Below are 71,547 nucleotides of genomic sequence, written 5' to 3'. Positions count from 1 at the left end.
CTGCCTTGTTAACTTACTGGATGAAAGGTCATGTGATTTTGCTAAAGGAAAAACTTGTTGGAATATATAATGGTAATAGATCTTGTAAGGAAGATACATGAAGGTAAGAGTGTCCCCAAAGGAAGTGTCGATAAAGGCGCATCGTGGAATGGTTCCAGATAAATTATTTGAAGCAATGTTCAAATATTTTAGCTGGCACAACTGCAACGGAATGCTTCCACTGAATTTATTATATTTCAATTTCAATGCAAGAATCATTAAGTTTTGTAAATTTTCACCAATCCATGTTGGTACACTACCCAACAGCCTGTTCTCTCCAAGATCCAAAAACACCAAGGCAGTGCAATTCTGCAATGATAAAGGCAGTTCTCCTGTAATATGATTCTTGTCCAATTGCAGTGTCTTAAGATGTATTAATTGGCCAACTGAGTTTGGGATTTGTCCAGAAAGATGGTTATTAGCTAAGTTTGAAATGAACAAATTATGTCTATATGGAATTTCAAATGGTCTAGAATTTCTCCTGATAAATTATTTCTGGATATATCCAAATAAATCAAAGAGTTAATTACAGACAAGATTTCACATGAGTGGGAAATTGTTCCAAAAAATGAATTGGCAGCCAGAGCCAATATCCTTAAGTTGGCAGAGAAGCCAGGTAGGGGACTGTTAAAGCTGTTGGAACTCAAATCTAGTAGTGAAAGTTGGAGTTGCAAAGACAAATTTGGCACATATCCGTGGGGGTTATTGGAAGACAAATTCATATACTTTTATCCTAGAGGACAGGTTCCAAGACCAGTCTGGCACGACATCTACAATTCCAGCATTATAGATATCAATGGAAGATAAATTCTTTTGTGAACAAAGCCACAATGGAAATTTTGGGCCTAGTTGGCAAGACCTCAATCCTATGGTTTCAAGTTGAAAGGATTGAATCCAGCTTGTAATTGAGCTTCTATGATGCTATCCTCCAAGTTATTCCCAGCCATACCCAAGACAATAAGTTGTGAGAGTTGTGCAAGACTTTTCTCCAAGGATCCATTCAATTGATTGTTGAAAGATACGGCTCTCTTAGTGATGAAGAACTGTTAAGCGCTTGCTTTCTTTTTGAAACAAGCCTAAAGTTAGTGGTATTGGGCCTTCAAGATTATTCATTGAGAGATCAAGGGAAGTGAGAGAAGTCAGGTTCCCGATTGCATCCGGGATCAGAGCTTGTAATTGACACCTTGAAAGATTAAGGTGAACAAGACTATGGCCAATGTCAAACAACCACTCTGGTATTGTAGAACTGAACTCATTATGTGAGAGATCAGGGATTTTAGGAGAAGTAAAATTCACATGAGGCAAATTTAGAGGAAGTTTGTGAAGTTTACAAAAGAATAAACGTAACTCTACCAGATTAAGTAGTAAATTTACTGTATCAAGCCAATTCTCTGCATTGGTAAGATCAACACCACCCAAATCAAGAACTTTCAAAGAAGAAAGACCACAAATCCAATTGAGATTTTCGGCTTTTAAAGAAAAGCTATTTCCACTCAAATTCAAACCTCCAAGTGTGAGAGGTTTCCTAGATTACTGGGAATGGTTCCCCGAAAATTAACATTAGATAGGTTGAGATATTCTATATATTGAAGAGAACCAATTATTGAGGCTCAAGTCTAGGAATTTCAAATATGGTAAGTCAAGCAAAGAAGGACTTATCTCACCCTGCAATAAGTTGAATAGGTCTTGACTGCGGAGATAAAGTATGGTCACATGACCATTTGTGTTGTCACATCCAACTCCTTTCCATTTGCAACAATCTTTTTCGGCTCTCCATGAAGAGAAGGGGTCTGAACTCTTAATAAAGCCTTCTTTGATCTTCAGAAGAGCTTCTTGCCCACTATCCATACATGGTACAGCATGAGTCAAAGCCGTTTCCATGCAGGGAAGCCCGATAAAATAAAATAGTTACTTCCTTTAATCATCATGCACATGATTGTATTTGCACTTGCCTCTTGCTGAATGAATTAATTGACTCTTCATTAAACGACTGCTGCTTCCATATTTTTATTTTTCTTTCTTTCTTCTTCTTGTACATCTCTATCTATTATCTAATTATTTAATCGTGTGGTGGTATTTTATATCAATATAAAACGACTTGTAAAATTGAATCAATATATATCGAAATAATTATTGTATTGGCTATGATAATTGAATAATTGAATCAAACTAGGACATTGCTTCATATATCACCAAGTTTCTAATTACAACCTCCGAGTTATCATCTAACATTTGTTGGGGAGATAAATATCTTGGAGAAATTTATTGAGTAGTTAATATAACATATAAAGACACACTTAACCCAAAAGACTTATTGTATTGGCTATGATACCTACCACAAGGGGAAAAAAAGAGCACGAAATAAATATTATACACATGAGTAATAGAGTATAATATGCATTACTTTTTTCATAATCTTATTATTATTTATTTAGATAATAAATTGTGATTGTGATAAATTATTTTCAAACCAAACCTAGGCCTAGGTAACTTAGGCCATGGGCTGGCCCCTATTAGAGAGAGGCCACCAAATGTGGGGGCCAATAAAATTATTTGGACTGCCCATGTGTTGACTGGAGGGTAACAAAAGGATTTGTAGGTTGTACCCGCCTAATGATTTTGGCGAACTTAATCATGTGGGCTTTGGTAGGGTAGGTTTTACCTTTTTACAATTTTAAGCAAGCCCATAGCAGAGATGAAAACCTTCACCTTGACACAACTAATTGTCTAAGACAATCGTGCATTCACACTTGAAGTTGAAGGTATTGTCTTTCTTCCATTTGTGCAAATTTTACCGTTCCCAAATTTTTGACGTGATAAGAGTCCAAGACAAGGACTCTTATCTTTCCTACTTCGGCTTTGTTTAACTGATGAATTATGAACATGTGTTTCTATTTTCAATGTATGCTCTCAAGCTTTCCTTTCTTGGTTTTTGTCATCTGATCTGGAAGTGTGCCCCTTTTATATTTAATAGGATTTGTTTTAAAAGTATTGTGAAAATATTGTGAATATAATATTTCTCATTATTTTTATGTTTCACCACATTTACTCCATTATTCACAACTTGCCACGTGGACAAGACGTGGCTTTAATTGTGGTTCTAGCATTTTTGTTTCATATGCATATACATCTAAAATTGAGAGTTTTTATTAAGAGATTTGAGATTCAATCTCCGCCTACATCAAAAATTTATTGGTGTCTTGATCTGATGATAAAAAAACTATTATTAGAAGCAAACGGCATAGATTGAAACCCTCTCCAAAAAAAGAAAAAAGAAAAAGTTTTATTTTTATTTTTGGTAAAGTGGCCTTGCTGCGTTTTAGACATGGGTAGCCTTAAAGAGTTATGGATGAATATTTAAGACCCATGTCATCCATGGGTTGGGTTAGACTCATGGTCCACAGCATATACCATAAAAAAAAAAAAGTCCTCAACAGTTGTGAATGTTACACAGGTGAATTGGCGTGGTCCATGTGGACGTATTTAGTGTCCATTGCGGAAGGAAAAGAACATAGAAATAGATTAATTTATGATACCATTGGAATCACCATTCACCCCCTATTTCCATCAATAGCCTCCCTAAAAGCTGTTGATCACTAGTCTAGTAAGCAAAAGCAAAATATTTTTGTCAAATCTTCTTTGATTTATTATTTGGGTTTTCTTTTATTTTCGTTTAACATTTTTTTCTTTTTTCAGTTTATCTTTCCCACCCTTCTTCATTAACTTCCAAGTTCCAACTATATATGTACATTCTCTTTTAATTCTAGCATTTCTTCAAGAATTTAAATACAAAGTAATCATATCCTATATATGTATGCACTACGCACAAATAATTTTCTCAAACATGCACCCACTTTTCACACAAAGGCTTTGGGAGTCCGGTCCCAACTATATAAAGAAATGATTTTGAATTTTTGAACACCTATTACTTAAACGAAAGCATGTTTATCCCTATGCTAACCATAATACTGCACATTTTCAGGCTAAATTCTTAAATTTATCCAGTATTTGATGATTAAAAAGAAGAATGCAATTGAAAACTTTCACTTCATGAATGGATTGGAAGAGAATGTAATATAGTGGCAATCATTCGAGAGGGTAATGTAGTGTCTAAACTTTAGCAACTTCTTGTTAGTGAGAACTGTGCGTGTGTGATTGTGGTTTTCGACTAGTTTTGACTTTGTCAATTTAATTTTGTATCCTTCATTTGTTATTCTTGGGGGAAAAAAAATTAACCAAATGGTAGGATTATAGTGTACTAAAAGATGTACACCAAAGTTTTTACTCCAATTAGTAGAATAGACAATAAAATAGAGATAAAGCCTAAAGCACAAATGTCTTGTTACTCGTTTTAATACAAAATTTAATGCAGTTCGTTAGAGAGAGAGAGAGAGAGATATATATATATATATGAGACGAATTTCTTCAAGTTCGAGCCCTCAGCTACTTTGTGTGTAAGACAAGTCTCTTACTTGTACAGTTGTACTGGAATTCTAGAGTTTAGCCTTCTAAGTAAACCAATATTATGTTTGTTGTAACATAAGATTTGGCTCATATATTAAGGATGTAGCCCTTAAGGGTTTTATGTTCTTGTATTCCTATTTTATGATTCATTTTCAGCATCGATTCTAACACATTCAACATGATATATCAATACTAATATTTAACCTAGTTCAAAGTTCTGATAATTGCACTGGAGAAATTTTGTCCATTACCCCACATTTGCGATAAATATCACTAATTTTAACCAACATATATTCAAGAAGGAATTGAAGGATGAGAAGAAGATTAACGTGATGAAAGGGCGATGAAATTGAAGAAGAGGATGAAGCAATTCCAAATTGTTAGATACTTAAGTCACGTATTGGTGCTATTAGGTGGGTGTTTGGGCATAGGGTAGAAAGGTAATGGTCTATGATTGAGTGATGGACCAAGGACAGAGCCAAAACTTAGAGTTAGGGGGTGACTTTGTTGCAAATTGTGTGCAATGACTTCAACCTTCAATTTTGTTGATGTTGAGTTGCTTAACTGTTGGTTGTTTAATTTTTTTTTTTAAAGGGTTATATTGTTTGTTTTGAGTAAAATTGGTTTACTAGGCTTAATTTTTTTTTAGTTTTGCTATTGGTAATTTTGTTGGTGGACTAATTATTTTGGGCTTGTATATTTTGTTTTAGATTTGGTCTTTAAAATGAGGAAAATGCTAGAGTTACAAACTTTTTTACAAATTGCTGATGTGATGAGTAGTTATTGGTGAGTAAAAAAAGAAAAAAATGTAAGTGCTAGGCCTAAATGCAAACCAATAAGAATTTGTTACCTTAACAATTTGTAAAAATGTTGTAGAAAAATTTATGATTATAACAATACTCTTAAACGAATTAATGATATTGTTAAGGAGGAAAAAGTGTAATTTTATAAAACAAAATTATTAAAATTAATACCCATATATATAATAATATATTTTAAAAAATTTTGGGGGAAGAGGAAGGGGGGGGAGGGGGGGTGGGGGGCGCATTGCCCTACCCAAGTCCAACCATAGCTCCGTCCATGTGATGGACTATGGTGTTTGATTTTGGGCATATCAAAGATATAACTTGTTTTGCTTAAATAATAAATTGAGTATATAGATTAATAGTGAAACTAAACTGTATTTTGGAGATCAAGTGATAATCTTGCGGTAGATTGGTAGTGACACTCTTTGTAGTGTCTGATATTTGTAGTTTGAACATGACCTTGCTCTTGTCAATTATCTACATATCCCAAAAAAAAAAAGGATAAAAAGAAAGAACTAAGTTGTATTTTAAGCTTATTCAAACACATAATAAAGGAGGGAATTTGCATACTAGCATGGTGAGGAGAAAGTAAATCATAAGTTAACATGTGGTTGGAAGAAAATTGCAAACTAGCATCTCAAGTTTCATAAACTCGATTTCAATCTAAAACTCGAGGGTTAAAGACTCGATTCCCACTTTGTGAGTTGGAAATATGATGCTAGATAGATCTCGAGTTTCATAGACTCGAGTTCTAAAAAGCAAAATCGAGTCTCTAAGACTTGATTTTGGTACTTGAAGAAAAACAAACCTGAAGAAAAATAGGAAGAATGATATGACGAAGAATAACAACAGTGACAAAGAACGATGAACAGAGGAAGAACGAAGAACGCTGGAGCTCTGATTGGACGATTGAACACAGACCTGAAGGAGAACAGGAAGAACGATTTGATGAAAAACAAAGATGAAGAACAGATCTAAAGAGGAACGATGAACAGAGGAAGAATGAAGAACACTGGAGCTTCGATTGGACGATTGGACCTTCAGATCTGCACGAAGAAGAACGTTGGGTTTGAAGAACGTTGGGTTTGAAGAACGCGAGGAAGAAGAAGGAATGCAAAATGCTGGGCGTGAAGAACGCGAGGAAGAAGAAGGAAAATAAAATGGTGAAAATTGAGTTCGACATGGATTTTTTTCCACATCAGACGTTGCCACTTACAAAATCGAGAATTAGAAACTCGAGATGCTAGTTTCTCACATTGTTTTGAAACGTAACAACTAACTAAATTCTTTGATATTTAAGGTTATTTGGAAAAAAAATCCATAATAAAGCAGTGAAAATAGGGTGGTTCATTCATGCTAAAGAACTCAATCTAACCCATCCAAACTTGTCACGTCAGTTTGATTTTTTTGAGGGTTGATGGGTTGAGTTATGCTATATATATATATATATAGCTTGGGTTGGATTGTGTTGAGGTTGGTGATTTTTTTAACGCAAGTAACACAACACATTTATGTTTAAAAACTACATTGAATAATAAGTTTAAATTTCAATCATTTATAGAATAATGAAGTTTGAATATTAGGTTTAATTGGGTAAATTACAATAATTTGTTATAAACATGATTATTTTTCTGGAGATGTACACCAAAGTTTTTACTCCAATTAGTAGAATAGATAATACAATAGAGATAAAGCAAGCACAGATGCCTTGTTACTCATTTTAATACAAAATGTAATGCAGTTTGTTAGATATATATATTAGACAAATTAGCTCAGGCCCAAACCCTCAACTATTTTGTGTGTAAGACAAGTTCTCTTACTTGTATTAGAATTCTAGGGTTTAGCCATCTATATATACCAATGTTATATTTGTTGTAACACAAAATTTGTACTACACTCTCATATATTAAAGATGTAACCCTTAAGAGTTTCATTTGCTCTCATGTTTTTGTATTCCTATTTTATACTTCATTTTCTGCAGCTATTCTAATACATTCAATGTGGTATATTAATCCTAATATTTAACATAGTTCAAAGTTATAATAATTGCACCGCAGAAATTTTGTTCATTACCCCACATTTGCGATAAATATCACTAATTGTAACCAACATATATTCAAGAAGGAATTGAAGGATGAGAAGAAGATTAATGTGATGAAAAGACGATGAAATTGAAGAAGAGGATGAAGTAATTCCAAATTGTTAGATACTTAAGTCATGTGTTGGTGCTATTACGTAGGTGTTTGCACCTAGGGTAGAAAGGTGGTGGTCTATGATTGAGTGATGGACTATGGTGTTTGATTTTGGGCATATCAAAGATATAACTTATTTTGCTTAAATAATAATTTGAGTATATAGATTAATAGTGAAACTAAATTGTATTTTGGAGAACTAGTGATAATTTAGTGGTAGACTGGTAGTGACACTCTTTGTAGTATTTGATATTTGTAGTTTTAACCTCACCTCGCTCTTGCCCATTATCTACTTATCCAAAAAACAAAAGGATAAAAGAAAAGAATAAAAAAAAACTAAGTTGTACTTTAGGCTTATTCAAACACATAATAAAGCAGTGAAAAATAGGGATGTTGATAAGTTGGCTTGGTCGAGGTCTCCTAAAGGCACCTTTGATTTGAAGAGTGCTTATAGGATTGCCATGGGGGCTAAATGTACAGAACGTTTCTCAGCGCATTGGATTTGGAAAGTGAATACTCTTCTAAGGATTGAAACTTTTCTTTGGAAATGCGTCCACAATAGCATTGGAGTTAAGGTTTGCCTTGAGAGGAGGGGTGTTACTCATGATATTACATGCCCTTTATGCCAAGGAGTTGAAAGCATTTTACATGCCCTGAGGGACTGCTCGCTATTAAGATGCCTGTAGAACCAACTGGGGGTTTTACCCTCTAATCAAGCTTTTTGGAGGAGCAACCTCTAAGATTGGCTGATGTTAAATAGTAAATTTAAGCACAATTTATGTGCTACTCAACCGCCTTGGAAAGTTGTATTTCCCTTTGCTGTGTGGAATGTTTGGAAGAGTAGAAACAATTTGGTTTTCAATGGCAAAAGTAGGAACCCGAAGCTAGCTTTGGAGATTGTAAATCAAGTCGTAGAATTTTTTCATTGCCTATCCTCTCCAAGGTTGTTGACCCGGAATGTCATGATGAGGATTAGATGGGAGAAGCCGATCCAAGGCTGGTTGAAACTTAACATAGATGGCTCCTATTGTGGTAACACAGGCTTGGCAGGTTATGGAGGGGTGGTTAGGGATGATGCAGGTAGGTGGGTTATTGGGTTTAGTAGGAGTATTGGCATGACAAATAGCTTTGTCGCTGAGTTGTGGGGATTAAGGGAGTGCCTTCTTCTATGCAGCAACCTCAACATTACTACTCTTGAAGTTGAACTTGATGCCAAGTCTATTGTGGATGCCTTAGGGAATCCTTCATATGTTAATAACATCATATCACCTTTATTGGATGACTGCAAGCTCTTGATCTACCGCAGGTTTGTATTAAGCATTGCTTCCGTCAGGCGAACAGGTGTGTGGATAGTCTTGCTAGGATGAGCTATTGTCTAGATGCTGATTTTTCCGCCTTTGATAGTCTGCCTATGGACTTAATTAATGTTGTTGAGGATGACCTTAATGGGATGTTTGTTAATAGGGTCTGTACTAAGAATGTTGTTGTTTCTTAGTTTGTAATGAATCATATTTTCACCCAAAAAAAAAAAAAAAAAAAAAAAAATAGGGATGTTCATTCATCCTAAAGAACTCAATCTAACCCATCCAAACTTGTTATGTTAGTTTGATTTTTTTAGGGTTGATGGGTTGAGTTATGTTATATATATATGTACGGCTCCCGCACCGTGTCCTATATTAGGCTTTGGACCCTGGCCTGGGTATATGGCCCATGAGGCCAATCCCCTTCTACCCGGCGGCCCACCCCCGGGCCACGCATACTGCAGGCCCAAGCCTTGCCTCTTCATCATTTCTCGGCAACACCTTCCCAAGCGGTGATAGATATTTGACTCACGGGACACCCCCGCTGTACCTACCCGGCTGTACCTCGGAGAGGCACCGCTGCCGAGAACTATCGTAGAGGTGGGAACCAAGTTCCAACGCCACCCTCACCGTTTCCCACTCCTACCTAACCACCCACTTACGATCGATAATACTGGACCGCCGGTTGCACTCATTGGCAAGTAATTATGACCTCTCCACTAAACTATGGACTATAAATACAAGAAGTTTTGAGAAGACAAGGGTTGGAAAAAGAGAGGGGAGAGAAGAGTGGTAATAGAGAAGTGAAACAGAAAATATCTGAGGGGAGGAAGAGGAAGTAGTGTGTTACCGAGAAAGAGAAAAGTGATCTCATTGAGTTCTTAGTTGGAGAACTACCCATAGTAGGAAATTCAGCCCAACAAACAAATAAGTTGTGAGCCCAAGTGGGGCTGAGCCCATAGGCCTCATTTGCGACTCGCACAATTGGCGCCGTCTGTGAGAAATCCTACTAAGCAGTGGTTCCGCCGAGACTCGTTCACAGGAAGATGTCTGGAAGTAACGCCGAGAGCGGCTCGGCAGGGTCTTCCCGGGGCTCCACCTGGTAGGAACAGAGGCAGAAGAGACGCGAGGATCCGGTTTACGAGCAATTGGAAGAGCGATCCGGTCTTGGAGAAGGGTCATATCAAACGGAGAGAACGGCATCCCATGCTTCCCGGCACAGGCAGCCCGACGCCAGGGATGAAGAGCTTGAGCGGCTGCGGAGGTTAGTACGAGACCTGGAGTTGGAAGCACGAAACGAGCGCCGCCGAGCCGGTCAAGACGACCGAGAGAGAAGGCCTGACGCCGAGGAGGAGAGACGCGAGGTGGGGTCGAATCAATCAGGATCCCGCCTCCACAGGGAGCGCTCGCACTTGAGGGAGTCCCGTCGTCGTTGAAATCGCTCCATGTCAGCGAAATCTCACCAACGGCGAAATCGCTCTCGATCGCGGGAATACGAGAATCGGGGCTCAGGTTCTCCAGAGGGACGGCCGAGGAATGCGGCCATGGATGCAATGAGCCGTACGTTACGCAGGGCGGCTCGGTCCCCATTCTCAGCGGACATTGAGCGAGCACCGATGCCGGACAGATTTACGAGACCGCCGTTCAATTCTTATGGTGGGAAGACGGACCTCGTGGAGCATGTCAGCCACTATATCCAGATGATGTCTCTGCATACCCGCAATGACGCTCTGATGTGCAAGGTTTTTCCCTCCAGCCTTGGTCCCACGGCCTTGAGGTGGTTCAACGGGTTGCACAAAGGCTCCATTCACAGTTTCGCCGAGCTAATACAGGAGTTCGGTTCCCGTTTCGTGACGTGCAGCCGGGAACAGCAACCGGTGGACGCACTACTGTTTATGAAGATGAGGGCAGGGGAAACCCTCCGTGATTATGCTAGCCGATACTGAGAGCTCTACAACGAGATTGGCGGAGGGAACGAGAAGATTGCAGCGAGCACTTTCAGAATGGGATTGCCTGACGAGTCGGGGTTGAGGGAATCATTAACTAAGAAGCCTCCCGAGGATATGAGGCAGCTGATGAGGCGCATTGAGGAGTACAAGCGGTTGGAAGATGATAGAATACAAAACAAGGGCAAGGCGCAGGTGACGGATCGTCCTTGGCAGAGCGGTGTTCAGCAGAGGGCACGGGGAAATCTGAGGATTCAAGAGCCAGTGGCGCAAGTAGGGGAGGTGAACGTGACGTTCAAGGAGCCCGTGCATAAAATTGTGGACAAGATCAAGCACGAGCCGTACTTCAGGTGGAAACCTTACCCTTTTTATTCTAAGGACAGAAACCTGGCCCTCGGTTCGACCCCTACCACCGAGCAGGTGGAAACCTTAGCCTTTTTGTTCTAAGGGTAGAAACCTGGCCCTCGGTTCGATCCCTATTACTGAGCAGGTGGAAACCTTAGCCATTTTGTTCTGACAGAAACCTGGCCCTCGGTTCGATCCCTATTACCGAGCAGGTGGAAACTTTAGCCTTTTGGTTCTAATGACCGAAACCCGACCCTCGGTTCGATCCTTATCACCGAGCGGGTGGAAACCTTAGGGGTTCGAGGACAGAAGTCTGACCCTCGGTTCGATACTACCACCGAGCATGTGGAAACCTTGCCATGGTCGGACACATCACAATAAAGAGGCAGCCAACAAGAGTTCATTACTCAGTAAATACGAAAGAGCAACACGATAAAGCATTCATAAAGCATAAAACTTAAAATTAGCATTTTGTTGCCAAAACCCGGCAACTGCAAATAAAGGAAAGACAACAAACAAATTATCCCGTCACCACAACCCGGTGACATAGGCAATTCCACTCACCGAAATTCTTAAGAAAAGGAAAAATAAAAAAAAGGGGGCTGGTTTTCAACTTTAGATGTCTGCCACGTGTGCGGAGGATCCGTCCTCTTGAGAGCGTTGGTCGGCGTGAGGAGTTGGCGGCTGGATGTCCTCCCCGGTTTGGTCCCCAACATGGGGGTGGCTGGTTCCCTCCATGTTGGTCGGCATTGCATGAGAGTCGATGGCATTCACCAGTTCCCTCATGCTGGAGGTCTCTTCTTCATCAATAACAAGGGGTGCGGGATTCTCGGTTTGGGGGATGCTCGGGAAAGGGATCTTGTTGCGATCCCTTAACGTAGAATCCTCGGGAATCCCCAAGGCTTGTAGAGCGGCGAACCAACCCTCCTCATATCCGAGCCTGTGGGCCTGGCGAATGACCGGCTCCGCTGAATTCTCGGCATCCGCGAACCCCTCGTTATACCACTTGTTTTCACAAGCCTCCAGCGCCGCCTTTGAGTCGGCCAGTTGCCCTTCCAGCATGGTATTCAAGCTCTGGGCCTCCGCCAATTTGAGCTCGGTGCTGCCCAGTTGCAGTTCCAGCTCCTCGGACTTCCTTTTGGCAAGAGCCTGGGCCTTTACGGCTGTGGCAATTTTATTCTCTGCCTCCTCGGCTATTTTCGACTTCTCCTTCGCCGTGGCCTCAGCAACATCCTTCAGAGCCTTCTCCAGCTCAACCTCCTCGGCCAGCTCCTTCAACCTCCCGTCCACAACGTACGACATTTGCGCAGCCTGACCACACAATATTCACTTTGTGAGGAAAAATGGAAAGTACACGTGCATGGGCAAATAGGAAGCCGAGAATCGTAAAGAGAAGTAAAACAGTTACCGCTATGGTGTGCCACTGCAAACGCCTCCCCAAAGACTCGTCCGTCGATTCCGTGAAAGCGTGCAAGTCCTCGGGCAAGAGGATGCCGCACGCCAGACTCTGCGCCACACGGCCACCATAACCTTTGTCCCATACTCGGGCACTAGCAGTCGATGGAAGAGGTTCGCCGCCGAGTTGGAAGGAGGGTCGCCATGCCGCCGGAGCACGGGAAGTAGACGCCAGGTCTATCCCGGTTTGCGCCACCGGTTCCCGGATGATAATACCGGCCGAAGGTCGCAGGGGCACGTTGCCCGAGCCCGTCTGAGTTTGATCGATTGTGCGCGGCCTTTTTTGAACTCGAGTTGATGGGACAGCGGGGGGCGAAGTATCTTGGCCGGGGTTTGGTTGTCGCTGCACGGCAGGCCGGGCACTCGGGACGAAGCGGTCGATCGTCATCTTCCTCCTAGCCACCATGGTGTAGCCTTGGCCGGATCCTGTTTCAGAAGAGTCAGTTGGTTCTGCGGCTGCACCCTTCACTTCCCGAACAGGAGCCTCGGGCTCTACGGTTCTCTCGGGCTGAGCAGGAGCTTGTTGGATTTGCTCGTGGGCGCGTCTCTTGCGCTCGACAGATACGCGCTCGGCTGATTCGTCACGGATGGGCTGTCGCTCGTCTGAACAAATGTATCGGGGGCCGAGATCACTTGCCTCGCCTACGGTTAGCCCTGGGGGAAAGAAGTTCGCGTGCCGGACGTCGATGTATGAGAGGAGAGGGCTGTCAACTAGCAAAGCTTGGCTGAACGCCTGCCAAGTTGAGTAGACGGGATTGACACCGAGGATGAGGTGGGACGCTCGGAGTTGTCCGTCTGTGTGTACGAAGATTTCCGACCTGAGCACAAAGTTCAGGTCCCGAACATGTACCACTCTGATGTCCGGCCTGAATCTTTTGCTCTCTGCACAAAGGAAATAAGGGTTAACAATTACATAGCCGCACCAAAATCAACAAGACCAAAGTAAATAAAGGCTAGTCACCGACCAACGTCGCGCTGCGAAAACGCATAGGGGACCTCCTCGGCAAACCAATTGCCGCTCACCCGAACAAAATCTTTTGCCGAGTTACGATTCGAATCTGGTAGGCATGAAATAAGCCGTACCCTCACATCCCTAGTCTTTATATAGTAGTCAGACTCAATATTGCCGCACAGACTATACATCTGATTAATGTCAAAATGATTTAGTTGCAACCCGTACAACCGGTTCAGCCTACTCATGCAACTCACTACCCGGTAAAAGTTGGGAGGGAGTTGGTCGGGACAAAGGCCGTAGAATCTAAGGGTGCTAAGAATTAGAGGGTCAACCGGGAACCTGAGCCCACCCTCTAGAATGGCCATCAAGGGAAAGAACACCGTGTTTTCACCACAGCGCCTCTGGATGTCGATATCGCCCATCTTGCAGTAGGCAATATCTACGTCACTAGGGACATTATATGCTTCCCTAAATCTAGCCAAAGCATGTTTGGAAGAAAGGAGGTGCGAGTAACTCATTTTTCAAAGCGAGTGTTTTCTAAAGAAAATCGAGAAAAGAAATGCTATGATTATCAAAGAATCGACTGAACTGGCTAAACAGAAAAAGTAAGAAGAGGGAAAGGAACTTACTGTGGGCTCTAAGGAGGAAGTGTGTTCTGGGCCAGGGGGAGAACCACGAAGGAGGGATGCTCGGCAGAGTAAAATATTGTAAAATGAGGAATGCGAAAGTGAGAACCAGTGACTAGAGGGACTATTTATAAGCATGGGGAGTAAAATGAGAAGCATTAAATAATCCACTGGCGGGAAAACACACGGATCGTCGCTTCAACTGCCACACGCGTAACGCCTCGGTTCACGAACCGTCAGACAATAATGACGGACAGGTCGTCAGTCAACTCCAATCGCGTCTTTTGAGACACGCATTAATGCGCCCAACGACCGAGCACCGACCCTTCGACTCCCAGACGGGTATCTACCCCCTGCGATCCTTGATTCACCCCCGGGAATGGGGAGCGAATCAAGGGGGGGCTATTGTACGACCCTCGCACCGTGTCCTATATTGGGCTTTGGACCCTGGCCTGGGTATATGGCCCATGAGGCCAATCCCCTTCTACCCGGCGGCCCACCCCCGGGCCACGCATACTGCAGGCCCAAGCCTTGCCTCTTCATCGTTTCTCGGCAACACCTTCCCAAGCGGTGATAGATATTTGACTCACGGGACGCTCCGCGCTGTACCTACCCGGCTGTACCTCGGAGAGGCACCGTTGCCGAGAACTATCGTAGAGGTGGGAACCAAGTTCCAACGCCACCCTCACCGTTTCCCACTCCCACCTGACCACCCACTTACGATCGATAATACTGGACCGTCGGTTGCACTCATTGGAAAGTAATTATGACCTCTCCACTAAACTATGGACTATAAATACAAGAAGTTTTGAGAAGACAAGGGTTGGAAAAAGAGAGGGGGAGAAGAGTGGCAATAGAGAAGTGAAACAGAAAATATCTGAGGGGAGGAAGAGGAAGTAGTGTGTTGCCGAGAAAGAGAAAAGTGATCTCATTGAGTTCTTAGTTGGAGAACTACCCATAGTAGGAAATTCAGCCCAACAAACAAATAAGTTGTGAGCCCAAGTGGGGCTGAGCCCATAGGCCTCATTTGCGACTCGCACAAATTTGTATTCTTGGGAAAAAGAAAAAAGGAAAAAAAAAAAAAAAAAAAAAGCCAAATGGTAGGATTATTTTTCTGGAGATGTACACCAAAGTTTTTACTCCAATTAGTAGAATAGATAATACAATAGAGATAAAGCAAGCACAGATGCCTTGTTACTCATTTTAATACAAAATGTAATGCAGTTTGTTAGATATATATATATTAGACAAATTAGCTCAGGCCCAAACCCTCAACTATTTTGTGTGTAAGACAAGTTCTCTTACTTGTATTAAAATTCTAGGGTTTAGCCATCTATATATACCAATGTTATATCTGTTGTAACACAAAATTTGTACTACACTCTCATATATTAAAGATGTAACCCTTAAGAGTTTCATTTGCACTCATGTTTTTGTATTCCTATTTTATACTTCATTTTCTGCAGCTATTCTAATACATCCAATGTGGTATATTAATCCTAATATTTAACATAGTTCAAAGTTATAATAATTGCACCGCAGAAATTTTGTTCATTACCCCACATTTGCGATAAATATCACTAATTGTAACCAACATATATTCAAGAAGGAATTGAAGGATGAGAAGAAGATTAATGTGATGAAAAGACGATGAAATTGAAGAAGAGGATGAAGTAATTCCAAATTGTTAGATACTTAAGTCACGTGTTGGTGCTATTAGGTGGGTGTTTGCGCATGGGGTAGAAAGGTGGTGGTCTATGATTGAGTGATGGACTATGGTGTTTGATTTTGGGCATATCAAAGATATAACTTATTTTGCTTAAATAATAATTTGAGTATATAGATTAATAGTGAAACTAAATTGTATTTTGGAGAACTAGTGATAATTTAGTGGTAGACTGGTAGTGACACTCTTTGTAGTATTTGATATTTGTAGTTTTAACCTCACCTCGCTCTTGCCCATTATCTACTTATCCAAAAAACAAAAGGATAAAAAGAAAAGAATAAAAAAAACTAAGTTGTACTTTAAGCTTATTCAAACACATAATAAAGCAGTGAAAAATAGGGATGTTGATAAGTTGGCTTGGTCGAGGTCTCCTAAAGGCACCTTTGATTTGAAGAGTGCTTATAGGATTGCCATGGGGGCTAAATGTATAGAACCTTTCTCAGCGCATTGGATTTGGAAAGTGAATACTCTTCTAAGGATTGGAACTTTTCTTTGGAAATGCGTCCACAATAGCATTGGAGTTAAGGTTTGCCTTGAGAGGAGGGGTGTTAGTCATGATACTACATGCCCTTTATGCCAAGGAGTTGAAAGCATTTTACATGCCCTGAGGGACTGCCCGCTATTAAGATGCCTGTGGAACCAACTGGGGGTTTTACCCTCTAATCAAGCTTTTTGGAGGAGCAACCTCTAAGATTGGCTGATGTTAAATAGTAAATTTAAGCACAATTTAGGTGCTACTCAACTGCCTTGGAAAGTTGTATTTCCCTTTGCTGTGTGGAATGTTTGGAAGAGTAGAAACAATTTGGTTTTCAATGGCAAAAGTAGGAACCCGAAGCTAGCTTTGGAGATTGTAAATCAAGTCGTAGAATTTTTTTCATTGCCTATCCTCTCCAAGGTTGTTGACTCGGAATGTCATGATGAGGATTAGATGGGAGAAGCCGATCCAAGGCTGGTTGAAACTTAACATAGATGGCTCCTATTGTGGTAACATAGGCTTGGCAGGTTGTGGAGGGGTGGTTAGGGATGATGCAGGTAGGTGGGTTATTGGGTTTAGTAGGAGTATTGGCATGACAAACAGCTTTGTCGCTGAGTTGTGGGGATTAAGGGAGTGCCTTCTTCTATGCAGCAACCTCAACATTACTACTCTTGAAGTTGAACTTGATGCCAAGTCTATTGTGGATGCCTTAGGGAATCCTTCATATGTTAATAACATCATATCACTTTTATTGGATGACTGCAAGCTCTTGATCTACCGTAGGTTTGTATTAAGCATTGCTTCCGTCAGGCAAATAGGTGTGTGGATAGTCTTGCTAGGATGAGCTATTGTCTAGATGCTGATTTTTCCACCTTTGATAGTCTGCCTATGGACTTAATTAATGTTGTTGAGGATGACCTTAATGGGATGTTTTTTAATAGGGTCTGCACTAAGAATGTTGTTGTTTCTTAGTTTGTAATGAATCATATTTTCACCAAAAAAAAAACAAAAAACAAAAAATAGGGATGTTCATTCATCCTAAAGAACTCAATCTAACCCATCCAAACTTGTTATGTTAGTTTTATTTTTTTAGGGTTGATGGGTTGAGTTATGTTATATATATATATATATATAGCTTGGGTTGGATTGTGTTGAGGTTGGTGAATTTTTTTTAACTCAAGTAACCTAATACATTTATGTTTAAAAAATAGGTTGAATAATAAGTTTAAATTTCAATAATTTATAGAATAATGAAGTTTGAATATTAGGTTTAATTGGGTAAACTACAATAATTTGTTAAATAATAAGTTTAAATTGAATGAAAGCGTTTTTTTTTTTTCATTAGGCCCAATAAAATGACCTTACCCAACAATCCAATCCGCCCCATTCAAGTTGGTTACGACTTTTTTTTTTTTTTTAATTTTATACTCTAATAAATTTTGGAGCTCGGTTGAGTTAGGGATTTCTCAACCCATAATATTGATAGATGATACACCAAATGCATAAGACTCATTGTCAATACCAACCCATTATACAAGCATAGCGGCAATATGTGGGCAATTTGATGGGACAATATATTTGATTTAGGATGGGGGTGTTGGGTATGTGTAAGTGAATTTCCTTATTGAAAAAGAGTAATAAGAGTAAGTGTTTAATATAATATTGTTGGAATCAACTTTATAGGCGTGCTGTTTTTTATTAAACTAAGTCAAGAGTTTTGTGCCAAAAGCCTTGTAACTGAATTGGCACCTCCCCATGCACAAAGTGCTTGGGGGTCTAGGAGAAAAAAGGTTCAAGTTACGGGGTTAGCAACATGTTGTAATTATTTCTAAAAAAAAAGTCAAGAGATTTGTAGTTCAATTGGTTGACATTTTCTAAATGCTATATTAGAGTTTAAATCTCCCTCCTTCAATTATCAATTAAAAAAAAAAAAACTGCGACAACAAGAAAAACTACAATGGCATACAGGTTGAAATAACGCATAGTATTTTAACTTAAGGAGTTTGTTCTAGGATAATGTAGGAATGCTGACTCCCTTCAAAAGAGTTGGGTATCCACTTTCCCATGTCTAAAAAAAATGTTTACATTTTTTTTTATATGTACATGTTATTTAGAAAATATTATACTATAGTGTTACTGAACTTGCCATGATTTATAGTTTAAATTTTGTTTCTCATTACTTATTTTGAGGAAGATAATAATAAATAAATAACTTGATGTGTTTACAAACCAAATGATGTTTTGAGAAAAAAAAAATATATATATATATATATACTCCTTCCGTCCCAATTTGTTTGTCCTGTTTGAAAATTCAAATTTTTTAAGGAAATATCATTTATTGTCTTGTTTGCCTTATAAAAATGTATAAGTTTACAAAACTACCCTTAAATAAATTTATCAGCTTTTTAAAAAAGAGTTATTATTAATAAGGCAACTAAAAAGGTGCCACAATTAAATTGATTTTTTAAAATATTAGTTAGTTTTCTTTTCAAATAGTTTTGAAAATAAAGTAGGTGTATAATAGGAACATTTGTAAACTAATAATTTTTATTTTTAGAAACATGACAATATTTTGGGACATCTCTAAATGAAATAGATGAAAAACAAACTAGGACAGAGGTAATATTATTTATAACAAGATTTCCCTCTTTAATCTGCACTTTTCTAAAAGTATAAAAAAAAAAAAAAAAATCTCATTCAATAACCAATAGCTTCTTCTACAAATGTTCTAGGATTTGCTCAATCCTATATATTTTGGTAATTAGAAAATGCAACAATACTGAATTAATATACTTAAAAAAGTTTTGTTATCTAAAAAAATTAGAAGAATCTTGAGCATTTACAACGTTTTAAGATGTAGAAGATTCTTTTTTTTTTTTTTTTTTTTTGACATAAAAGAATCTTTGAGCATATGCAAACCCTCTTTAATCTGCACTTTTCTAAAAGTAAAAAAAAAAAAAAAAAAAAAAAAAAATCTCATTCAATAACCAATAACTTCTTCTACAAATGTTCTAGGATTTGCTCAATCCTATATATTTTGGTAATTAGAAAATGCAACAATACTGAATTACTTAAAAAAGTTTTGTTATCTAAAAAAATTAGAAGAATCTTGAGCATTTACAACGTTTTAAGATGTAGAAGATTCTTTTTTTTTTGACATAAAAGAATCTTTGAGCATATGCAACTAATCAAATTAAATATAGAAATAGTGTCGGTTGGGTAATGTTATTTGAACAAGTTGTTTAAACAATATAACACATATTTTCACAACATTTTTTACCCACACATATTTTCACAACACTTAAAAAACGTTACTAGAATAACATACTAAATAAATATTTTTAGGCATCTGCATTGTTAGCATCACATTTCTTGGAAATTTAGATGCCAAGAATAATGTAAATTCTCTCCCTAAATAACGTTTTGTCTTTTAATTGTCACTTTCTACTATAAAGCAGCTTTGGAGAACAGCTTGGCTAGTTTATAACATTCTTCACACCGCCGGGCAATAAAATTTAAAACATGCTTATTCTAATTTTGAACGTTTCCATTTCCTGGGCCGCACGGTTTCTAGAAGCACACCCACCCACACCAACACCAACACGTAATCCTATTTCCCCTCCCTGCTTTTTAGTCATCCCACACCTCATTTCCTACCCTTCTTTTCGGGCTCTCCTTCCACTATTTTTCCCAACATCGCCAACCCCTCCCCCAGATCTTGCCATGTGTCAACTCTCTCTCAAATCTTGCTCGTTAAGCATCACTCACGCGTTATAAAACCCATTTCTCAACACAAAGGCTCCCAAATTCTTGTTCAATCTTAAAAATATTTTGTGAAAAAATAGTCAAATTTCGTGGCTATAAACTTATTGCTTTCGCTACCCACATGTTGCCACATGTTAACTCTTTCTCAACTCAAATCTTGCTCATTAAACATCACTCAAGTCTTATAAAACCCATTTCTCAACGCAGAGGCTCTCAGATTCTGGACTGTTCTCGAATATCAATTTCGACAGTTGGAAAATATTTTGTGAAAAATAGTAGTTAGCGTCCTCCTACCCCGCGTACGCACGTGTTAACTCTCTTTGAAATCTTCTTCGTCAAGAAACTCACATTACTCACGCCCTCTCTCAAACCTTTATATAAAACCCATTAGATCCAATATTGTTTTGTCTGAACGGTTCTTTCCAAGTTTCCGGTCATGAAACTCGACGAAGAAGAACTCCAACAAATCCCAGCCTTAGATCTTCACAACCTCGAAGTGATCTCGGCCGTCGGTCGAGGAGCCAAAGGGGTGGTGTTTCTTGCGAGAGACAAAGCCTCCGAGTTGTTAGCTCTAAAAGTGATTTCCAAGTCTTTGATCGAGAAAAAAGGCAAGAACGACGTCGTTAATGGAAACGAGTACAGGAGGATCTTTTTCGAACAGGAAGTACTACGTCATTTTAGCCACCCGCTTTTGCCGAGGTTGCGGGGAGCTTTGGCCACCCAAAACGTCGTCGCTTACGCCATTGATTTTTGTCCCGGTGGGAACCTTAATTCTTTGAGGAAGAGACAGACCGAGAAAATGTTCTCCGATGAAGTTATTAGGTACGCACAATTTATTACACCTTGCTTGGACAACCTCATTTTTATTAGTTCATTGAGAATATATATATTTTTGGGGGGTGAAACATTGAGGCTTATTTTTTTTTTTAATTGATATATTTAATCTCTATTTTGTTCAAAATAACCATAATAATCTTATTCTACTCTAAATTTTCGGGATCAAAATGTAATGGTCAAAAATTTTCTATGAGCTAAAAAAATACAATATTTGTTAGTTTCGTGTTTCGATGTAACAATTTTTTATTTTTTATTTTATTTTTGAAAATAATTATGTAATATTGTCGCATAATTCAACGGACAACTTCTCGTATAATTAACTAATACGGCTAGGATTTAAGTCTAGATCTTTCATAATTATCAAATTATATAGAAAAATTGAAAGTAATAATTGAGAGTTGGATTTTATTTTTTATTATTTGTGATACATTAAAGTATTGAATGTAACATAAACATGACACGAAACCAAAAATTGATCGCCTGTTGGATTTCGTACTCAGTGCACTAAATTAACATTTGTAGATTGTTGTGATGGATAATTTATGTTTTTTTTTTTTAAATAAAAAGTTGGGCATAATTTGACAGTGATTTTGTGTTTTAATGTGTATAGGTTTTATGCGGCAGAGCTAGTTGTGGCATTGGAGTATTTGCACAGTTTAGGAATAGTGTACAGAGATTTGAAGCCAGAAAACGTTATGATTCAAGAAAACGGTCACATAATGCTAGTAGATTTCGACCTCTCCACAAGATTTTCACCAAAAACCCCTCGATCTTCTCCAAATTGCAACTCAGTCCCCAAGCCCGAGTTTCCCAAAAAGAAGCGCCTCTCTCTGCTACACAAGTTTTTCTGTAACACGGGCATTGCCCCGAATGATGACTCACTGCCGAGTCGAACTACGAACTCGTCCGAGTCCGAGACCGAGTCGAAGTGCAACTCGTTCGTTGGGACAGAGGAGTACGTGGCACCCGAGATCGTGTCAGGGAACGGTCACGATTTCGCAGTGGATTGGTGGTCGCTTGGGGTTATGCTTTACGAAATGTTGTACGGTACGACGCCGTTTAGAGGGTCGAATAGGAAGGAAACGTTTTATCGGATTTTGTCTAAGGAGCCGGAACTCGTTGGTGAAACGACGTCGTTGAGGGACTTGATTGCAAAGTTGTTGGAAAAGGACCCAAAGAAGAGAATTGATGTGGAAGGAATCAAGGGTCATGATTTTTTTAGAAAGATTGAGTGGGACTCGGTGTTAAGAATCTCAAGGCCACCTTTTATTCCAGGAAATGAAAATGAGGTGGGTATGGAGGGGAATAAGAAAATTGATGTGGAATTATTTGTCCAAGAAATTTTTTTTGGGAATAATAACAATAATGATGCAAATGAAGAAGAGAATTTGAGCAAGAAGCTGTGGGTGGAAGAATTGAATCAGAAACCCATTGAGAATGTTGATACTTTTCCAATTTTTTGATTTAAAAAAAAAAATTATTATTATTGATATAGTGCGTTTGTTGAATATTTTTAGTTGTAAATGTAGATGATGACATAATGGCATATGTAAGCTTTGAAAGTTTTATTCTCAACCACAATTTTGATGTATATTATTGAGAAATACTACGTTCATAACACTTTCTCAACAAATTTTTGACAGTGAATTGTTATTAGTTCTAATTTGAAATTATTAGTGAAATTACTTTTTTTTTTTGTTTATTAATAATAATCAGTAATAATTTCCTATTTAAGATTTGTTGTAAAAATATTGTTTTTTTTTAATACAATATAGAAATTCTACTCTAGTTTAATATAAGTGTATATGTGTATGAAACTCCTTACTGAAGACTTGAACCTTAACCCTTATTCTTCATGAGCACTTATACTTATAGAGTGATCACTGTATCAAGGATGCATGGTGTTTTGAAAATGTTGTTAATATAACATATCTTTATATATAATTATGATGGAATTTTTTTCCTTAATTTTTATATGTAATTAAAATTGAGAATGGGCTGGCTGGTCCTACCACTCATTCCCACCATGTTGGGTTGTCAATGAAACAACTTGTTGTCGACTTCACAATATTAGGTTGTCAATTGAGTGGTTCCATTTTTCCATCGTTTCAATGGCCGGAATCCTAGTTGACAACTCAATAACAACGACAAGATAAAGCATAATAGATATGCGAGGGGACAGTGATGGTAAGTCATCGAAAGGTTAGAGAGCAATCATCATAGCCAAATTATGGTCTTGCTAGATCTCGACCTTGTCAATGTCGAATGGCCTCCCATGATCTCAATGGCTAATAGCTATCAAAGAATAAAGTTTCTCTCCAACCCTTCTAACTTTTTATATATTTTTATATTGAGTATGCATTTTGAAAATTTAACCCATTGAATTATATGTTTTTATTATATTTTTTATACTTGCAAAACTTTAAGAAAATAAAAAATTAATTGTTATGCCATCAATGAAATGTTAAAATTTTAAGTTTTTGTAACCTAAAATTGTGTATAAAAAATAAGTTTATCAATCGAATAGTAAATAATAACTGATTTGAATGAAATTTGAATTATAGTGTTGCTAGATCTCGACCTTGTCAATGTCAAATGGCCTCCCATGATCTCAATTGCTAATAGCTATCAAAGAATAAAGTTTCTCTCCAACCCTTCTAACTTTTTATATATTTTTATATTGAGTATGAATTTTGAAAATTTAACCCATTGAATTATATGTTCTTATTATATTCTTTATACTTGCAAAATTTTAAGAAAATAAAAAATTAATTGTTATGCCATCAAAGAAATGTTAAAATTTCAAGTTTTTGTAACCTAAAATTATGTATAAAAAATAAGTTTATCGATCGAATAGTAAATAATATCTGATTTGAACGAAACTTGATATGCATGTTAAAAATATAAGGAACATGAAATTTAACAATTAAAATTTCAAATTCACACATAAAAAAAGATATATATGATAAATTTAAAAAGTTTCACTCTAAATTAGTTTAGAGAAAAATATTATTCGCCATCAGATGAGAACATGGAAAAGGTGGTTAGATGGTTTCAAGTTTCAACCATTTGACATCACATGATTTAATATTCAACAAAAAAACGAAAGAATTTAGCACCAAAGAATCCCTTGCCGACCAAAACAATGACCAAAATCGACTAAAATGCTTTGGATTAATCCAGGTTTTACTAGTAGATCAAGTTCAATGAATTATTGCTCACCCCTAATGATCAAGTAATACTTAAACTTAAAATTTATTTATAATTTAATACTAAGTATGATAGTCTAAATTTTTTATTTGTGAAGAAAATCTTTTTAAATACTAAAAAATGATAATATTTAAAATATAGAACTTAAAATTGTCAAAAAAAGAAGACAAAAGAGTCCTTGAATTTGAGAAAAATGTGGTAAAAAGACAAGACTGATAGAATTTGGTTGTCTTCTAAAAATTAAATTATTCATATTTCATATAATAGAAATTGATTATTATTTATAATAACCGGGTAAAGTATGCTTATTTTTATTTTTTTCATAAAATAAGGTTTGAGTACATGCGGCAGTTAAATATTATTATTTGATCTTCTTTTTCATAATCTTAAGAGAAAATGACAAAAATCAACCATCCAACTCTCTGTAAAACAAGAAACTCTTATTAAGTTTGAGTGTAGTACTTGATCTCTTATGTAGTGAAAACAAATAAAAAATTTATCATGCGATGACACATGCACATAAATAGCTATCAAAGAATAAAGTTTCTCTCCAACCCTTCTAACTTTTTATATATTTTTATATTGAGTATGCATTTTGAAAATTTAACCCATTGAATTATATGTTTTTATTATATTTTTTATACTTGCAAAATTTTAAGAAAATCAAAAATTAATTGTTATGCCATCAATGAAATGTTAAAATTTTAAGTTTTTGTAACCTAAAATTGTGTATAAAAAATAAGTTTATCAATCGAATAGTAAATAATAACTGATTTGAATGAAATTTGAATTATAGTGTTGCTAGATCTCGACCTTGTCAATGTCAAATGGCCTCCCATGATCTCAATTGCTAATAGCTATCAAAGAATAAAGTTTCTCTCCAACCCTTCTAACTTTTTATATATTTTTATATTGAGTATGCATTTTGAAAATTTAACCCATTGAATTATATGTTTTTATTATATTTTTTATACTTGCAAAATTTTAAGAAAATCAAAAATTAATTGTTATGCCATCAATGAAATGTTAAAATTTTAAGTTTTTGTAACCTAAAATTGTGTATAAAAAATAAGTTTATCAATCGAATAGTAAATAATAACTGATTTGAATGAAATTTGAATTATAGTGTTGCTAGATCTCGACCTTGTCAATGTCAAATGGCCTCCCATGATCTCAATTGCTAATAGCTATCAAAGAATAAAGTTTCTCTCCAACCCTTCTAACTTTTTATATATTTTTATATTGAGTATGAATTTTGAAAATTTAACCCATTGAATTATATGTTCTTATTATATTCTTTATACTTGCAAAATTTTAAGAAAATAAAAAATTAATTGTTATGCCATCAAAGAAATGTTAAAATTTCAAGTTTTTGTAACCTAAAATTATGTATAAAAAATAAGTTTATCGATCGAATAGTAAATAATATCTGATTTGAACGAAACTTGATATGCATGTTAAAAATATAAGGAACATGAAATTTAACAATTAAAATTTCAAATTCACACATAAAAAAAGATATATATGATAAATTTAAAAAGTTTCACTCTAAATTAGTTTAGAGAAAAATATTATTCGCCATCAGATGAGAACATGGAAAAGGTGGTTAGATGGTTTCAAGTTTCAACCATTTGACATCACATGATTTAATATTCAACAAAAAAACGAAAGAATTTAGCACCAAAGAATCCCTTGCCGACCAAAACAATGACCAAAATCGACTAAAATGCTTTGGATTAATCCAGGTTTTACTAGTAGATCAAGTTCAATGAATTATTGCTCACCCCTAATGATCAAGTAATACTTAAACTTAAAATTTATTTATAATTTAATACTAAGTATGATAGTCTAAATTTTTTATTTGTGAAGAAAATCTTTTTAAATACTAAAAAATGATAATATTTAAAATATAGAACTTAAAATTGTCAAAAAAAGAAGACAAAAGAGTCCTTGAATTTGAGAAAAATGTGGTAAAAAGACAAGACTGATAGAATTTGGTTGTCTTCTAAAAATTAAATTATTCATATTTCATATAATAGAAATTGATTATTATTTATAATAACCGGGTAAAGTATGCTTATTTTTATTTTTTTCATAAAATAAGGTTTGAGTACATGCGGCAGTTAAATATTATTATTTGATCTTCTTTTTCATAATCTTAAGAGAAAATGACAAAAATCAACCATCCAACTCTCTGTAAAACAAGAAACTCTTATTAAGTTTGAGTGTAGTACTTGATCTCTTATGTAGTGAAAACAAATAAAAAATTTATCATGCGATGACACATGCACATATTTAGAATTATAATTTTCACATAAAAATAATACTTGGAGAGTTTTGTATTATACTCAAAAACTCCAAGGAAGTTAAAAATTACACAATTAATGGTTTACACATGACACTACAACAAAGGGGTTAATTAAGTATTTACACTCAAAATCTCAACTAATTTTGTGTTTTACAAGAAAATCACTTTAAGAGTTTTGTATGTTTTTCCCTGATTTTAATGTTCTGTCTTTTTATTAAGCTGTTAACTAAGATGGCGATTGGCATCTTCATTTTAAAACGGCTGTATGATTTTTGAAGATATGTATTTTAGAAACTATACTAAAAAATCAGAAATAGAACTTATAAATATGATATTTTTAATAGCTTAACACACTTTTTTTTCCTGAATTGGGAACAAAAAATCACATATTGTTTTTGAGAATACTAATCTGAAAACAGTTTTTTTTTTTTTTTTAAATTAGAAATAGAACTTATAAATATGATATTTTTAATAGCTTAACACACTTTTTTTTCCTGAATTGGGAACAAAAAATCACATATTGTTTTTTAGAATACTAATCTGAAAACAAATTTTTTTTTTTAATTAAAAAGATCATTTTTTAGAAAAGGAACCAAAGAATCCTCTACTTTTCTAAAGTAATGGTTCTAAGAAAATTTGAGATTATCTAGAGGAGTGGCAATTGGCATCTTAATTTTAAAACGGCTGTATGATTTTTTGAAGATATTTATTTTAGAAACTATACTAAAAAATCAGAAATAAAACTTATAAATATGATATTTTTAATAGCTTGACACACTTTTTTTTTCCTGAATTGGGAACAAAAAATCACATGTTGTTTTTGAGAATACTAATCTTAAAACAGGTTTTTTTATTTTTTTATTTTTATTTTTTAAAGATCATTTTTTGGAAAAGGAACCAAAGAATCCTCTACTTTTCTAAAGTAATGGTTCTAAGAAAATTTGAGATTATCTAGAGGAGTTATACAAGATGTAACTGGTACAGTGCGCATAATTTTGTAAATTCTATTTGTGGGTTAAAAATTCACTAGCTTACATGGCAATCAGCTAGATTATTCTCATCGGAATTTGTTTATTGTCTCGTTGTATTGACAATTAAGTATTAATTGTTATTAAAATAGTTGTATCAACTATTAATATTCATATCTAGTATAAACTTTCACTGCTGATCCAAAATAATAATAATAATAATAATAATATATTGGCCTGGCAATTCGACATTTATTCAAGTATAATAATATCTGATTTCATAATAGTCCTAATTCTGTTGAACTCAAATTGATCCGAGATCTTAGGTAAAAGACAAAGAAATATTATCAATTAAACTAATTAACATTTTCATTTTTTGCATTTTGTGTTCTCTCTCTGTGTCTAACTTTATTTTATTTTATTTTTCTTTTGTCTGAGTTTGTTCTTTTTGTCTTTTACCTTGGTGGGATTACACCCCACAAGTGTGTGTATTGCTTTAAACTTTCATGAAGAAAACATTATCACTTTTCACTAAAAAGATGACTGAGCTTTCTTATGATACGAGTTCCATGCTTCCATTCAACAACCCCAGGCATTAAGAAAAATATTATTATATCGAAATTTTCATTAATTGTTAGAAATGTGTCTCAATTCTCATTGTTGAACAAGTCATGTTTAGCTGTTTACCTAAGACTAAGAGGCAGCTTCACATGAAGGCTGTAATGTGAATCACATTGGTTATCTCTCATTCAACGAAATCCAACTTTTTTTTGCACACATGATTGACCAAATAATTAAGACTAAATGCATTTTGGATCTGTGGGTTCCAGTTAACTTAATTAGAGTAGACGCTATAGATTGAAACTCTCTCTAAAAAAAAGTGCATTTTGAATCTTCTTCTTCTTGTTGCCAAATTTTCTATACTAGGCAAAGATTTAAGTGAGTGACCCAAGCGGACTAATAACAAGTAGATTTATAACCTATTATTTATGATTATATGATAAATAAATTAAAAATTAAAATAGGAATAATTTTATCATTTCAAACTATTCTTTTCCTGTTTTTCAAGTTGGGTTGAGTTAGCAAAGAGAACGAGGGGTGGATGCACAGAAATAGTCAAGTACAGCTTAAAAACTGTTGAAGCATTATAATATAAAAATGATTTAAATGAACTAATTAATAAAATAACAAGTTGACTAAAAGTGAGAAACGCTGGAATTTCTTAGTAAAAATTAAAAACTAAAAATATTGTAACAAAATAATTTTTAATTATATGAATAGTACTATTATAAGACTCAGTTTTAAAATTAATTATATCTAATTTTATACTTACGGAACCTATAAACAGTACACTTAACCCATTATTTAAAACAAAAACATAATCATGATTGGATTTTAGCTGTATCCAAATCACGCGAAATATACCATGAAAGGAAGATTGAATTTTTCTTAATTTATTAAGAGGAGTGGGTCCTTTTAAATTAAGAGAAATTGACAGGTCCTCCTTTTGGTGAAAATGTCAAATATGTGGGTATATACCAAAGTACCGCGAAGATACTTCACACTTTCACGGTTCGCACCTACACACCAACAACCTCATTAAAAGAGGAGACATGTTATTGGTGAGAAAATATGAGTTTTTGTGTGCAAGGCATCCGCATCAGTCAATTTTCAACAATCCCCAAGTTTTCTTCTTCTGCCTTTTTTTTTTTTTTTTTTTTATAGATATTTTTTTTTGCCACTTGATTGGAGTATTTGAAAAATGAACTCTATTGGTTAATGATTTTTTTTTTTTCAATTGATTTTTTTTTTTTTTTTTTTTTTTTGTGTAATTTGCATTGGACTAGGTGCACCGATCTTTATGTGGTCAAGAACCATTCTCTTTAAGCACTCATTTCGAAAAAGAATCAATCTTGCACCTTTCTTTTTTAATGAAGAATCAATCTTGCACCTATGCACCTAGAAGACCAAAATAATAATAATAATCGTAATCATAAGATTTTGGTAGTAAACAATGATGTAATAGGAATATATCCTATGGAACAAATAAATGTCCTATGTCAGACAGAGCCACCTCTTTTGAATTAACAAATCAATTTTAGTCAAACAAAGGTTTAAAAATTTAAATAGTTGTTCAATTTTAGTCAAACAAAGGCGAAACTACAATATTAATCTCTTAAGTTTATTCCATATGTGCAGTTGGTCCTTCAATTTTGAAGTGTGCACAAATGATCCCTCAAATTTGTAAAATGAGCAATATAAGTCTTTTTATTAATTACCATTAACGATGTTACTTATATAGCTAATGGACAATGACTTAACATTTTATTTTAATGATATGACATATTTTAATTAAAAAATTACAAATTAAAAGTACAAATGAAAAACTTTTTTTACAATGGTACCAAATTGAAAAAAAAAAAAAAAACTCTTTTTATTTTTTTATTTTACCAATTGTAAATATATCAAAATTCGTGAGATCCACTAACGTGAACACAGGCAACTTCTTCTTCTCTTCTAAATGATTTTTTTTCCCCGGCTCTTACATGAAACCCATTGATTGTCTTCTTCTTTCTTCTTTTTCTTTTTATTTCCTATCTCTTTTGCATGAACCCACACACTGGTGGTCTAAGGTCTTCTTCTTCATTTTTTTTTTTGTTGGTGTTTACTGTTTTGTTGTTTTGGTGGTCTTCTTGTTTCAAATAAAATAAAACCTAGTTGAATTTAACCCCACCAACAAAAAAAAATTCATAAAAATAGAATCTCAAACCCAGAAAACAAAACCCATTTGAGTTTAACCCTCACCCACAAAACACAAACCAAATGAAACATTTAAAGAAAATAAAAGAAAGAAACAACAAAAGAGAAACAAAGATGCTGCGAAGTGCTATATGATACATGCCCTGCTTTTTTGCTACTATGCCTCTACTGGGATTCCATGGGTTTTGTTTCATCCCGTGGAGTGTCTGCAATGTTTAGCTATTTTAGTTTACTCTGTTTTCATATTTTGTTGCAGCTCTGTGTAGTTGTTGTGTTAATATATGTCTTGTTAGTGTGTGTATCTTTACCAGCCCGGTTGGGCTGTGAAGTTTGTGGTGTTGTAAGACATTTTAAAGTGTGTTTTTGTATACATTTAACAAAATCCCAGTTTACGCAGAAGAAAAAAAATGCTGGGACTTGTTTCTGTAATTTTAATTTGTAATTTTTTAGTTAAAATATGCCACATCATTAAAATAAAATGCCAAGTCATTGTCTGTTAGCCACATAAGTAACACCATTAATGGCAGCTAGTAAAAGGACTGATATTGCTCATTTTGAAAACTTGAGGGACCAATTGCGTATGTTTCAAACTTAAGGGACTAATTGCATACATATGGTAAACTTGAGAGACCAATATCGTAATTTCGCCTTCTTTTTTGATGAAGAATCAATCTTGCACCTATGCACCTAGAAGACCAAAATAATAATAATAATAATAATCGTAATCGTAAGATTTTGGTAGTAAACAATGATGTAATATGAATATATCCTATGGAACAAATAAATATCCTATGTCAGACAGAGCCACCCCTTTTGAATTAACAATTAAAATTAAATTTTAGTCAAACAAAGGTTTAAAAATTTAAATAGTTGTTTGATACCCTCTCTCTCTCATTTCATAGACATAGATCTTGGTCTCTTATTCAATGATAAATAACTTTACTAATTTAGTTAACTTGATTCTCAAAAAAAAAAAAAAAATTTAGTTAACTTGATTCTCTTTCTCTCTCTCCTATTTATTATTATTATTATTATTATTATTATTAATACAAATTCATCTCTCTCTCTCTCTCTCTCTCTCTCTCTCTCTCTCTCTCTCTCTCTCTCTCTCTCTCTCTCTCTCTCTCTCTCTCTCTCTCATAGACATAGATCTTGGTCTCTTATTCAATGATAAATAACTTTACTAATTTAGTTAACTTGATTCTCTTTCTCTCTCTCCTATTTATTATTATTATTATTAATACAAATTCAAATATCTTATTTGACGATAAAAAAACTTGATCAATCGAATTAATTCAAACTCACTGTTAGTTGTTGATACTTTTTTTTAATATATAAATATAATAGTATTTTAACTTATGATGATCGTTTCCTGATAATTGTTCGTTATCATCATGCTAAGAGGCTAAGACACTAATTGAATGTTGATGTAAGTGAGATTTAAACTCTAAATTTCTTATTCGATGACAAAGAAATTTTACCAGTTAAACTAACTAAAACTCACATAAGCCCTTGATACTTGATACAATAATTTCAACCAAAAAATAATAATTTTAGTTGGCACATATGACATATGCATTGGCATCATGCTAGAACCGCACATTATTTTTCCATAAAAACCATGTGAGATTGCATCACGAACATTAAATTGTGAAATGGAACACTTTTTTTGTTCTTTCTATCAATCCATGCAGGAAGAGATAAAATTAGGTGGGATGCGAGTGGGCGTAGCCTCTAACGGGACTATCTGGCATTTTGCCCTTAATTTTTTTTTTTATTTAGCAATTTGCCCTTGTTTGCAAACTATATAGGAATATGTCCCTGTTTCGATACTCGATAATCTTAAAATCGAGTTTCTACGAAATACTCGATTTATAGAAAATCGAGTTATGCCCGATTAAAATTTAAAAAAAAAAAAAAAATTTGCATGGAACTCGAATATAAGAAAATCGAGTTCCATGAAAAAAAAATTATAATTGGGAGCCCTATAGTGGCGTTTTTATGCCCTATAGTGACGTTTTAAAGCCCTATAGCGGCGTTTTCCTGCAAAATTTTTATAAGTGGGATCACTCCATAGTGGTCCAAGCACCCTATAGCGGCGTTTTTAAGCCCTATGGTGACGTTTTAAAGCCCTATAGCGGCGTTTTTATGCAAAAATTTCTTATAAGTGTGATTTTAAATTTTTTTAAGTGTGATACCATTTAGGAAGCCCTATAGTGGCGTTTTTAAGCCCTATAGTGACGTTTTAATGCTCTATAGCGGCGTTTTCCTGCAAAAATTTTTTGTAAGTGTGATTACCCCATCAGTGAGTCCTATAGTAGCGTTTTTAAGCCCTATAGTGACGTTTTAAAGCCCTATAGTGGCGTTTTTAAACTCGATCTCCTTTTTTTTTTTTTTTTTTTTTTTTTTTTTTTTTTTTTTTTTTTAATTTGATTGGGCATAACTCGATTTTCTATAGATCGAGTATTTCATAGAAACTCGATTTTAAGATTATCGAGTATTGAAACAGGGGCATATTCCTATATAGTTTGCAAACAAGGGCAAATTGCTAAATAAAAAAAAAATTAAGGGCAAAAGCCCAGATAGTCCTGTGTATGTATATATTGTTCATACATGTATTGTTCATGTGGTATTAATTAAATATAGCATGTCTACCAGAATCAACATTTTTTTATTTTTGTTTTGCGCCCCATAATTCTTTCACAGCCCGGCTTGTATGCATGTACCGTTAATGCGTACATGCTCCTCTGTCTTAAAAACAACATAGCTATTCTTATTTTAAATGGTAGGACCAACAGGGATTAGAAAAGTTTAAGAATGACAGTACACTCTAACAGACTGATCATCTCTCTCACCAAAATGATTATAAAATCACAAAAGTCAAAACACCTCAAAATAATCAAATCCCAAGTTCGTAATTGGAAGAAAGCTACTGCAGTGCAGTGCAGCGTAATAGGAGAAACTAGAAAGAAGAAGAAGAAACAAATTGAAACTATCAGTCAAACGAATGGGCATTTAATAATAAAAGGGTTGCTACGTGTCATTCAAAAAAAGTGTCATATCGTTGCTTTGTTAGACATATGGTTAAAGAAACTAACAGAAGTTAACAAAATGACTAATAATGTTCGTTTTTAAACTTCAAAGACTAATAGTACTCACTTGAAATTTTAAGGATCAAAAGTGCACAATAGATAAACTTGAATGACTAGCATTATAGTTTCACCTATCTTTTTCATTTTAAAATCAAATTGGGTCTAATTTGTTTCCATATGAAGCCCCATATGAGTACTTATCGATGAAATAAGTCTGAAAAATTCATCATGATAGAAAAGATATGAGCAAATAAGTTAGCAAATGTCATTTTTCCGCATTACTTTTAAGCAATTTCAACATTTTTAGTTGTGTAAGCCTTATTGCCGAAGCTAACTATTGTACTTGGATCAGATATTCCTCCATGAGATATGTACCTACTTCAGAACTATAAAGAATACCTCAATTACCCATGATTTATATTCGTCAAGCTCCTCATTGGGATCAAGAACTAAAGATTATTAATCTGTACAAAATAAACTCAAGCAAAGAACACTTGCACCTAATATTACCTTAGTTGTTAAATAAACCTACAAAGGTGGCCAACAATGGGATCGGGGTGAGTTCTCAGCCCATTTGATGGATTTATAGGTAGTCACAATAGGCACATTCGTTTATACCATACAAAAACTGAGGCTAAATTGAGAATGCACTTTAAATTCCAGTGATTGATTCTGTACTAAATCTACCTACTTAGTGAATGTTTGGATAGTGTCCAATGTTTGAGCGTCTAGCGTTTTGCACATAAGTCCTGTGCACTGTTCATGAAACCCACAAATCTCTTTTTTCAGCAAAACTTTCATTAAAAATGGGTCTCATAGCACTATTCACACATTTAAAAATTATTTTGCTACAATGTTTCAATTTTCAGTTTACAGTAATAAGCGGTATCTAAACAAACTCTAACCTATAAAAAGAAAAGATTACATATGGTTCCTTTAACATATTCTAAATGGAGGACATCATGAAATAAAAAAGATTAGTGAAAGGCTCAAAGTTCCTTCCATTAAAAAAAAAAAAAAAAAAAAAAGGAGCACGGACTAGGAGTCCAGTAGAGATGCACTAAACAGTTAATTTCACTTGCTTCATTTCTAATGCCTCTATTGCCAAGAAGTGGTGGAAGCTCAAATTGTCTAACATTTAGCCATGTCTATGCTTCTTAACTACTTTTCAGCCAACTACAGGTTACAACAAAAATAAGAATGTTGATCTTTTCCTTAACCGTGATATCGGGAACTATAATTTTCCCATTTCCTTGACTCACGTGGTAGACCTACCATATGAGAGGTGTAGAAAATTTTAACCAAGTATAGATAATAGAATCTTCTTCGTAACGTAAGTATAGATACTCGCGCAACTGTCCACAAGCCAAATGGTCATAGAATTTAATGCAAGCTACTTGATTTTACACCGAGTCAAGCGACGCTCAACAATGAATCTAACTGCACAACTCTCTCTCTCTCTCTCTCTCCAATCAAAAGAAAAACCTCAAACATTCATAACAAGGAAGAACCCTACATGTTATACCTTATGTTCTCAATTTAAATTCAACTATGTGGTTGTATTGACCAATCAACCACATAGATTGAATTTATTGTCCTTAAGATGGAAGTTATGGTTGGTACATTCTCAGTTTCGGTAAAGTGGCAAGGGGTAGGGGATGGTTTTATATGGGCATGTTCAGGGATTTATGGCCCAAATGAGAATTATGAGAGGGGTCACATGTGGGATGAGTTGGTGGGTATTTAGCAGTATTGGAGGATACCGTGGTGTTGCTTGGGGGATTTTAATATTGTTCGCTTTCCTAGTGAACGCAGGGGTGAGACAAGTTTGACACTGGCTATGGAAAAATTCTATGAATTTATTGAGGATCTTAACTTGATTGATTTGCCTTTGGAAGGAGGTAGCTTTACATGGTCAAGTGGTATTGTTCAACCAGCGATGTCTAGGATTGATAGAGCTTTGGTCACTCTAGACTGGGAGGAACATTTCTCAGATGTTATTCAAAGGATTTTACCCCATCCTATCTCAGATCACAGTCCAATTTTGTTGGAGGCAGGGGAAATGGCAATAGGGAAAAGTCCGTTCAGATTTGAAAATATGTGGTTGAAGATGGAGGGGTTTGTGGATAGGGTTCAATCTTGGTGGAATCGGCATTCTTTTGTAGGTACACCTAGTTTCGTGCTTGCGAGAAAATTAAAGGCTCTGAAAGAGGACATTGTACAATGGAATCGTCAAGAGTTTGGTAATGTAGAGCGTCAAAAGAAACAATTACTGGAGGAGTTGAAAAAATTAGACTCTAAGGAAGGGGAGTTTGGTCTCACTGATGGGGAGAAATGTCATAGGGCTGATTTGAGGTCCCAGGTGAAGCATCTTCTTTCCTTGGAGGAAATTTCCTAGAGAAAAAAAATCTAGGATGTTATATATCAAGGAAGGGGATAATAACACCAAGTTCTTCCACAGAATGGCTAATTCCCATAGAATGTATAATCATCTGAGGATTGTGGAGGTAGATGGGGTGGTTTTTGAGGAGGAATCTGAGGTAACTAATCAGGTAGTCCAATTTTATAAAAATTTGTACAAGGAGTCTGAGGGGTGGAGGCCTTTTGTGGAGGGTTTGGAGTTTGATCGTATTGGGGATATGGAGAGGGTTTGGCTTGAAAAGAAGTTCGAGAGAGAGAAGATTCTTCAAGTCGTAAGTGAGTTAGAGGGGGACAAAGCTCTAGGGCCAGATGGGTTTACTATGGCGTTTTATCATCATTGTTGGAGAGTAGTGGAGAAAGACGTGTTAGCGGTCTTTGAAGAGTTTTTTCAACATTGTAAGTTTGAAAAATCTCTCAATGCTACCTTCATTGCTTTAATTCCTAAAAAGAATGAAGCCTCTAATATTAGAGATTTCCAGCCTATTAGCTTGGTGGGGAGTGTGTATAAAATTTTGGCTATGGTTTTGGCAAATCGTTTGAGAGTGGTTTTAGATCAGTTGATCTCTGAGACTCAGAATAGCTTTGTGGGTGGGAGACAAATCCTTGACTCGGTTCTTATTGCAAATGAGTGTATGGATAACCGAGGGAAGAGTAGGATTCATGGAGTCATTTGTAAACTTGATATTGAGGAAGCTTACGATCATGTGAATTGGGAGGCTTTGCTGTATTTGTTGAATAGAATGGGCTTTGGAGTGAAGTGGTGTAAGTGGATCCGTACTTGTATTTCCACAGTTCAATTCTCTATTTTGATTAATGGATCTCCAGCTGATTTTTTTGGTAGCTCAAGGGGGTTAAGACAAGGGGATCCGCTATCTCCTATGCTGTTTTTGATTTTGATGGAAGTGTTCAGTAGGATGTTGAGAAGAGTGAAGGGAGCTAGCTTGATCCGTGGCTTTAAAGTTGAGGGTAGGAGGGGTGGTGGGGAATGTGTTTCTCATCTACTGTTTACAGACGATACTATCCTATTTTGTGATGCAAATGTGGAGCAAATTCTTCATATTCGATTATTACTCAGTTTTCAAGTGGTAACAAGTTTGAAGGTCAATGTGCATAAGAGTGAAATGGTTCCAATAGGGGAGGTTGATAATGTGCATGCCCTGGCGGAAATTTTGGGCTGTAGAGTTGGAACTTTGCCTATGTCTTATCTTGGCATGCCGTTAGGGGCTTCACATAACTTCCTTTCAATTTGGAATCCTATTTTGAAAAAATTGAGCGGAAATTAGCTGGGTGGAAGAAGTTGTATTTGTCTAAGGGGGGTCGATTGATGTTACTCAAGAATACATTATTTAGCCTTCCTACCTATTTTCTATCTCTATTTACCATTCCTACTTATATGGCTAATAAGATTGAAAAGTTGCAAACGGACTTTCTATAGGGTGATAGCAAGAATCATTTGGTAGGATGGGATAAAGTTTGTGCGCCTATAGCTAATGGTGGCTTGGGGATAAGGAAAATTACTACTTTCAATAAGGCCTTATTGGGGAAATGGTTGTGGCAGTTTGGGAAGGAAGATGGTCTATTATGGAGGAGGGTGGTAGCGTCAAAATATGGGGAAGAATGGGGGGGATGGACCTCAAAGGTAGGGGAGTTCATGGGTGTGGTTTGTGGAGAGGTATTCGCATGGGATGAAAGGATTTTAGCAAGCATTGTCAGTTTGTTGTTGGGTTGGGAAATAGAGTGAGATTTTGGCGGATGGATGGTATGAGGATCAACTTTTCCAAGTGGCTTTCCCAAGGCTATATGGAATTGTCATTGATAAGGAGGCATCTGTAGAAGCTTCTTTGTCAAGGCAGGGGGTGGAGGATAGAAGAATTTGGGATATTTGTTTTACTCGAGATTTTAATGATTGGGAGATGGATGAAGGGCTGCATTTTCTTCATATATTAGGAGCTAATACTCCTCCTATGGATGTTAGAGACCGGATGAGATGGAAGTTGAAACCTAATGGGGAGTTTGACATCTGGTCGTATTATAACAAATTGCAGAATTCTCCCTCAATTGTCTTTCCTTGAAAAGGCATATGGAGAGTAAAGGCTCCTAGACAAGTTTCTTTTTTTGTTTGGTGTGTAACTTGGAATAAGATCCTAACAGGTGATAACTTGAGAAGATTGAGGGGTTTGGATTTTGTAGACTAATGCATTATGTGCCAGTATTGTGGAGAGGATTTGAATAGTTCAGGTGTTCAAATGGTTGCCTCTTTTAGTGGGACTCTTTTTGATTAGTCTCGAGCTTGGGAACTCACAACTAGTGATTCTCTTCCCTCTTTTCTTAGCTCTCTTTCTCTTTTGTAATTAATCTGTTTTGGTTTTCTTTTTTTGTTTTTTTGTTTTTTTCTCCTTGTATTTTCTAGGTTCGCTCTATGTTTTTCATGCGTAGAGTAGCCTTTTGTTTATATAACATTCTTACTTATCCAAAAAAAAAAAAAAAAAACTATGCCTAAGAGATCCATTGCAAATCATATCAGAGGCCTCTTTTGGGGACAAAATCACTTAAGTAGGAACGCCAACAAATGTTGCAAAAGATGATTTCAGAAACAAATGTTGAGGCCACTAATATAATTTAGTCAGCTTTTGTCTCAAAGGTTGATGTCTATCCCTTACTCGTCAAATATTCAAATTTGAAGAAAAAAAATCCTCGTAAAAAAGTAAAAAGAAGAAAAATTATACAGTAGTAGTGAGAATATTTATAAAGTTCCAACACACTACACCATTTTAGTTTGGCTCTGGTCTTTCATTTGTAGTGTCTTGTGAGTTTTGCTGAGATGCTGCCCCTGTGAACATCTCCATCACAGATCTCAAAGCTCCTGTTAGCTCCTCAGGCATTTGTTCTCCAAAATTCATATTAATGTTCCCTCCTATTCTTATTTCTGGCTCTTCAGGTCCGTTCGCATTGCTATCTTCTCCATGCATGTCTTGAGAATGCTGTCCCTGGTATGCATTGGCAGCATTTGCGGCCATGTTCATAAACATGCTTGCAAAATCAGCAGGGAGGGCAGAAGCATCAAATGGCATAGTAGTAAATGGAGGCGGAGTACCCCTCGGCACTCCCCTAGATTGGTTTTGGGGTTCCTGATCACCATGACTTGCTGAACTTGTATTCTGCATGGGATAAGGTAAAAGATAACTTAAAAGTTGACAAATATAACAGACCATACAACCAGAAATTAATTAGAAGAACAATAAACTAGCAAACTCCAATGGCACATTGATTGTTGAAACATTTTTTAAAGTTTGCAGTATATGCAAAGGAGGATATCAAATGCTCAGGTGTGTTTTATTGATTTCCAACAAAGCTGTGCCTTCTTAATGTCATCAAAGGTTGTGGTAAGCATGTTCCTTTCCACTTAGCCAGTTAGCCCTAATCCCCAAGGTTGATGAGCACCTTTAAACATTTCCGCACTTTGAGCACTTTAATCTGATTTGATTGTTCTTCTCCATGACTACACTCCAGGTGCACTTGGTTTGATTTCTTTTTAATAATTTTTTTCATTACTTATCCAAATACACACACACACACACACACACACATATATATTGAAAGGGGCAAAGAATTTCAGCTAATTAATTAAGGCAAGACATCTAAGTAATACTCCTATATAAACTCCAGGGATTTCAAAAGAAAGGCATTGTCTCAGGAAGAGGTTCATTATTTTAAGATTCCCTAAATGATTCTCTCAAACTTAAGCTGTATCTTTTTTTACTTTTTTTTTTTTTTGGTGGGGGTGGGGGTTGCCTGGGTGGGTGGGTTAAGTATTCTTTCAAACTTCCACCACCCATAATATGTGTGTTCACAAGACCATCCAATGNAGAAGAAAAATTATACAGTAGTAGTGAGAATATTTATAAAGTTCCAACACACTACACCATTTTAGTTTGGCTCTGGTCTTTCATTTGTAGTGTCTTGTGAGTTTTGCTGAGATGCTGCCCCTGTGAACATCTCCATCACAGATCTCAAAGCTCCTGTTAGCTCCTCAGGCATTTGTTCTCCAAAATTCATATTAATGTTCCCTCCTATTCTTATTTCTGGCTCTTCAGGTCCGTTCGCATTGCTATCTTCTCCATGCATGTCTTGAGAATGCTGTCCCTGGTATGCATTGGCAGCATTTGCGGCCATGTTCATAAACATGCTTGCAAAATCAGCAGGGAGGGCAGAAGCATCAAATGGCATAGTAGTAAATGGAGGCGGAGTACCCCTCGGCACTCCCCTAGATTGGTTTTGGGGTTCCTGATCACCATGACTTGCTGAACTTGTATTCTGCATGGGATAAGGTAAAAGATAACTTAAAAGTTGACAAATATAACAGACCATACAACCAGAAATTAATTAGAAGAACAATAAACTAGCAAACTCCAATGGCACATTGATTGTTGAAACATTTTTTAAAGTTTGCAGTATATGCAAAGGAGGATATCAAATGCTCAGGTGTGTTTTATTGATTTCCAACAAAGCTGTGCCTTCTTAATGTCATCAAAGGTTGTGGTAAGCATGTTCCTTTCCACTTAGCCAGTTAGCCCTAATCCCCAAGGTTGATGAGCACCTTTAAACATTTCCGCACTTTGAGCACTTTAATCTGATTTGATTGTTCTTCTCCATGACTACACTCCAGGTGCACTTGGTTTGATTTCTTTTTAATAATTTTTTTCATTACTTATCCAAATACACACACACACACACACACACACATATATATTGAAAGGGGCAAAGAATTTCAGCTAATTAATTAAGGCAAGACATCTAAGTAATACTCCTATATAAACTCCAGGGATTTCAAAAGAAAGGCATTGTCTCAGGAAGAGGTTCATTATTTTAAGATTCCCTAAATGATTCTCTCAAACTTAAGCTGTATCTTTTTTTACTTTTTTTTTTTTTTGGTGGGGGTGGGGGTTGCCTGGGTGGGTGGGTTAAGTATTCTTTCAAACTTCAGAAGTTATTACGTCAAACCATGCAAATTGAGAAGTGAGCAACCAGCTATTATCAACCTGAGAGTCAACATTACAGACCTGTGCCTTTATTCTTATAGCCCAACAATTCTTTCTCAAGATGAGACTGAAAGTACATATACCTGATCACGTTCTGTACGTTGTTGCTCTTGCCTCAATCTTAGCTCAGCAACCTAGTAACAATGACGCATTTACAAAAATAAAGTTCAATAAGAGGAAGATGAAGCACAGAGGAGCAGAAGGAAGACAGAGCATAACCAACCCGAATATTTTCTTTGACAGATTCATTATTTGGATCCAATTGCAAGGCTGAACAGGTAAATCTCAAAATTAGAGATGAAAATATTTTCAACAGTTATTATTCATGACAATACAAAGCATTGCTTTTTCCATGCATAACTGGATTATTAATGGAATAATAAAATTCCAAGGCGTAGCTATTTTGTTTAGATGACTTGATGAGTTTTTTTTTTTTTTTTTTTTTTTTTTGATAGGTGGCTTGATGAGTCATCTAAAAAAGTCACATGATTTATAAATATGTCATGTGACTAGTAGTACACAAGGATACTAATTTGAGTTGCCATGTAGGGGGTTAGAAGAACTTTCTTCCAAACTGTTGGGGAGGAAAATTCGGTCATGTTAATATATTTCTTTGATATTACGACGGAAGAGGAAAAAAAGACAGAGAGAGAGAGAGAGAGAGAGAGAAAGAGTTGAAGAATGAAAGCATATGAGAGAGAGAGGGCTATTGAAGAGAAAGATTATCTAATCAAGCTTATTGAAGTCAAGCTTAAGCATTTAAGGCCCCTTTCAAGCTAAACTCAAACAGAGACACTTGTGCTTGAGTCAAGCACAAACACAAATGAAGCATGGCCAAACCAAGCATGAATATAACTTGCCTCAACTGCAACCCTAGAGAGACCCAAGAGCCCTAGCTCAAATGGCACTTCCTCCTCTCACAAGTGTAGGTGGAGGGTGAGTTAAAGGGTTCAAAACCTCATGTGGGTGTCCAACTAACTCATAAAGGAATGCATCACTAGAGATTATAAAATAAGAAATATGTAAATTTGTTTTTCTATTTTTGTTCTTAAAAAAGAGTATATTGTTATATCTCATACAAGCAAGTTATTTACTATTCAAATATGATAAACTACTATGTATTCAAGCAAAATTTGGAAGTTGTCCACCGTTTTTATGGATAACACAGGGAACCTTCTAAAGAAGAGCCCTTTTGACTCACCTCTTACAATTTGTAGATTTATTGAAGAGTTTGGATCTCTAAATGATTCCACCGTTGTATGCAAGTGGAGCCCAAACCCATCGATGGATTAGTCCTTGATTTAATAAAAAGATCTTAATTTATATGGTGAAAGAAACACTTTCTTTGACTGTAATTGACATGGTATACAGCAACAGATGTTTACCAATTAAGGGATTAAGTTTGGAGGAAGGGGAAGAAGAAGAAGAAGAACAAAAAGCATATGAATCTTTTGAATTCAAAATGTGCAAGACATGACCACAATAGAGGGTTAATGGCTGTGGAATGACTCACTAAACAATTAATAATGATGCTTTCCATGTTCCAAAGTTCACAACTCCGCTAACCAAGGGTACATTTGGTACATTGAATGTAGATTACATTAGGAATAGTAATCTTTATTATTGGGAATATAAAGCATTATAATTGAATAACTATTACTATTCATAAGTTTGGTTATTACATACGGAAAGCTTGTAAATAATGATGTATAAGGAAACTTCATATTTTTTGAAATATATTAATTTTAAAACCTATTATATGCACTAAGGAATAGCTATTCTTCAATTTAAAGAATAGTTATTCCAATGTAATAACTAATCCATATAATAAAAATACAATCAAATGACCGAATTGTTATTACACATGAATAACTATTCCATTATAAGAGTTATTACAGCATACCAAATGTACCCCAAGTGCCAATCCCAAGCAAAAATGCCAAGGACCAATAATATTCAAATCCCCCAGGAGGTGAACATCTTTACCAACTAATACAGTAGCATGCAAGCATACAAATGTCCTAAGTATCAATCCAACTTCTGTTTTCTTCCAAAAGAGATGGATGGGGAAAAACGAAACTGATGAAGGCATGAACAGAATAAGTAATTTGCATTGACACTTGATGAAGAGAACAAATAAGGGCACTTAAGAAATTAATCTGCTACCAACCTTTCTTAAATCCCTTGTTAATGGCATCACTGTAGTTCCCTTGTGCATAATAAGCTAACCCCAGACGACTGTATGCCTTGCTATAGTTTGGGTTAATTTCAATGGATTTAACACAGTCCCTGATTGCTTCAGTATATTTGTGGATCTGAGTGTAAGCAGCTGCCCTGAATTACACACATCAAGTTAATGAATCAAAGTCTAAAATGTAAAGAAAACAAAAGCCTATTTGTGTTGAAATTGCTGCAATGAAGTAAAACTATTAACGTTTGACAAGCAAGGAATGCCCACTTAAAATATTAAATTTTTTTCCTTCACAAATTTGAAGAGCTCAAGCTAAATGTCACTGACTGGACATAAAATGTCCTCTCTCTTTTTTTCTTGATATTTGAGACACGTGAAACCTAACAATACATATAGAGCTTGGCCCCAAACTATGCCTGTCTGCATGGGAGTGTGTGTGTGTGTGTGAAGATGCGGGGTCAAGTTTTCTGCCTTAACATGAAAGGTTGCGTTTATAATCATGAATTATAATTTGCATTTACGTGTTTATTTTTCTCATGGTTCACTTAAGACTTTAGCAAGATATCACCATCATTCTGGCCTTGTATATAACCTGAGTAACATTGTGTACTCAGCATTTAGGTTAGTTTTATGTTTAGTCCCTTCACCAACCTTCTCTCACCACCTGAGATACCTTTCCGTAGTAAGGTATCCACATCATAAGGCAGAAAATTGGAATTTATGGATAACACTGATTGGTGTAGCAGCTAACCAGTGCATATGCATGACAAAGTGTCAAATATTATTCTGTATTTCAGGCTTTAAAAATTATATATAAAAAAAATGGGTGTGCACATATATGGAGGAGTCTTTATTTCTATGCATAATAAATTAAATTAAAGATGAAAGGCTAGTCTTTATTTCTATGTTATGTTTATTTTATTATTGTCTTTAATATTTTAAAAGCTAATGTTACAAGTGTGTGACTTTTAATGAAATTGGATGGTTAGGATTTAATTTTTTTATGTAAGATGAATGGCTGGGATTCTAGGGTTACTACAAGCTATTATAAGCAGCCTCTTTTGAGTTGTTGTAGGCAGTCTTATCCACTTCATAAAAATTTCATAGTTTATCCTCACACGCACGCACGCACACCCCCAAGCCATTTTATTTGCGAAGTCAACATATAGAGCCACCCCACCAGATTAATACTAGAATTCACATAACTAAAATAAACAAAGGATTGACAAAATGTACACGATAGTAGTGCACCTGTTACAGTAGTAAACAGCATTATTTTCACAAAGTGCAATGGCGCAATTATACAACTCAATTGCATCGGAGTATAGCTTTGACTGCATCGCCCTGTTACCTAAACACACAGCAATTTTACATAATAAAATCAGCTAGTGCATAGCTTAACCAGAGAATATAGATATCGATAAAAACATATTGCATGAAGAGCAATAGGATTGGTGGACCCAGGGTAAAAAAGCATACACATATTGGCATTCATTAAGGTACATACAGACATTTAAAGGCATATTTTTCATGCCATATATCACATTGAGAAGGATAAGTAACAATGGGGAAAAACTTAAAATTCCTCATGAACATGAAGCTATAAGTATAAAAGAAGAACAGCAGACACAGCCAAAGGCTAACACACTTAAGAATACCTTGTGATTTTAACGTCTCAGCCAGGTTGTCTATATTACATATCTTGCATCCAGATCTTTCCATTTCCTAATGTAGCAGAGAAAATATGTTTGTTAGAAAAGGATTGACAAGGAAAAATAATACAAAGAATTTGAAACTTAAAAATTACAAGGTTTATGTGCAATATTTATACCAAATAATATATTAGAAAACCACAATGCAAATGTCACTAACTATTTTTGGATACAAAACTAACAAATGGATCATAATGGAAGAAGAGAGCAATAGGTTGAACAAAAAGCAATGTGCATATTACGTAACCAGATGGTTACAGGACTTTGAAACACAAGAAAAAAGGATATTGGCAATCATGTCATGATATTTCCAATTCACTAAACAGCACAAATGCATCAAACAAAGGGGGGATTAATATAGATGGCAAACAGCACACATCACCTTATTTGTTTAGCCAATGGTCTCAGAAACTATACTCTCAGCATTGGGTTCAAATGCTTTAAGGCCCCACCATCACCACCCCAAAGAACTGAAAAATAGGACTTCACCTATTATGTCCTTTTGAATGTCTTAAGAGAGAGGGACCAGGATATTTTTCACTATGATCTAATATATTTCAGCCATCTAAATTTAGTGCAATACCACTTTAGGTTGTCATTGGCATGTGCGAAACATGAACAGTTTTAGGAGATACTACATGAGGCAAGCAGAAGACCAAACATTAAAGTTACCATGTGGCAAAATGAAACTGTATTCCATTGCCAAGGACAAAAAATTCATAACAATATTCTCATGCAACTAACCATCAAATCCATCATTTATGGGGTGCAGCACACACACACACACACACACACAGAGGAGAATGAATCATACAATTAGAGCATCATGAAATAAACGAGTTGCTTTCTCCAATTGGACTGGGTCATCATTCCCATCAGGCATGGTTCTAACAAAGTGAATTTTCTCAAGTGCCGCAAAGAATTGTCCAAAAAGTTCATCCTTAGACACTCCTGCCAACAACAAAGTCAATAAAAATATGTTAGCCCAAAACTTCTAAAACATTTTTCTCAATCCCATTACAGAATAAAATCTTAACATTTGAGATCATTACTACACATGTATTTCTAACAAAATTTTAAGAAATTTCTTAATTGGCAAGATACACTTTGAACAATTTCTTTTTTTTTTTTTTAAAGGTAAATAATACTCAATTACTCACACACTCATCCAAGACTGGACATTCATCCGTTGTTTATAAAGGAAGGAGAAGCCATTTGATTCAAAGACCATTCTGTTATTAATACAAGCAACACCCAGTCAGGTTATTTCTGCTGGATAGAACTTTATTTTGAGTATGACTCAGCCCAGCAGTGGGAGGTGACAGCTAAGCATAATGTGGACCATACAGTCCGTTAGAACGTTTTCAGAATCCCTTTTTTATTTATATAAAGGTATTTTCAGGATCCTTTTTCTCGATATTATACTTATTAGTTAAGCACTACCCTTTAAAGCAGACTTATATGTACAAGAATGAAAAGAAGGAAGAAATGTCTTTTCCAAAACCTAGCATTAAAGCCGTTACAAAGATTTATGAGAAGAATGAGGAAACGTTTGTGATTGGCGAGGAAAAGAAGATTTGTTTATGACAAAGTTCAAGAAAGAGCCACTTGGTTAGTCTATCATTCATGCACACATGCCCGGCACCTTCTGACTATTCTCAAAATAATGATCCAAGAACATTAAATGATTCTGATTATCATAGATTATTTGTGCAGTTTTCCCAAATCATACCAACCCTACGCAACAACGGCATCACCAAGCCATTTTATTCATTTTAACTTTTTGACCATTATTGCAAGCTACCCTTTACCTTCAAGATAATAATGAAAAATCATATTTCTATCTAAATTTGTTTCAAAACACTAGAAGTCTAGAACCATCAGGTCTGAATAAATTCAACCAAATTTGCCAATATAATATTATATATATATATAATTTCTGTAGAATATAGATAGATGTATGTTTTCTACAAATGCAGGGACATTTCCATGCTGTGTTATTTTATTTTTATTTTTATTTTTTTGGTTCATAGACCTTAATTAATCCCCACTAGTTTCCCACAAGTCTTCAGAATCTTACATCAAACCATAAATGTCAATATATAGTTTTTGGTATAAAAAAAAGCACCCTGCAACCATGTCTTTCATTTTCAGATATATTCTACTTTGCATACACATAAAACACAATCGATTAGATGACACTACAAAAAATATTCAGTAATCCGATTCTCTATGGAGGAGGGTTATTGAGGTGAAATATGGGAATGATTGGGGTGGTTGGTGCATGAAAAAGGTGACTAGTGCTAATGGTGTTAGCTTGTGGAGACATATTAGAAGTGGTTGGATGAAGTTTTCTAAACTCCTTCTGTATGATGTGAGGGATGGTACTAGAGTGAAGTTTTGGAAGCATGTGTGGTGTGGAGACCATACTCTCCAACAGGCTTTTCCGGAACTTTATTGTATTAATAGGACAAAGGATTCTTCAGTAGCAGAGGTTACGTGTTTGTCTGGTGGGAGGATTCATTGGGCTGCTAAATTTTGTCGTCCTCCACAAGATTGGGAACAAGAATCCTTTGATCTGTTTATAGATATGGTCTACTCTTCGACAGTACGGGGATTGGGTCCGGATTGGGTTTGTTGGAAGCCAGCAAGGAGTAGAGGTTTTGAGGTTAGAGGATTCTATCTTTCTTTCTACCCTCCTACCCTATTATCCTTCCCTTGGAGAATGATTTGGCAATTGAAGGTTCCTCCAAGGGTAACTTTCTTTTCATGGTTTGCTTCCTCAAGTAAGATTTTAACAATAGATAACCTTCGCAAACGACGTGTGCTAGTTCTTGATTGGTGCTATATGTGTAAGAATTGTGGGGAGTCAATGGATCATCTTCTTCTTCATTGCCCCATTGCTTGTGAGTTGTGGTCATCGGTGTTTTGTTTGTTTGGAATTCATTGGGTTATGCCTCACAAGGTTATTGAGTTGTTTGAGTCTTGGCAGGGTATGTTTGGACAACATAGAAACATAGAGTTGTGGAGAATTGTGCCTCATTGCTTGTTATGGTGTATATGGCGCAAAAGAAATGCTAGAAGCTTTGAGGGATGTGAACGCTCTATGTTAGAGATTAAGTCTTTTTTTTTACATACTCTCCTTGATTGGATTGTGGTCTTTTGTCATTTTTCATGTTCTTCCCTTACTGTTTTACTTGATCGTTGTAATCTTGGTTTTTGATTTGTGCCCCCATAGTACATTCCCAATGTACTCGGGTTGGCTGTTTTTCGTTTTTTAATAAAATTTTCATTACTTATCAAAATATATATATATATATATATATTCAGTAAAATAATGTGCTTTAGAGCTTGAAAAAGCTAGGCTGATAAAGAAGACTTAAAGGCATTATAGAGCAACACAGTTTTTTCTACAGGGGTTTCATAGTGTTGATTGTTCTGGTTTACAAAAACAGAATAAATTCAGCATCTAATTTTATAACAAAGTCTCTGCTTAAAAGATGGCAATGAGAAGGATACACAGTAAGAGAAAGATAAACCTAGAAAGAAACAATTTCAGCACCTAAACAAGGGAAACATTACCCTACCAGATACTTGAGGTTTCCCCATCCAATCATCAGCCTGCTAAGGTTGAAACATGAAAAAGAGACACAGCTCAAATTCAAGAAGCATAAGATATAATAACTGTGACATAATTAATTTCTTTTTTTGCTAACAGGTAATGGTATTTAATTAAGAGAATAGATTACTTCATGCACACAATAATGAAGACAAAGTAGCCTAAAAGAACAGCAGCATAATTAATTTCAAATGTAGGCAACAATGTAGCACGATCAAATTTATAAATCTCAGATAACATAGAACAAAGTAAAAGCATCAAGATCATTGAAAAAGACACATTTTAATATCACAACATCATGCATAAGTAAAATTAACCACAGGTAAACATTCATATGACAGTAATTCAAACCCCCAACAATCATATGCATGAAGTAAACGTTATCTACAAAACCTATGAAAACTATGATGAAACAGGCAACCATTTGATGGATGTATTTACTTAGGGTTGGCTCTATAATATACATGTTTCAAACCAAGTACCAATAGAAAAACTTATGTAACAGTATTTTGTTGAATATTAGACTGGTTAATAATTTACCAAATCAGAGTCCATAATATTTTCCTCAAATCAAAAATATATTAGAATATTAGAACTCCAAGTGCATTGCATTAAGATGTGATTACATTTACATATAACAAAAATCAGTACTTATCTTATGAAATTTTTATCCTAGTAAGTGTAATGCATGTACTACAGATATCCTAACCCTAGCGATTCAGCAAAAATCACATATTTTATTAGAGAAAAAATTCAATAAAATGTGGCGTCCTTTTTACACTCTCAAATAACATTTAGCCAGTCGCTTTTCATGTGTCAAAATTCTCTCACCCACATACGAACATTCATTTAAAAAGTTATATACAGTATTAAAAAAATAAATAAATGAAAGAGATGTCACCCAATACACACACACAGAGGACCTGTGAGAGATTAGACTCAGTGTGGTTGGGCAACCCAACCTGGTTTTGTATAGAGGATTTGGGTGGCGGCTGCATCCAACTGCAGAGACAACCACTGGACAACGCGTCTGAAGACCCATACAATTGTCTAGTGGTCTACTCTGGCAGTTTGTGGCGGCTGACACTCAAATCCACCATTCAAACCAAGTTGGGCCACCTGGGCCTTCCAAATCTGCCCCCCCCCCTCCCTCCCTCCCTCTCTCTCTCTCAGGTTCTGCTTCCCACTTCCTAATTCTCATTTGTTCTGTTTCTAATAGTAAGTATAAATCTTAAGAGGAATGTTTGTATGTGGGTGACAGATTTTTTGTGTGTGGAAAGTGATGATATGACTAGGTGTAAGAGGAATTACACCTTAGTGTCAAACTAAGGTCAAACCATGAAGTTGATATTGTAATTAGCCCAACAATGCACGTGTGTTTTATATATAAATGAGGGAGAACAAACCAGAGAGTTTGATACCTCTGTAAGCTTGGCATTAGCAGCATTCTGAGCAGAGGATGAACTGGGAGCATCCCCTGAGGTAGCCCCATAAGCAGAATCAGTTATGATTTCCTGATTCTCGGTTCTTTCCAATGAACGGAATATGTCAACCAACGAATCAGGATTTGTATGATCATTGACAGAAGATGAATCAAGCTTAAACGCCTCCGTCAAACATTCCGTCGCAACTTCAAGACCTTCAACATCAACACCTGGAGCAGGTTCAACTGTCCTAGAGAAGACATAACACCATCAAAAAGGGAATATAAAAGCCAAAACTGAAAACCTATATATATATATATATATTACACCTAATGTAACTTTAAGCAATATTACACTACTTAATTTTTTTTTTTTTATTAGATGCAAATTTTGACATATCCACTGTCAGATTACTTTTTCTTCTTATATTCTCTATTGCTTGCAAAATTTCAAGATGATAAAAGATCAACAACTATATCATCAAACAAATATTTTAAATTCAAGTTTTTGTAGTTTAAAATTAGCGAAGTGCTACGTCCACAACATTTTCACAACACCTTCATAACAAATCATAGGTGATAAGTTGTTATTAGTTCTAATTTGAATTTACAACTTGAATTACTTTTTTGCTCACCCATAATAACCACTAACCTGTCACTTAGAGTTTGTTGTAAAAGTGTTGTGCATTTCTCGATCACAGTAAATAACATCTGATTCGCGCAAAATTTGGCATGGGTGTTAAAACATAAAGAACATACAATCTAATGGTAAGATTTCCAAATTATTGATCCAATACAAGTTTATTAAGTAGTGTAACATTGTTTAAAGTTTATCAAAAAGCACAAAAACAGTCTCTCATAAGAAAATAGTGTGAATCAATAATGCCATTTACCCAACAGAGAAATAATAACCACACCCAAAAAAAAAAAAACAAAACAAAACAAAACAAAACAAAACCATCTAATCTGAAAGACGAAATGGAAAGCAAAAAAGTAGTCGCAAGAAAGAAATGGTAAACAAAATCAATTTGATTGGGGGCATTAGGTATACACAATTTGACAATCAAAATCAAAATTTTTTTATGACCTAATTTTTGCTAACGTATTTAGAATGATCATTCCGCACATACAGGCACTAAATCACTAAAAATTAATACAAATGCAAATACAAACAAAAATGAAAATGCAATTCCATTTGACAAGTAGTAGCCAAAAAAAAGCTGTAATTAAAGAGGCTAAATATAGAGAGAGAGGGGACCTGAGTTGAGGAAGTTGAGGAAGGCACGAACAATGCGACGAGAGAGAGGGCAATCGGTGGTGAGGTTGAGATTAGGCATTAGAGAGTGTGAGAGAGTGAGAACGAAGGCGATTTCGCATGACAACAAGGGAAGAGAAGGGTTGAGAGTTACGGTGATATATATATATATATATGGGCGCTTCGGATCTTTCGGGAGCTTTCTCCTTCTTCAGCGTGAGCTGTGCTGTGTCTCTATCTCTTTTTTTCTCAAAGTCTCAAACTTCTCAACTTTCCACTCTGGTCATGAGTCGCGTTGGGGTTTTCTGAAAGATTCAATTTTTGTTTGGCTGCACCTTCATTTTTGTCTTCACCAGGAACGGAATACGTTTTTCTTTTCTTTTTCTCTTTTTTTCGGGGAAATGTGCAGAATAACCCTGGGAAAGGGTTGTATTTAGTTAGTTAGACAACGCGTGAAACTATAAAGGAAAATAAGCATCTCGAGTTTTAGAAACTCGAGATAATGTTTTTAATCTCGCTCCCCCGCTTCACGGACCAAATGCTGACTGGACAAGTTGTCCACTTGGATCTCGAGTTTATAAGACTCGAGTTCTTATAACTCGAGTTTTGAAGACTCGAGTTCTTTTAAAAATAATATCTGATATGCAGAACATAGATCTTGACTTTTTAAAACTCGAGTTATAAGAACTCGAGTCTTATAAACTCGAGTTTTACTGAATATAATTTTCTCCTCAGTCCGAAAAACAGAGCATAAAAATTTTAACACTTACACAGCTACTCGCCCATAACTCTCACTCTCTCACTCACTCACCACATTGCCTCTCACTCTCTCACTCACCACATTGCCTCTCTCTCATTGCTCTTCCCTCTCAACAGTTTCATATTTCAGGTAAGGGTTTTTTAATTTTATTGTTATTGTATTTGGGTATTAGTTGGTCTATGGGTGTGGGTAAGTTTGTGATTGTCAAAACTTAAAAACCCTGGTTTCCTTTTATATTTTATCCTATGGACTGAATATAGCTGTCTTTAAGTTTTTGTAATGGAAATACTTCTATTTCTATGGATCTATGGTTTGTGTCCTGATGCTACCAAATAGATTGTTTCAAATGCAGCTTTTAAGTAAACTGGAAAGTTTACAAGTCATTGGATCTGATAATGCATTAATTTGTGTTTATGAGTAGTCAATTTAAAAAAAAAAGAAGGTGATCTATTACTAGTTTACTACAAGGTAAACAAAAATTGTCTTACATGAATTGCATGCTAACATAATTCCAATTTTACATGCCTGTCAAAAACATAATGCAGAAGAGTTATTCATTCTCCATTGATTGAAATCAACTTCATATTATGCATTCAACTACCTTTTTTCTATTTTATTATGTATCATACCACTAGGACCAAATTAATAGCCATATTGAAAAAGGAATTTATAAAGCATATGATATGGCTATCTATCTAGATTAAATTATCGAAATACAAACATATATTAAGCTACTTGATATAAGAATGATATTTAATGTAAATTGTATTATATTAAAATAAAATATTATGATAAATTATCAAAATAATTGAAACAAATTTTAAATTTTATTTTAAAATTCTCAAAATTTTATTGAAACTTAACTAGTAAGTTTAAAAGAAAAAAAAAAAAAGAAGAAGACAGACCTTATAACTAATAAATTAATAGCCATATTGAAAAAGGAATTTATAAAGCATATGATATGGCTATCTTCTGTTACCTTACATACATTTTTGTCTTCCTTGTAAGCTGTAAACTAGGCAATAGGGCTATGAATGAGCAGAGCCCAAGCAAAAAAAAAAAAAAAAGAAGGTCAATGAATAGGCTCGTGACCAATAGGTCTTGATAAAAAACAAGTCGTGCCTAGGCTCGTTTATGGGCTTATTAATAAGTTATATATGGGCTTGAAAAATAGACTCATATCATAGTAAGTTTCTTCATTCATTGGGAGTTGAGAGAACACTCTTCCAAATCAAATAGGCCTGAGAATATGCTTAAAATGGGTGTGATAATGTATTTGTGTAGGATCTTAAGCTCATGAGCTTTATATTGAGCTCGAGATTGGCTTGAATAATGAATTAAGTTGAACAAGCTGAGCTTAAGCTTTTAGACATTTTGACAAGCTTGAGTTCAAACATTGTTTGTAGGCTTGGTTTGAGCTTGGACCAAGTTTGAACATTTTACTTTTGTTGATGAGCTGAGTTTGAACATTTAATACATGACAATGTTTGGTTTATTCAAGCTAAACCCTTTTTTAATCTGCTAAAATATATTTTCGAGGGACTTGCAAGTTGAAACTTTTTCGGGGAAAAAAAATCAAAATTAAACCAACATTTTAAGAACAAAATTATATTTCAGCCTTTTCAGTTGTCATTGTAGTCCCTTGAACTTGGATATATCATTTCTCGTTAGTATTCATTCCCATTTTTTCCCCTCTGAACCAATTGTCTTTGAGCTTTCATCTTGCTGCTAATTGCTATCTCAAACTTATAATGGATGCAGTCATGTTTTGTACTATCATTTCTTGTACATGTCACCCTGTTCATCTTAGCTGCACTTCAAGTTGATTTTTTTTTTTGTTTTTTTTGTTTTAATGCTCTTTAACAGACATAATAAACATAATCATCAATTGAAAAGGAAAAAATACTGAAAGATTTTTGGTAAAGGAAATTGCAATAGTTAAAGTTCAAAGGATCTCTTTTACTGGATAAAAAAAAGTTAAATATGTATTTACTGTTTCTGTGACTTCAAAATGTTTTTTAACTAACATAGTAACTTGACTTTAACAGGTTCACAATGCCTGAAATTGATATAATCCTATACCACGGTGGTCCGCTGAAGAATGCCAATGCGAACAAGGGATTGCCATTTGAAGGGTCGGGTATAAAGAGCTATTATACCCAAATTGATCGTAGGTTGAAGACTCTTGACGAATTGAAGATGATGGTTATGGAAGAGTTGTGTGAGAATCTTGCTGTGCACAACATACAAATTACTTATCGTATGCCAAATGAAATCCTGAAGCACTGGATTAATTACAAGTATATGGCGATAGAAACAGACAAACATGTGAAGATCATGTTTGACAAGTTGGAGAGAATATCTGAAGTAACTAATATCGAGTTGTACATACAGTTGGAGCCGCGTGCAGAAGTTGGTATCGAGGAAATCCAACAAACACAAACAAGTTTACAGGCTACAGTTCCAGATGCTCAATATGAGTATTTTACACATGTAGAGCATGATGATGTGCATGCTGATGATGATGAGGATGAGGATGAGAATGATGATGTGGATGACGATGACGATGACGATGATGATGACGACTATGTTGATGAGAGTACTAACATTGACGGTGAAGATTTTGTCTATAGAGATGAGATTGATGAGATTGATGAGATTGAAGACAGGATTGAGAGAGGGGACTTTAGGGACTTTGAGAGGGACATTGATGACGATGAGACATTGGACGGTAATGAACCTGATGCAAACAATGTTCTTAGTGTCCAAAACATTATGGACACAATCCCTACCTACGCACCTCCTGCCTTGTCATTTTCTGCAAATACTTGGGAAAATATGGTTGATCCTTCACATATTGAGACACCATTTGTGTCTACTTGGAAAGAGGGGATGAATTTGTGCAAAGGCTTGACTTTTGCCAATAAAAAGGAGGTGCAGCGTGTATTAACAGTTTGTGCCCTCAAGGAAAACAAACATTTTTTGATCAGTAGGTCGACCATAACAAAACTTTGTGCAAAATGCGTGGATGAGTCATGCAGGTGGTATGTCTACACAGTCATGAAGCCCAATCTCCAGGGACTATGGATGGTCACCGTGTACAAGGGTCCTCACACGTGTATACAGATTGGAGTATGAAATGATGGTAGAATGATGAATTGTAAATTTATTGCAGCAGACATCCTTAAGCAGTTAAGTGAGGATCACACTACCCCAATTAAGTATCTTAGATCTATGATAGAGTCGAAATATGAGGGCCATAAGCCCTCTTACTACAAGGTATGGGATGCGAAACAAAAGGTGATTGGGAAGCTGTTTGGGAATTGGGAAGAGTCTTACCAAAGGTTGCAAAAGTTGCTTATGGCATATATTGATCAGGATCTGACTACCCAGGTGTTCTATCGTACGACATCCACCGATGAAGATGACACTGTATTTTTGAATTATGTGTTTTGGTCTTTCGGTCCAAGCATTGATGGATTCAAATATTGCAAGCCGGTTATCAGTATTGATGGGACCCATCTATATGGTAAATATCAGGGAAAGTTGTTGGTTGCAATGGCAACCGACGCTAACAACAAGGTATTCCCTCTTGCCTTTGCTGTTGTGGATTGTGAGTCAGGGTCCAGTTGGAGGTGGTTTTTACAACGCCTCAGAGATACGATTGGCCACGTGATACCTGACGAAAATATTGAGACACCATTTGTGTCTACTTGGAGAGAGGGGATGAATTTGTGCAAAGGCTTGACTTTTGCCAATAAAAAGGAGGTGCAGCGTGTATTAACAGTTTGTGCCCTCAAGGAAAACAAACATTTTTTGATCAGTAGGTCGACCGTAACAAAACTTTGTGCAAAATGCGTGGATGAGTCATGCAGGTGGTATGTGTGCGCAGTCATGAAGCCCAATCTCCAGGGACTATGGATGGTCACCGTGTACAAGGGTCCTCACACGTGTATACGGATTGGAGTGCGAAATGATGGTAGAATGATGAATTGTAAATTTATTGCAGCAAACATCCTTAAGCAGTTAAGTGAGGATCACACTACCCCAATTAAGTATCTCAGATCTATGATAGAGTCGAAATATGAGGGCCATAAGCCCTTTTACTACAAGGTATGGGATGCGAAACAAAAGGCGATTGGGAAGCTGTTTGGGAATTGGGAAGAGTCTTACCAAAGGTTGCAAAAGTTGCTTATGGCATATATTGATCAGGATCCGACTACCCAGGTGTTCTATCGTACGACATCCACCGATGAAGATAACACTGTATTTTTGAATTATGTGTTTTGGTCTTTTGGTCCAAGCATTGATGGATTCAAATATTGCAAGCCGGTTATCAGTATTGATGGGACCCATCTATATGGTAAATATCAGGGAAAGTTGTTGGTTACAATGGCAACCGACGCTAACAACAAGGTATTCCCTCTTGCCTTTGCTGTTGTGGATTGTGAGTCAGGGTCCAGTTGGAGGTGGTTTTTACAACGCCTCAGAGATACGATTGGCCACGTGATACCTGACGAAGGCATTTGCATAATTTCTGACCGACATCTCAGTATCAAAAACGCCATTGCAAACTGGCCTAGAAGGGATGATGGACGAACATGGGTATTTCATAGATATTGCCTTCGACATGTTGCTAGCAACTTCAACACACATTTTCAGAACTCGACTCTAAAGTCAGCTTGCTTGAAAGCAGGATATGCTACTCAGGTAGTTAAATTTGATACCATAATGGAGTCCATTAAGCAAGTGGAAATGGAGGCCATTCGGAATAAGAAGAAGGTGACAGGGAAGGATGGGAAGGAAAAGAATCAAGATTATCTTCCATACACATACCTAATCAGCGAGTCTGTGGATATGTGGACCCAATCACATGATGGTGGGAGACGTTTTGGGGTAATGACAACCAATATATTAGAGTGCTTCAATGGTGTACTAAAAGGTGCACGGGGCCTTCCTATTGCCGCGTTGGTTGAGTTCACTTGGTCCAAACTTGTTCAATATTTCCATGACCGGAACAAAGAATACCTCAATCGCCTGTCAGAGGGTAATAAGTGGAGTCAATATGCCTTTGAGAAATGGGAAGCAAATAAGCTTAAATCTGAGAAACACTATATCAAGCCATTTTGCAATAAGCAGATGATATATTAGATACTTACTTCATTCACGTGTCGCCCAGGAGGGGAAAACCACAGTTATGAAGTTCGGATACGGGAAAGAACATGCAGTTGTGGGAAATGGCAAAACATAGGGATCCCGTGTTCACATGTAATTAGAGTATGTGACTATTTAAATATTGATTCGACTGCATATTTTCACCCATGTTACGGTTTGGACAATGCCCTTAACACTTATCAGCATGCATTTGTGATTCCCAAGTCACAATCATTGTGGAGTGATCCTGTAGGGCCAAAGTGGTTGCCTAATCCAGCATTGTTGCGGGCCAAAGGTCGACCAGTGAAGTCAAGAATAAGGAATGAGATGGACGGAGTGAGGAATAAGGATCGAGGGTCGAGATGGCGGAGGGAGGACGCAGATTTGATAGAGAGTCAACCCAAGCAAACATGTGGATTGTGTCATGCTTCCAGGCATAACCGTAGAAAATGTCCGCAGTCCCGTGGCGCTTCCACAAGCAGTAATGTTCCATAGTAGGTAGGTAGATGGGAAAATATTATGCATTTGTTAAATAATTGTTGTTCATTCTACCCTTAACTTAACTAATGCTTACTATCTTCTCTCCTAACGTGATTAGTCTACGTTTTGCAGGCATGCTTCCATGGACGCCCTTTTTGATGTGCGAACTGCTGATCTTAGTAAAAGTGACTACGTTATATTGGCACATTTAATTTTTTGGTTTTTGTTGAATGTACTTATACTTCTCTATCCAATGTACCTCTATGAAGATTGTGATTTGGGTAGTATGGTTAGAATTGCAAATTAAGCATGGTTGCGTGTGTTTAGAATGTTGATGTATTGAGAATGCCTTTTGTTGTGATGCAAATGCATTTGCATTGTAAAACTATATTTATGAATAGAGCGTAACAGTTTCTATTGCTTGGTGCCTAGTGAGAACGCCTTTTGATGTAATTTATGTGCATATTTCAGCTCCTCATTTGCCTGCATGTGTAGGAAAAAAAAAATTTCCTAGTAGAATTTCAGTTTCATACACTTGAGTTTCACTGGGAAAAACAAAACAAAACAGGGCAACCAATCTGCCTGGACAGGGGATTTGCCCAAAATTGTAAAAAAAAAAAAATTTCAAAAGAACTCGAGTTTTATAAACTCGAGTTTTACTGGGAAAAACAGAGCAAAACAGGGCAACCCTTCTGCCTGAACAGGGGATTTGCCCAAGTAAAGCGAAAAATTTTTTCCCAGTGGAACTCGAGTTTATAAAACTCGAGTTCCACTGGGAAAAACAGGGCAAAACAAGGCAACCCTTTTGCCTAAACAGGGGATTTGCCCAAGTAAAGGGAAAATTTTTTTCCCAGTGGAACTCGAGTTTTATAAACTCGAGTTCCACTGGGAAAAACAGAGCAAAACAGGGCAACCCTTCTGCCTGAACAGGGGATTTGCCCAAGTAAAGCGAAAATTTTTTTCCCAGTGGAACTCGAATTTATAAAACTCGAGTTCTACTGGGAAAAACAAGGCAAAACAGAGCAACCCTTCTGCCTGAACAGGGGATTTGCCCAAAATTATTATTATTATTATTTTTTTTTTTTTGCTTATTACTATTTTATAAGAAAATTACCCATAATTTCCTTTTTAATATAGAAACTGTTTGCTATCATTTTTTCCAAATCAAAATCATATTGTTTGAACTGAAGTTGAGGTATGAGCTTTTTTAAGTCGAGCTTACGTTTAAGCTCAATGTCAAGCTTTCGAACTCGATACAATAGAAGAACATATTAAGTCCAAATCAAAATCAAAATCCTTTTTGTTTTGTTTTTGAACAGTTTTCATTCATCAAACATTCCTCATCAAATACCGTAAAAGCAGCAAACAATTCAAAAATAAGGTCTATTCTTCCTAAAACAATTCTTGAACCAGGCAAGATCTATAATAAAGAGTAAAAGCAGCGAACCTGAAAAAACATATCAGTAGAGATGCAGCAAGAAAAATTGTTCAATTCAAAACACACAAGACTTGATAACTATAATTGTAAATAGCAAAAATCTGGGCAGCTTTTGAACAGACCTAAAACTCCATAGCTGCTTATGAAAATAAATAAGTCTCACATGACACCTTAAGCAAATCAAAAAACACTAGGATACTTCATGGCCCCGCCACCGTCGGTCAAGCACCCAATTCTGTGAATTGAAGCTACATGATGATGGCAGAGACTTGAAGCTATTACCAACAAAAGAAACACTTAGACCTTCTACGGATAGCTTAATAGCAAGAACCCAGTCCTTACTGTAAGGCTAAGGTATCTATTCCTCTCCTCTTCCAATTTTCAAAACATCTAAACAAAAAAGAGAAGTATTTTCACTTCTTTCATCTAAACTTCCAAACACAGCGTGTTACATGGACGCAATTCACATCCTAGTGTGTATGAGAGAAGGGAGGATGCACAGCACAATGTGGAACAAGCTTCACAAGAAATCAGGGTGGACATCATCTTTAACCCTTTGATCATTGTTTATGGTCTCCAACCCCAAGGTATGGTAATGCAGCTGGTGTTCAAAAGTCCTGCCACTTCCCAGTTGCTATTTACATTATCATCTTGCGCAATGTAGTCGTTCCTCCCGTAACCCCTTTGTGCAAGAGCCCTTGGCGAAAGACTGATACCTCCTTCGGGTCCTTCTCTGCAATGCAAAACAGTCATGAGCCAATACCAAAGCCAAATCCAACCCAAGCTTCAATGATATAAAATAAGATTAAATTCAACCCATCAACACATGTAACACAAGAAATGATGCACATCCATCAGATTTAGGCTTATGTATATGTTTTTCAGAAAGAAAAAATTAGAAGAGAAATGAATCTTTTCTTCAATATTTTTTTGGTTGTACTGTGCATATAAATGAATCACATGACCAAAACCAAAAAGGGTTGGACCAATGTACCAGTCAAGGTTGGTGGACCTCTCAATCATATTGTCACCCTCAAATCCGGAGATGGGGACAAAAGGAATCTTGTCAGGGTTGTACCCAACCTTCTTCAAGTAGGAAGAGACTTCCTTCACGATTTCGTCATACCTGGCCTTTGAGTACTTGGGGTTAGTGGCATCCATCTGTTAACCATAAAAGACATCAATCACAACCATATCACTCAATGTTAAGAAAAATATACTCTGGAATATGATTTAAGGGAAGTAATTATCAGAATTTTATTTCATAAAACCTAAAATGACTCTTGGCTGATGTACTTAACAAACCCCCCCTCCCCCTGTTAAAAATGGAAGAGTCCATAGGCTGATTGGATCGTGAAATAATTCATCAATTATACTTTATATGATTATACAATGAAACCAAGCTCCGATATCTATAATGCTTGGTTTATCANTGGCATTCATCATACCTTGTTGCAGCAGCAAATCATTTGCTTGACACCGAGGTGAAAGCAAGGAGAGCATGCTCACGGGTCTGTGCAGTAGTACCTGGTGGTCTCGAACTTCCACAAGGCAATATCAATGGTGATACCACGCTCACGCTCAGCCTTGAGCTTGTCAAGCACCCAGGCATACTTGAATGACCTCTTGTTCATCTCAGCAGCTTCCTTCTCAAACCTCTCAATAACACGCTTGTCAATACCTCCAAGCTTGTAGATCAAGTGACCAGTGGTGGTCAACGTCCCAGACTCAACGTGGCCAATGACCACAATGTTAATGTGAACATGAATACAACAAATGAGCATCAATACAACAAATGTCATTTCGGAAAAATAAGCATCAATACAACAAATATCCCCATATGGATTTTTCAAAGCAGTGGTGGTAGCAATAATAGAGTTGAAGAATAAAACAAACCTTCGAATTGGATGCTACACTAATCGTCCACTATTTGAACGTTTCCCAACATTAACTTGTACTGAAATGCTGGCCTGTGACAAATCGACCCCAGAAGATTGCAGTGCTCCGGTCAGAGAATTCAGTACCCTGTTCAACACCATATCCCACTCAGCAACAGCAGACACAGTTACCATTTAATAGCATTTAATAATTAATAGCCCTTCAAAAGAAGCAGTGCTAAAAAAAACAAACAATCTGCAACACGCAGAGGCATATATTTATGTATAATTATATATGAAACGAGAAAGAGAGAGAGTCTTGCAACTTTTGCTCTATTTTTTGGTCTGTTTTGTGTGGTAGGAGGTTCCTTCACAACCGTGTTTAAATTATATAGTGACACACAGTCAGTTGAATTGATTTTTCATCTTATAGTTACAAATAATAATAATAATAAACTAAAAATAAAAGACTGAGACTGAACAGTGAAACGTTTCAAATATGATTAATATTTAAATTATGGTGGTCCTTAATTTGTTTGCACGCTTCCATTTTTTAAGCAATTGATCTTACAGGGAAATTTCTTTATTTTTCTTCAAATATAATTTATGTTCATTCTTCTTAAAAATATTAGTGTATAGGAAACATCATTATGCTATTTATTAACTTATATACTAATTAATGTTATTGTTTATGGAATAATAACTGTAGATCAGTTCCCATCAAAAATTAAGAAAAAAAAAATTGTAGATAGTAACAGTAGATCATTCTCAACCAGTCAACCCTTTAGAAGGAGAGGCATCAATTTTTAATTAAGTTTTTTGGATTATTTTTAAATAAAATACATGACTAAATAATCTCCCAAGTTCATAATTCTTTCAGAGCACAAACCAAACTGATCCTCAAAATTCCAGTAAAGTCCATATAGGCTAATCAATATTGTAGAATCAATTACACATACAGAAAACATGTTACCTGTTCATGAACTTGCGTAAAGGATATGCCAAATTTCGAACAATAGCAATTCCACGCTTCCTCCACCTTTTAACATTGAACTGGTTAACTTCTTTACGAGCATTCAGAATGTCACAAGATATTTTCAATTCATTCCAGACCTGGGACAGTGTACAGTGTTGAAGTTGTTGGCCATAGTGCAGCACTGAACCTTCGCCTTGAAATTAATTTCCAAAAATAATTTCAAATGATGAATTTAATAGGAGAACAATAACAACAGCAAGGGTAGCAATAATAAACTGAAGCAATACTTTATGAAGGAATGACAAATTCTTTGCATCAATCTGTGACATCTTCAAATTGATTCATATGTGAGGAATTGCTTTTAGGTGGGGGTCATCGAGCAAGAGAGTAGAGAGTATATTGAACTATGCCAAAACTAAATTAAAATTATGAAATTATAATAACATTTTTAAACAAATATTCAATTGCATGACATTTATGCAAAAAACTGTTGGGCTTCATAGATTTAATCATAAGAACCAAATTATTATCATATTACAATTGGATGCTAGCAAAATGCTTGCATAAGACTGATTCGTGGAAGGTGCTTATGGGTGTATTTGCTATATATTGGATTTGGGGAAGAAAGAAAAAAAAAAAAAAAAGGAATATATGGGGCTTGCTTGCACTACATATTTGCGTTATACTAGGTTTGAGAATAATATCACCAAACTTGACAATTAAAGAAACAATATGAAGAAGCAATATGAGAAGTGTAAGCCATTTTCTGCAACTCCTATCAAACTATTAAAAAAAATAAAAAAGAAGAAGAAGAAGAAGATACAAATAAGAAATAAAAAAGCTTGTACAAAAACATCTTTTCTAGCATTTTCCGATTAGCAACCACTAAATATTAAGCAATATGAGAAGTGTAAGCCATTTTCATGCATTTTCCGATTTCTAAACATTTTATAACTAGTGTTCCATGAAATATTAAACTTACATGAAATGCGCTGAACAGTCAAATTATTAACAAAAAGGATTATAGGATTAATATGAAAATGAACCCAATCATAAAAGAGCTAAAATGAAAATTTTGAAATATAAATGGTCAATATAAAAACAACCCCAAATGCTATAAGTGTATCTTTAGCATTATATAAACATCAGCAGCTTTAGCAAAATTGAAATAAGTCAGTGTTACCTGGAAGATAACAACAGTGTTGATGCAATGGCTAGATGTGGCTGCATTTGGATTCATTTGTTGTGTATTCCAACCCTCCGATGATGTACTTACCAATCAGGGCAGCCTGCAACTAAGGCCCAAGTCCAATTCACTTTGTAGGCATAGTATCACTCAAAAGCCCAATTCTTATAGATCCGAGTCCCCCACGCAAATCAAGGCTGCTTAATCAATCACGCAACTCATTTTTGGTTAAAAGGAAATTTCATTCAACTAGGCCAAAATGGCTAAACTAGTGGCAGTATGCCTACAAAAGCTCTCCCCATTAACATCAGAATATACAAAAGAAGAAATCACATCAGATGGGGAGATATCCTCCTGCAGAACACATCCTTGCTTAGCCAGCGCATCCTCCACTCTGTTGGCTTCGCGAAACACATCACGTAACTCATTTTTTTCCATACTAACTCATTTTTTTCCACACTAAGGTCCAATAATTAGCATTATTGGCTTCTTACTGAAGACTATTCTGAGTTTCCTACCAAGAAATTCTTTAGCTAGTCTCAGCCTCAGTCTGAGTTTTCTTGCAGATATTAAACTTAATGGTAACAGACGAAGCCTCAAAAGAGCCCACCCTTATCTTTGCCACTCTATAAAAGGCCTAGAATCATTTTGTGTACCTCAACACCCAAAAGTAATCAAATCTGTGTGAGAGAGGCTAACATTATTATTACAATGGCAAGGTTCGCAGTTTCTTCTATGGCTTTCACAGCAGCAGTGCTTGTGTGCATGTTGGTTGTTGCTTCACATGTTGATGCAAGTCTAACATGTGCTGAGGTGACAAACTTGTTGACCCCATGTATCAGTTATGCCATTTTTGGAGGAACAGTTCTCCAGCTTGTTGTGAAAGGTATTAAAGCACTCAACGCTGCTTCAAATACCACACAAGATCACAGAGCCGCATGTAGTTGCATCATGGATGGTCTTTCAAAGATCCCAGGAATCAACTATGAACTAGTTGGAACACTTCCTCAGACTTGTGGCACTACTTGTTCCTACAAAATCACACCCACTACTGATTGTTCCAAGTAAATCTCTTATATATAATTCTCTATTTAGAACGGTACATGATTTAACATATACTAATTTTTTGAATTTGATCATTTGCAGGGTGGACTAATTCTATTTCTACGTACTGGAGTATCCTATGAAGATAAAATAAAAGCTTTAAGGAAAGCTAGCTTCCCTGTGTTATGGCACAATGTTGAATTGTTTTATTATTTAATAAGAAATAGTATCAGTGTATACGGATTATTATGAAATAATCCAACCTATTGAACTTATAGACATTATTAATAGAACTTATTTCTACTTTTGCATTGTTTGTGCTACGTGAGGAGTAAATTTTTTGGAATGCAGGATGCCCATGTCAACATGATTGACTCACTCTCGTAATCTTTACTTGCCTTTAAGAGACTTTTCTTTAATATATAACAAATTTAAAAGTTATACTTTCAAAAGAAATTAAAATGATAGTTTCAATAATATAGTACATTGACGAGCCACTTCCTTTATTCTTCTCTTTTTAACTTTAGAAATTTGTTAAAAATAAAATAAAATCAACCTAAAATACTTGTTATCTAATTTTGACTCAAACCTCAAGGATTATGATTAAGTTACATTCTCTCTCATTTCTTGAGCACAAAATGAAAAATTCTTACATATAATAAGATAACCGCAGGTTTCTATTCCAAATTTCCCACTAGATGGGTTTTGAACCTTTGAAACATACTTGCCACATATAAGCAAGCAAACTTACTAGACATGTGGGACTTAGATGCACAAGAATTGAATAAGGACATACTTTTACACAACACAGCAGATTACAACCCAACACACAAGCATCAAGTAAAACTGGTTGATATATGTAAATCTATACCAAGCCAATGAATGCAGAAAACAGCTATATTTGGCAATCAGTGCAACAACGTCATATATATATATATATATATATATATTTTTTTTTTTAAGGTGGGGGACAAAAATGCAGATGCTTGAGAGTAGGCACTTGAGATGCTATCTGATCCACTATCAACAGCCAGCTCCTCCCGTACATTCAGCAAATCTTAAAAAACAGCCAGCTCTTGTCACCTGCAAGAACCCACTGTTTTAAGGTATATGGTATAAACGCTTCTTGAGAATTTACTATGACATATATCTCACATGCACCATCCATAACACAAAGTACTTTGCTGCATGCATCTTTAACAAACCTCTTTTTCAATGTTCACCAATTTTGCGTTTTTTAACCCTCGTGCAATGTTTGGGCGAGGGAGGAGGCTGGGGGCATCAGCCTTAGGCTCATCATCGTGCTGCAAAGACATTAGGTGCATACAATCAATATTCGGTGTAATTATAATAATAAATAGCAATTGCAAAATAGGGTAAACATTATAATTAATGTTATCGTACCATAGAGCTGCCTTTGTGTCCTATTTTGTGTCCACCTGTCCCACAAGTGGGTGCTCTTCTAGCACGTTGCGGTCTACCTCGTGGGGGTGACGGCTGATGAGGGGGATGCTCTCCGGTACATCAATATCTGGCTGTAGCGGGTCAATCCCTACCGGAGGTCCTAAAGGGTCGGATAAGGATGAGGTAGGTGGGTCATGATGCTCTATGTATAGGCCAGGAGTGGGGATCCGATATCTATAATGCTTGGTTTATCAAAAAAAAAAAAAAAAAAAAAAAAGAACTATAATGCTTAAAAATTCTATGAAATTCAATCCACAAGGTCTTCAACTCTTCATGGGAAATTCCATAATGACCTAATTGGTCCAAACTGTGCTATGATGTCCAGAATTGCTCAAAGATGCAGATCATAATTTATGAGAATGGTCATAGAACATTTTTTATTTTAATTTCTTAGTATAATATGCTTCAAATTCTTGTAATTCATTTTTTACACAGTGGCAGGGTGCAACCGGTTTCAAAATATATATAAATTGTGGATGACACTTGATCTCTAAGCAAAGATTGATCAATGACCTCCAGTATTTTGAATTCAGCTAGGGATTAGATTTTTAGATTATTATCAGCTGAGAGTTTTGTGGTATATGAACTGTATTTCTAGAAGCTATATAAAAAGGTTACAGTTGGCTTTTTTTTAATTAGATGTTTTATGAATGATATTTGATATTTATAAGGAGTTTCCAAGCTGTTGGGTTGCTGATTCCTAACAACTTAGGTGTTGATTCCTTAGTTTTTATACTTAGGCTTAGGCTTTACACCAAGCTTTGCTTGAGGCAGGACAATATCAAAGAGGAAGTACCTAGTCCTACTAAGATTAGAATAGGGTTCTAGGAGTACACTATATGTAAGCAGCATATAGCAATAATACACAAATTATTCTTGATTTACTTGGTGTTTTGTGACAAAATCTCTCATAGTTCTGCAGCTGCCTTTGTTATGTATATTCAGTTATTTCTTATGTAGTTAATTGATTATAGACAGCTAAGATAGGTTATGCTTAGTCTATTTACCCACAAATTAACCACACACATTGATTTCAAACTCATTTAAATAACAAATCTAATTTGAACTACTACTTGCTATCTCAAGCTTGCAATATCAATAGTTTTTAGAAACATACCTCATCACTTGGCAAGGTACTAGCACCAAAGTTTCGAGTCCTAGAGACAATGGAGTGACATCCAGGAGTACAATGTCACTAACTTCTCCAGCTAAAACACCAGCCTGAAAAAAAATATAATAAATAAAAAAATAAAAATTGACCAAAATAAATATTGATGCCTCAACAATTTATGCAATATCAGAAATAATTAAATTCACCATTTCTAGTAGCTTAAGCTATTAGAACAAGTAGTAATTTATCTTCATATCAGAGAGTTCAACTGCTCTACCTCCTATAAAAAAAAAATTAAAAAAATCCTACATGTTGCAACCCGCTTAAGTGGTAGTTTATCTCAACAAGATAAGGACAAACCTGAACTGCAGCCCCAAGGGCAACAACTTCATCAGGATTTACAGTCACATTGGGCTCTTTTCCAGTCATCTTCCTCACAAGCTCCTGAACAGCTGGGATGCGAGTAGAACCACCAACAAGGATTACTTCAGCTAAATCTTTGAAGGAAAGATTGGCATCTTTCAAGGCAGTTTCAACTGGTCCTCATAGCCTAAGAAAAAAAATAGATTTCAGTTGTAATCCACTGAACTTATGCAGGCAAATAGGTATTCATATTGGCAAAAACATACCGTTTTAAATCAAAAGGCAGCAAACTCCCGTAATGGAAATCAAACACACACTGATATTTCATATGAGAATTATTCCATTTTGGAACATGCATAGAGGGCAACCATAGAGTAGCAGTTTTCAACTAACATACCTGTCTAGCAAATCTGAACATAATTCTTCAAATTTGACCATTGTCAGGGTGGTGTCAATGTGTTTTGGGCCATCTGCAGTGGCAGTAATGAAAGTTAAACTGTAACAACAGAAAGCTTTTCTTCAGTGATCATGCCAAAGAGAGATCCATTCATAGAAAGAAGGCAAAGAAATTGTCACAAACCTAATACTGGTCTGAAACACAGATGACAGCTCCATCTTTGCTTTCTCCGCAGTCTCTGTGAGACGTCGTAGAGCTTGCTTGTCTTCCAGAAGGTTTATTCCTTCATCTCTTTTAAAGTTTTGGGCAAGCCAATCAACTATTCTCTGTTTAAGATTATAGAATATAGACGTGTAATTTTAGTAAAAACTAACAGACCAGAAAACAAATAACAGCAAAAGCTCTATTCATTTGTCTTGTTCAAACCTTGTCAAAATCATCTCCTCCTAGATGAGTGTCCCCTGATGTGGAAAGTACCTCAAAAACTCCATCTCCAACCTCAAGAACTGCAGATTTAATACATAACAGACCACAACAATCACTGACTAACAATTTCCTTTTACACCAAAAGAAAACAAGTGAAAAATCACATATGATGAGTATTAGTGTGCTATTTTTAGAAAACTATGGTCATATTTTTCATAATTCTGGTAAAAAAATCTCTTATACGTGCTGTTTAATTGAATTGAAGGACTAGGATCCAATAGCAATGCTAAGAAAAAGGTAAAAGTAGTGAAAAGCAGTGTTCAAATGATTGTATGCTACCTAACTACAGTTGTGTTAAATCAAAAACCTTTTAAGAGATCAGATGTTTCAAAATCACAAGGTCCAGGTCACTCTTTTAATCTATAAAACTGCTTTTGGGGGATTGAATTTCGGGAATCACAAAACACCATATGTTCACTGAATGCTTATTGACACATGTAAGGATCGTCACATTACCACCTTGTGCTTGTTAATTTGTTTCATATCTATTCCTAAGAGGCTAAAACTTTCCTCAATTCTTTTTTGGCAATCTCCCCCAACATAATAATTGAATATAATACTTAAAATTACAGTTGGGGAGCAGATGCCAAAGCAGCAATATAGGTAAAACCTTTTACAACACTGTAAATAGAGCTTCCAAACTGCAGCTGGAAGAACAACATCTGAACCTGAGCTATATTTCATGCAATGGTTTAATCCCACAAACTAGAAAAAATGACCTATGCCTTGTAAAGATCAGCCAACATTTATCTAAAGACAATGACACCTAGAAGTTCCTGAACAAGAAATCCATTTCGGGAATTCTCCTCAAAACTAATAGCTTGATTTCAAACTATATTAAAGGGCATTCAAAATCAATTAAAATGTTCAAATCATTGCCCAAAAATCCCAAAATGCTATAGAGAGAAGTCCTGAATCAATCCATGAGAAAAGTTGAGGCATGCTGATTATTTCTGATTGGTCCTGGTTTGTTTTTTGCAATATGGTTGTGTCAGAAATGTGTGTGTGTGTGTGTGTAATTTGTAGGCACTTGAGATTGGCGACCTCTTTAACAAACCTCTTCTTCAATGTTCACCAATTTTGCGTTTTTTAACCCTCGTGCAATGTTTGGGCGGGGGAGGAGGCTGCGGGGCATCAGCCTTAGGCTCATCATCGTGCTGCAAAGACATTAGGTGCATACAATCAATATTCGGTGTAATTATAATAATAAATAGCATATTGCAAAATAGGCGTAAACATTATAATTAATGTTATCGTACCATAGAGCTGCCTTTGTGTCCTATTTTGTGTCCACCTGTCCCACAAGTGGGTGCTCTTCTAGCACGTTGCGGTCTACCTCGTGGGGGTGACGGCTGATGAGGGGGATGCTCGTCCGGTACATCAATATCTGGCTGTAGCGGGTCAATCCCTACCGGAGGTCCTAAAGGGTCGGATAAGGATGAGGTAGGTGGGTCATGATGCTCTATGTATAGGCCAGGAGTCGGGATCATTGTCATGGGTTCAATACTGGGTGGGTCCATGGGTAAAGTGAGTGCACTGGAGCTGGTGGGTGGGTGTAAGGGTGTCTCAAGGTGCATAGGAGGGGTGGAGGGACTGGGCTGCGAAGGTGGGGTGGGTGAAGGGACCTCAGCCTGAGGAGATACATCTACCATGGGTGGAGGGACCTCGGACTGAGGAGATGCAACTGGGATGGGTGGAGGGACCTCAGATTGGGGAGATGCGTGCGGGATGGGAGCAGGTATCTCAGGACTACTTACAACCGGAGGGGTTGTTGCACACCGACCACGGCCCCTAGCTGCACTTGTGCTTGGGCTTGCTGTAGCAGGCCGACCACTGCCCCTAGCTGCAGTTGGGCTTAGGCTTGCTGTAACAGGCCGACCACGGCCCCTAGCTGTGCTTGTGCTTGGGCTTGCTGTAGCAAGCCGACCACGACCCCTAGCTGTGCTTGTGCTTGGGCTTGCAGTATCACGCCGACCACGGGTCGGTGTAGTTACGGGTGCTGCACTTGTGCTTGGGGCTGCAGTAGTTGCTGATTCAGTCGCAGTACGGTTGGTTGCCTGCCCAGTGGCTGTAGGATCACCACCAAGTCCAGCCACATTATATAGGATGCGCCGGACATGGTTGTGTTCTCGGCTGCCTACAGGAAGCCAATTCAACAACGCTAAATGACTTTCAATCTGAAACAGAGAAAGAACCAGTACAATCAGAATTTTCCACATATATGTAACAATTATAGAATGCATGATATAGTACTTATTAATATACTTAAATACTCATCTAAACTAAAAATTGAAAGTTTTATTATGATACTATATGCAACAAAAACTCTTTTTAATTGGATGTCAGTAAGATCAAACCAAATTTGTTGAAAGAAGAAATCAATTGATTCTACGTTCGTACATGTACTAAAGAAAAAACAAAGCAAGCAATAAAATATAATTAGAACACATTACCATCTGATGTAATCTAGCGCTATTGCGGTCGATATACTTTCGAGTGACCGGACGGTACCACTGGTAATAGTCATGATCGCAGGCCATCTCACCAGTCTGAGGAGGTGCACGACAAACTCGTTGTTCTCTGCTATTCCATGAAATGATATATGGTTCATGCTCCTGCCTCCAATTCTTTTCCACCTTCCCACGCAAGTCTATTCTATGTAGCCTTTCATCATACACAACATGGTCAGGCCGCTCTTGCGCCAACCCAAACTGTCGAAGGACACGGTCTGGGTGATGTGCCTCCACTATGCAAAAGCACACAAGCGGCACCCTTGCTGTCCACGTACCCCTCCCTGCAACGCAGAAGTCAGGCAGGTGGGCAAAGTGTGCCTCGTATGGCTGCCACACAATCTACAATAGAAACAAAAAACAATTATCATAGCATCTTAAAATGTGAAACGAGAGAGAATACATAGATACAAGGAAAAACAAAAATTAAAACGGCAAATATGTTAAAGTATGAAGCAATCATATTCTTAAGGAAAATTAACATAATCGAACAGAACTTTTGAATGTTATTACCTGGTTCGGCTGCATTGTAACTAATTGCTCACGATAGTAGACCAAGGCCATCCCGGATGGCCTACTCTTCGAGCCTGGCACCCGCACCCACCTACAGTTAAGAGCGAATAACATAAGATAAGTAGCTACTTAGTTACTAAGAAAAGTACATTGCATAACACACTAAATATTAAAAAAAAAACAAAAAATACTTACTTAACGGCAAGTGGAGCATACGGCCACGGGCCATAATCAGATCCAGGTGGAGGCTCTATCCTCGGGCACAAGAATGGCAACCTTGCCCATGCCCAATACTGGACCAAGGTGCACGCCCCACCAATCTGCGATGCCCCTTTCTCGCTTGCCCGGCACAACTCTCTGTACAACCAGGCCAAGCAACCACTGCCCCAACTATACTGTGGCGGATCACGAACGTTCCGCAGTTGCTCCAAAAACATCAAATGCACCCTATCTCCCGACTTGTCCATAAAAAGCTTATCTCCTAGTAGCGCTAAAATATAGCACCGGGCATACTTGTGTATCTCATTCTCCGTTGCGTCATGAGCCAGTGGCGCTGCAATGGCCTCAAGAAGGCGGCTGATGAGAATTCTTTGACCCACCAAAGTTTTGTTGTCATTTGCCGGCATAAAACCAAGCAACTCCATGCAAAAAGTGCTCCAACTTCCATCAAACACAGCAGTCGGCCCAACCAAGACCTCACCGTCTATAGGAAGTCCGAAAATGACCTCCACATCTTGTAGGGTGATTGACATCTCACCATGTGGAAGATGGAACGTATGAGTCTCCGGGCGCCATCGCTCAACTAGGGCCGTTATAAGGCAATTATCTATCTCTCTGGAAGGGGCCCTAAACAATCCT

At 36.3% G+C, this 71,547-nt stretch overlaps 7 protein-coding genes and 1 long non-coding RNA gene across 9 annotated transcripts in view; 3 read left to right on the top strand and 5 right to left on the bottom strand.

Annotated features, from left to right (window-relative positions):
• Positions 1–20,132: 20,132 nt before the first annotated feature.
• Positions 20,133–22,595, top strand: LOC112027285 (serine/threonine-protein kinase OXI1). The gene is made up of 2 exons (XM_024059960.2): positions 20,133–20,917; positions 21,543–22,595. Exons 1-2 carry the CDS (start codon positions 20,532–20,534, stop codon positions 22,393–22,395), a joined length of 1,239 nt encoding a protein of 412 aa, XP_023915728.2. The 5' UTR covers positions 20,133–20,531; the 3' UTR covers positions 22,396–22,595.
• Positions 22,596–35,110: 12,515 nt separating this feature from the next.
• LOC112007137 (uncharacterized) lies at positions 35,111–35,668 on the top strand. Its single transcript, XM_024039437.1, has one exon. It carries the CDS (start codon positions 35,111–35,113, stop codon positions 35,666–35,668), a length of 558 nt encoding a protein of 185 aa, XP_023895205.1.
• Positions 35,669–39,563: 3,895 nt separating this feature from the next.
• On the bottom strand, positions 39,564–51,314 carry LOC112007145 (uncharacterized). Of its 2 annotated transcripts, none has more exons than XM_024039448.2 (10): positions 50,934–51,314; positions 49,674–49,921; positions 48,221–48,257; positions 45,448–45,584; positions 44,580–44,646; positions 44,173–44,272; positions 42,901–43,064; positions 40,954–41,000; positions 40,814–40,864; positions 39,564–40,005 (listed from the first exon to the last, which is right to left on the bottom strand). In XM_024039448.2, exons 1-10 carry the CDS (start codon positions 51,010–51,012, stop codon positions 39,619–39,621), a joined length of 1,317 nt encoding a protein of 438 aa, XP_023895216.1. In that variant the 5' UTR covers positions 51,013–51,314; the 3' UTR covers positions 39,564–39,618. The 2 variants fall into 2 exon arrangements, with proteins under 2 accessions (XP_023895216.1, XP_023895217.1); XM_024039449.2 differs by having other exon boundaries at positions 48,221–48,254; positions 50,934–51,313.
• A 7,558-nt stretch (positions 51,315–58,872) lies between these two features.
• Positions 58,873–60,637, bottom strand: LOC112016867 (elongation factor 1-alpha). The gene is given in 3 exon segments (XM_024049335.2): positions 58,873–59,495; positions 59,757–59,923; positions 60,211–60,637. Coding segments are annotated over 3 exon segments (522 nt in total). The 5' UTR covers positions 60,565–60,637; the 3' UTR covers positions 58,873–59,494.
• Positions 60,638–63,512: 2,875 nt separating this feature from the next.
• LOC136066214 (non-specific lipid-transfer protein 1-like) lies at positions 63,513–63,957 on the top strand. Its single transcript, XM_065770177.1, has 2 exons — positions 63,513–63,865; positions 63,948–63,957. The coding sequence occupies exons 1-2, from the start codon at positions 63,513–63,515 to the stop codon at positions 63,955–63,957; spliced, it is 363 nt and encodes a 120-aa protein (XP_065626249.1).
• Positions 63,958–64,830: 873 nt separating this feature from the next.
• On the bottom strand, positions 64,831–65,471 carry LOC136066222 (uncharacterized). The gene is made up of 3 exons (XR_010627678.1): positions 65,250–65,471; positions 65,051–65,149; positions 64,831–64,928 (listed from the first exon to the last, which is right to left on the bottom strand). It is a non-coding gene; the product is annotated as an uncharacterized LOC136066222 (long non-coding RNA).
• A 964-nt stretch (positions 65,472–66,435) lies between these two features.
• Positions 66,436–68,328, bottom strand: LOC136066213 (stromal 70 kDa heat shock-related protein, chloroplastic-like). Its single transcript, XM_065770176.1, has 6 exons — positions 68,237–68,328; positions 67,607–67,736; positions 67,364–67,506; positions 67,181–67,279; positions 66,781–66,970; positions 66,436–66,530 (listed from the first exon to the last, which is right to left on the bottom strand). The coding sequence occupies exons 1-5, from the start codon at positions 68,326–68,328 to the stop codon at positions 66,964–66,966; spliced, it is 471 nt and encodes a 156-aa protein (XP_065626248.1). The 3' UTR covers positions 66,436–66,530; positions 66,781–66,963.
• A 393-nt stretch (positions 68,329–68,721) lies between these two features.
• LOC112003889 (serine/threonine-protein phosphatase 7 long form homolog) overlaps positions 68,722–71,547 on the bottom strand; it is a 3,166-nt gene continuing 340 nt past the window's right edge. Inside the window, exons 2-6 of the mRNA XM_065770186.1 lie at positions 70,885–71,547; positions 70,690–70,780; positions 70,120–70,518; positions 68,926–69,843; positions 68,722–68,823 (exon numbers count right to left, since the gene is read on the bottom strand). The exon at positions 70,885–71,547 is cut by the window's right edge and continues 101 nt beyond it. Of these exons, the coding sequence (XP_065626258.1) occupies positions 68,731–68,823; positions 68,926–69,843; positions 70,120–70,518; positions 70,690–70,780; positions 70,885–71,547 (2,164 nt within the window). The 3' untranslated portion in view covers positions 68,722–68,730. The remainder of the gene's footprint in view (positions 68,824–68,925; positions 69,844–70,119; positions 70,519–70,689; positions 70,781–70,884) is intronic.

This window comes from Quercus suber, unplaced genomic scaffold (genome assembly GCF_002906115.3).
Source record: "Quercus suber isolate HL8 unplaced genomic scaffold, Cork oak 2.0 scaffold_3B, whole genome shotgun sequence".
Lineage (NCBI taxonomy): Eukaryota > Viridiplantae > Streptophyta > Magnoliopsida > Fagales > Fagaceae > Quercus > Quercus suber.
The sequence above is the reverse complement of the archived record's forward strand: the minus strand, read 5'-3'. Positions and strand labels throughout refer to the sequence as shown.

Bases quoted from the DNA above. Each gene is read 5' to 3' on its own strand.
- LOC112027285 (XM_024059960.2), top strand. From the start codon at position 20,532: ATGAAACTCGACGAAGAAGAACTCCAACAAATCCCAGCCTTAGATCTT. The intron at 20,918-21,542 runs GTACGCACAATT...TAATGTGTATAG, and splicing joins TTCTCCGATGAAGTTATTAG to GTTTTATGCGGCAGAGCTAG.
- LOC112007137 (XM_024039437.1), top strand. From the start codon at position 35,111: ATGGAAAAATTCTATGAATTTATTGAGGATCTTAACTTGATTGATTTG.
- LOC112007145 (XM_024039448.2), bottom strand. From the start codon at position 51,012: ATGCCTAATCTCAACCTCACCACCGATTGCCCTCTCTCTCGTCGCATT. The intron at 48,258-49,673 runs GTATCAAACTCT...TTTCAACCTTAG, and splicing joins CTAATGCCAAGCTTACAGAG to CAGGCTGATGATTGGATGGG. The intron at 40,006-40,813 runs GTATATGTACTT...TATCCCATGCAG, and splicing joins AACGTACAGAACGTGATCAG to AATACAAGTTCAGCAAGTCA.
- LOC136066214 (XM_065770177.1), top strand. From the start codon at position 63,513: ATGGCAAGGTTCGCAGTTTCTTCTATGGCTTTCACAGCAGCAGTGCTT.
- LOC136066213 (XM_065770176.1), bottom strand. From the start codon at position 68,328: ATGTTGTTCTTCCAGCTGCAGTTTGGAAGCTCTATTTACAGTGTTGTA. The intron at 67,737-68,236 runs GTAATTTTAAGT...TTGGTGTAAAAG, and splicing joins TTGGCATCTGCTCCCCAACT to GAAATTGTTAGTCAGTGATT. The intron at 67,507-67,606 runs GTTTGAACAAGA...AATCTTAAACAG, and splicing joins GAGGAGATGATTTTGACAAG to AGAATAGTTGATTGGCTTGC.